At 41.1% G+C, this 63,133-nt stretch overlaps 3 protein-coding genes and 1 pseudogene across 6 annotated transcripts; 2 read left to right on the top strand and 2 right to left on the bottom strand.

The window, feature by feature from the left end:
* Positions 1-2,434: 2,434 nt before the first annotated feature.
* Positions 2,435-24,968, bottom strand: f5 (coagulation factor V). Its single transcript, XM_085249019.1, has 25 exons — positions 24,705-24,968; positions 24,377-24,459; positions 23,590-23,712; positions 21,983-22,195; positions 21,730-21,891; positions 16,130-16,351; positions 15,877-16,042; positions 15,583-15,763; positions 14,964-15,060; positions 14,642-14,847; positions 13,898-14,045; positions 13,590-13,802; positions 10,964-13,016; positions 10,688-10,856; positions 10,187-10,423; positions 9,827-10,043; positions 9,561-9,740; positions 9,299-9,415; positions 9,113-9,184; positions 8,353-8,438; positions 4,046-4,201; positions 3,789-3,933; positions 3,448-3,599; positions 3,094-3,276; positions 2,435-2,990 (listed from the first exon to the last, which is right to left on the bottom strand). Exons 1-25 carry the CDS (start codon positions 24,863-24,865, stop codon positions 2,844-2,846), a joined length of 5,889 nt encoding a protein of 1,962 aa, XP_085105145.1. The 5' UTR covers positions 24,866-24,968; the 3' UTR covers positions 2,435-2,843.
* Positions 24,969-27,247: 2,279 nt separating this feature from the next.
* On the top strand, positions 27,248-36,175 carry slc35a5 (solute carrier family 35 member A5). Of its 4 annotated transcripts, none has more exons than XM_085248435.1 (10): positions 27,248-27,364; positions 29,148-29,307; positions 29,440-29,538; positions 30,862-30,995; positions 31,216-31,283; positions 31,625-31,813; positions 32,512-32,706; positions 32,799-32,926; positions 33,971-34,239; positions 34,841-36,175. In XM_085248435.1, exons 2-10 carry the CDS (start codon positions 29,181-29,183, stop codon positions 34,907-34,909), a joined length of 1,278 nt encoding a protein of 425 aa, XP_085104561.1. In that variant the 5' UTR covers positions 27,248-27,364; positions 29,148-29,180; the 3' UTR covers positions 34,910-36,175. The 4 variants fall into 4 exon arrangements, with proteins under 4 accessions (XP_085104561.1, XP_085104563.1, XP_085104562.1 ...); XM_085248437.1 differs by having other exon boundaries at positions 27,268-27,360; positions 29,151-29,307; XM_085248436.1 differs by having other exon boundaries at positions 27,293-27,360.
* A 633-nt stretch (positions 36,176-36,808) lies between these two features.
* Positions 36,809-55,801, bottom strand: ccdc80 (coiled-coil domain containing 80). Its single transcript, XM_085248434.1, has 10 exons — positions 54,235-55,801; positions 53,921-54,118; positions 52,326-52,795; positions 51,616-51,954; positions 50,167-50,323; positions 46,758-46,894; positions 41,525-41,676; positions 39,976-40,079; positions 37,892-37,975; positions 36,809-37,708 (listed from the first exon to the last, which is right to left on the bottom strand). The coding sequence occupies exons 1-10, from the start codon at positions 54,863-54,865 to the stop codon at positions 37,386-37,388; spliced, it is 2,595 nt and encodes an 864-aa protein (XP_085104560.1). The 5' UTR covers positions 54,866-55,801; the 3' UTR covers positions 36,809-37,385.
* Positions 43,490-46,017, top strand: LOC146556382 (E3 SUMO-protein ligase KIAA1586-like; annotated as a pseudogene).
* Positions 55,802-63,133: the final 7,332 nt, after the last annotated feature.

Below are 63,133 nucleotides of genomic sequence, written 5' to 3'. Positions count from 1 at the left end.
CCCGGTTAAAGTTACGGTCCCCTGACGTCTCCTTCTTAAAAGTATGTTTGTAAACAACTTCTGTGTCACTTGCCAGGCAGAAGTGTAATGCAGGGATATTTATAATCACGAGTCAGGGCTTTTCATATTTTATCACCGGGCAGATCATCACAGTAGGGTGAGTAAGTATACTTACTCACCCTACTGTGATGATCTATAGCCTCATCTTTGATGAATGACCAAGTTTCTATAATCAAACTGCGTTTCCTCTCTTTGCATTTAGAAGAAATGAAATGAGAGTATGATCAGTGTGGGGCATCTTTAGATCAATGATTAACTCGGTACATCTCAGCCTTACTGTGAGTGATTGATTTTCATTCACACAGTGGGAAACTGCGTGTTTGCTGCTAGAGTTATTCACAAAGAGACAAAACACTGACAGATCCCATAAAAAATCAAGTTATTGAATAATTTCTCTAAAAAATGGGAATTTATTCTGGTTTTATAGATAGAACACTATTCAGGTTACATAATCTGCACTGTACTCAGATAGGAGTAGTGATGTATCGGTCGCGAACGAAACAGCTCTTAGAGCCGGCTCTTTGAGTGAACGACGCGAGCCGGCTCCTTATCGCAGGCCATGGTTTTTTTCCCCTTTCTCTCACCCTCTCTCTCGCACTATTTTCCGCTTCACTCCGCATGCGAGCCTTGTGCTTTGCGTTGGGAAGAGGGGGGACTCGCAGTAGCACAGGAACAGAGCTGAGGGAGAGACAGAGAAAGAGCGCCAGGGACAACAACGTCACATTAGAAAGGTATAGTAATCATCCACAACTATTTTCAGTTGCAGATGATAAAGGATTCAGAAAGTTTATTCATGCAGGCCCATATGACAGAGAATATGCATCTTCTTTTTGTTTTTATATTTTAATTTATATTTAATTGTGTTGTGGTTTGCAGTGTTTTGTGTTGTTTCACTTTAAATTTGTTTAAAAGGAAAAAGCTGAAAATTTAAATAGTTAAAAGTTGAAATGTGAATAGTTGGTTTTTGTATTATATGATTTATTCATTACATTTTATGTGGAGTGAATAAATAAAAGTATATTTACAGTGGCCCCTAGAGACAAAGCACATACAAACTTCAAAACACGTACAAACCCTGAAGCACGTAAAAACTCCATAGCACGTACAAAAGACAACAGAAGTGCTCCAGGATGCTACGTGCAGTGTTGAGCTTTTGTTATTTAGTGGCTACACAAGCCAGCAAGTACCAACGACTGGATTTGGTGTGTGGTAGTAACAGGTAAATGAACTTTTTAAAAAAAAAATTATTTGAATATATATGTGTGCTTGTGTTTTTCTGGGCAAAGAGGTCTCTAAAGGCAGCCAACTCTTCCCCTGCTCTTTAGTAAAATTTATCTTTGACATTTTCAAAACTTGTGTCCTTTTGTGCATAATTTTATATTATTGTTAATAATAAATTAATTAAAGCAACAAAACAGCCTGAAGAGCCGGTTCGGAGCCGACTCTTTTTAGTGAGCCGAGCTGAAAGAGCCGGTTCTCTAAAAAGAGACGGAAATCCCATCACTAGATAGGACCTCCATAATCCAACGAGACAGCTCGTTTTGCACTGTATGATCTCCGGGGCTCTTATTTTGTCTAGGTCTGATTTTCAGCCATCGTGAAACTGCAGTGACATCTGGTGGTGGAATCTCACAGTTGCGGCTGATCTTTGCTCAGCAATACAACAGTCCCAAAACAAAATCTCACCTCAGTTGTATTTTGAACTGAAGTGTAATCTACATCAGCAAGTACAATTTAAGGAGGGCGCTCTCAATATATCGCCTTTGCTTTCATTTCCAGAGTACCCAGAGGGAACCCACGCAAAGACGGGGAGAACATACAAACTCCACACAAAAAGACCCCGGCCGGGTGGTGGAATTGAACTCAGGACCTTATTGCTGCATCATCATCATCATCATCATCATCATCATCATCATCATCATCATCATCATCATCATCAGTAGTAGTAGTATTAGTAGGTTCAAGGTTCTTTATTTGTCACATGCATAGTTATACAAGTATAACACACAGTGTAACCTGACACGCTCCTCGACTTGTGCAAAAAGGGGGGGGGGGTTGATTTGTGAGTTGATTTGCCTCCATAGATCAGTAGCAAAGTAATCCAAACATGCTGAGACGTTCACACCTCTGGTGCCCCGTTTAACATGATCAGCAAATGGATAAACATAACGTGTGTGCAGCTGCATGTGTCTGTTGACTCTCGTGCTGCTAACCAAGGCTTGGCCCCAGCAGAGGTGTTAAAAGTGAGACCTTCAGGACATGAGAAGATGTCAGCGTTCCCACACTCATGCTTGGGATACCAAGGCTCTCCATTTGTACAGCGTATTCAGTCATGCAAACCGTCCATCCATCACTGAACATGACACCGAATAAAAACAATGCATATTGTATTTATTAGAAATAAATTACATATTCGTTCTCTGCTTACATATTTACATGAATCAATATTTGTTCCTGATAAAATACTGCATATAAACTTGAAAATACAACTAGTATTTCATAAAACACACAAATCCGACTTACTCATTACATTTTTACTACTTTTTACTACTTTGATTGCAACTTCCAAAAAATAAAAAATCATAGTGACAAGTGACAATTCACTGAGTTACTCAAGCTACAAGACAAATCTGGCAAATAGTCTGAAACAAACATGTGTGAGTTTTTTTCATGTTAGCTGTGATTTGGTATTTCTATGTTATGTTACCTTTTTAGCTTCATGTCCATTTATTTGCATATTCATGAGCATGCTTGAGCTGACCTGTATGATCTATTATCTATTATCACTCAAAGTCACATCCAAGTAGCTCAATTCTCATGGTGATGGAGGTCATCCAGCTTTTGGGGATGACTCGGATAAAGCGGGAGAAAATGGGAGGGTAGATGTAGTTCCTGGCGTGGCCGTTGTTATTTGTATTTCCCACAAAAACCTGGATTTGATGTGAGCAGAGAGACAGGAATTGTTTACAATCACTTCTTTACTTCACTCAGTGAAAACACAAGTTTACTTGCTCAACATGTTGGACGGCTCACCCTGGCAGGCTCATCCTCACTATCCGTGTACTCTTTCCACTCTATCCCATTGTCACTGTACTGCAAAATGTAGGACATGACATACATCTCCTTCCCCAGAGACTTGGCTCCCTGGGTTATGACACCTGTGATCTTTTTAATCTGAGGCAGTTCTACCTGAAGCCACTGGTCCATGTTGTTATACTGAGAAGGAGAAGAAACAAGAGAGGCAATCAGGAAAAATCTGAATGCTAATGAACTGGCAAATTCTCAAGGGTTTTTAAGTGTTGTAGGTGTACTGGTTTTTACGCGATGCTCACATTAAATCTGAATGCACTTCTGTTTTATCTATCACGGCAATATTAGGACATTTACCATAGCCCGCCATGCGTTGACGGCACCTTGTCTGTTGAGGCGTGCGAGTGATGGTTTCCAGGGTCCATTGTACCAGCTAGTGGCTGTAGAGCTGGCTGTGATGTAAATGTCCCCTATAGCTTCACTTTCCATCCCAAGAGGCACTGAGCAGCCTGAGGCAGGAGATCAGAAATGTTCAGGACCTTTCACTTGATCATAACATACACTTTTAAAATTTTCACAGCATCCCTTACAGCCAGTTTAAAGTCTTATGCATTTAGTCTGGGGTTTGAAATGCACAGTGTCCAAACCTTTTTTTAATTTTTTTTTTTACTAAAATCGTTGTTACTGTACCGGCTTACCATCAAGCTCACAGCCAAAGTACTCCATGCGGATTGTTGCCATGTTGTACCATTCAATGGGGTGAAGCCTAATGAATCGTCCAATCACGGGAGGGAAGAAAATATTTGTCTTTGTCCCATAGGCTTCCTGGTTACCAGTGAATACCTGGTAAGAGAGGATAAGACACAAAGTGAGAGAATTAGATAGCTGCTCCCAAGCTTGTCCAGTTTGTAGGTCTCTGCATTAAAGAAAGGAAGTGATCAAACTTCCCCCCCACCTTTCTAAAGCCTTCGCTGTCGCCTTTATAAAAGATCCACTTCCGGCGGTCGTTGCTGTAGGAGATCAAATATTTGACCACATACTGGGAATAGAACATTTGCTTGGCTCCCTGAGTTGCCACCTGGCTGATCACAACTGGCCGCTGGAAGTCTACCTGTGTAGGGGAAAGTAGATATTAAGGCACAGTGTCAAACATAAGGCCCGCTAAAGCCTCCAGTCCGTCCCACTGGATGTCTTCAGAAAAGAAATTTTGCACTTTTAATTGTATTTTCAGAAGTTTCACAGCTTTTCCTGCTGATAAAGATGTCCCCCATGGTCATCCCTACTTAAACAAAGTTATTCAGTTATAGATTTCTGTAATTTTACACATTTACTCTTTAAAATTTAAGACTTGTGATGACAGATTTCTTTCTGTTAAAATAGTTTGTATATGAGATATACAGTGGGGCAAAAAAGTATTTAGTCAGCCACCGATTGTGCAAGTTCCCCCACTTAAAATGATGACAGAGGTCAGTAATTTGCACCAGAGGTACACTTCAACTGTGAGAGACAGAATGTGAAAAAAAAATCCATGAATTCACATGGTAGGATTTGTAAAGAATTTATTCGTAAATTAGGGTGGAAAATAAGTATTTGGTCACCTCAAACAAGGAAAATCTCTGGCTCTCACAGACCTGTAACGTCTTCTGTAAGAAGCTTTTCTGTCCCCCACTCGTTACCTGTATGAATGGCACCTGTTTGAACTCATCATCTGTATAAAAGACACCTGTCCACAGCCTCAAACAGTCAGACTCCAAACTCCGCCATGGCCAAGACCAAAGAGCTTTCGAAGGACACCAGGAAAAGTATTGTAGACCTGCACCAGACTGGGAAGAGTGAATCTACAATAGGCAAGCAGCTTGGTGTGAAAAAATCAACTGTGGGAGCAATCATCAGAAAATGGAAGACATACAAGACCACTGATAATCTCCCTCGATCTGGGGCTCCACGCAAGATCTCATCCCGTGGGGTCAAAATGATCATGAGAACGGTGAGCAAAGATCCCAGAACCACACGGGGGGACCTGGTGAATGACCTGCAGAGAGCTGGGACCAAAGTAACAAAGGTCACCATCAGTAACACACTACAACGGCAGGGAATCAAATCCCGCAGTGCCAGACGTGTTCCGCTGCTGAAGCCAGTGCATGTCCAGGCCCGTCTGAAGTTTGCCAGAGAGCACATGGATGATACAGCAGAGGATTGGGAGAATGTCATGTGGTCAGATGAAACCAAAGTAGAACTTTTTGGTATAAACTCAACTCGTCGTGTTTGGAGGAAGAAGAATACTGAGTTGCATCCCAAGAACACCATACCTACTGTGAAGCATGGGGGTGGAAACATCATGCTATGGGGCTGTTTTTCTGCCAAGGGGACAGGACGACTGATCCGTGTTAAGGACAGAATGAATGGGGCCATGTATCGTGAGAGTTTGAACCAAAACCTCCTTCCATCAGTGAGAACTTTGAAGATGAAACGAGGCTGGGTCTTCCAACATGACAATGATCCAAAACACACCGCCCGGGCAACAAAGGGGTGGCTCCGTAAGAAGCATTTGAAAGTCCTGGAGTGGCCTAGCCAGTCTCCAGACCTCAACCCCATAGAAAATCTGTGGTGGGAGTTGAAAGTCCGTGTTGCTCGGCGACAGCCCCAAAACATCACTGCTCTCGAGAAGATCTGCATGGAGGAATGGGCCAAAATACCAGCTACTGTGTGTGCAAACCTGGTAAAGACCTATAGTAAACGTTTGACCTCTGTTATTGCCAACAAAGGTTATGTTACAAAGTATTGAGTTGTATTTTTGTTATTGACCAAATACTTATTTTCCACCCTGATTTACGAATAAATTCTTTACAAATCCTACCATGTGGATTCATGGATTTTTTTTTTCACATTCTGTCTCTCACAGTTGAAGTGTACCTCTGGTGCAAATTACTGACCTCTGTCATCATTTTAAGTGGGGGAACTTGCACAATCGGTGGCTGACTAAATACTTTTTTGCCCCACTGTATAAGGAATTAAATGTGCAGTTAAACTTCTGTTCAATGGCAGAAAGGGCAGTTTTGCTGGTCTGCCCCACATAAGATCAAAGTGGATCAAAAAGGAGTTTTGATCCACGTATTTGGCCTTTGACACTTCTACACACTGGACAGGTAAAATTTGTGCAAATATTTTGTGCGGTAAAAATATTTTTAAGACCCACATTTTCTTAATGCAGTTGTTCACACCAACTGAGTCATTTCGCCTGATGAAACTTGCAGCATTTATTTTTCAGATAAAGATAGATTTTTAAATTTTTTCCATATGAACAATAAATGTGACAAATCAAACTGCTGCATTTGGTGACAGGTGCGCTCATAGCGCACCGAAATCGAGTATACAGTGATAATAGTTAAATAATAGCAGAGGTGCCAAAAGTACAGACTTTACTTAAGTAGAGGTATGGATAGCTGGGTTAAAAATACTCCAGTAGAAGTACTGAAGCAACTTCTTTACTCAAGTAAAAGTGAAAATATGCACTCAAAGTAAGAAAAACTGTAGGTCTTTGATTCTACTAACCATTTTTGTCCAAAGGTAACTGAGGCTTGTGCTATATTAATATAATAATAAAATAATGTTAGTACATGAGAATTTAATTTTAAATGCTAATTCTAATGAATATACTTAGCTTGAACATGTTATGTAGGACACATGAAGTGAAAGAGAATTAAAAACAAACAAACACACTATTTTCTGTTGCCTACATTGTCGAGGGTGCCTCCACAGATAAACAATAAAATGAGTGCAGTCAAGGGTTACAGTCAGATTCAGTGGGATACATCAAGGAAACTCTAAGATCTGTGCAGAGTCTAAGCGTTGGGAAAAGAATCACAACTTACATTAATTTCTAACGTGAGCTCCAGTAGGTTTTCTTTGTGTACATGCTGTAATCAGCTGACCAGCTGCTCTTTGTGGATTCACACAACTGAACATGATGTAAGCAGTTTCACAAGCTATCTTGGCTGATGTCTATCCCCTACACTGACACTACACTTTTTATACGGTGTTTATAATAGATAGTATAAAGCTGGAATTCAGTTAATTAATATAAGCATCATTGACTTAAATGCAAATTCATCTCTGCTGCACTTGTAACCTAACACTGACCATGAGCAGCACAGCCACTATGCACCAGACGCACACAGTGTTTTAATAAAGAATTCGCCGCAGTACTAAAACTAACCTGTTTACCCAGTATTTTCATGCAACATTTGAAGAACATAAAGTTTGTGTAGGTTTGTTTGTTTTGCAAGACATTTCACAATATGATAATACATAATTTATCAAAACACACCATATACAAATCAAATATGTGATTAGAATTATGACATTGAATACAAGCTTTAAAGTTGCAGTTTATCAAGCGTCACTGAGCAGTCTTTATCTTTAAATCTAACCTCTCTTTTTCTTACCCACTCCTGTTTGTGTTCCTACATCTTTCTCCATCTCTGAGTGAACTCATGTCACACAATTTTCTCTCCCTGTAAAATACAGCAGCTGGACCTTTAGCTAGCAGGAGCACTGTTGTGCCAAGGTAGTTATACTTGGCGTTGGGAGTGCACAACACCATTCCACTTTAACCCCAGATGATAAACGCTACAGATGACACAGCTGAACCTAATGTAACCTATCCCAAACCTAAGCTGTTTTGAAAATGGAAGTACAGCTAGTCATTTAAAGATCTAGGGAGTAAAAGTAAAAAGTTGTCAGAAAAAGAAATTCTCAAGTACAGATACCTGAAAATTGTAGTTAAGTACAGTAACAAAGTATTTGTACTTCATTACTTCCAACCTCTGACTATTTTACCTAAGACATAATTTCTCTGCCTCTTCAGATGTGGTCCCAACTTTGCCAACAAGAGCTCAAACTGCCCCGCTCACATCCTGAAACATGTACAAGCAGTCGTAAAACAGCTTCAATTCCTGGATTTCAAACCATGGAGTTCTCCCTGCTGCTGCCTTCTTGTGAGAAGTGGATGAACCCAGAATCTCTCTGTCTTCCCTTTCTGGTTTAGAAACATCAGGACCAGCTACTTTTTTCAGTCCAGTGTTGGAGGAAAATTATTTTTTGTGAGGAGAAACGCTTTCAGTGTGTATATGTTAAACAACAAGTTTGCATCTGAAAAATGTGGAATTTCGTGTCTTTTTTTTGCATCGCATCTGGTATGTAAACAACTGTATTTGCATGGTAAGCATGGGAGTGTAGGTTATCACATCTACACCACATTACCTGAATAAAGCTGTTGTTCTTGTCTGTGCTCCATGCATTGTATTTACCCTGATTGTTCAATCTGGCAAGATGGGGCTCCCAGTATCCTTAAAAGACAGAAAAAATTACAGACCTTTACCATGCAATAATTTCCCAGGTCCTCTGACAAGATACCGAACTGCCGATTGCCTCCGATGTATCCATCAGAGTGTGATTGGTCAAAGTGCAGAAAATAACGCGGGACAGGGGTGAATGTAGCTTGTGGTATAAGAAGTGCATTGAGTCCACAGTAAAAGTCCTTTTTATGAGAATTAAAGTTGTCGGATATGGTGGTGGATTTGGAGACACAACTGGTGAAAAGAAAGATTTCTGTGATAGTTGGTGCTAGAGCATCTGTTCAAGACTGTTCCACCTGTAAATATAATGTAGAAGTTGGACTTCTAGCTTGGCTTTAGTTTTTATTAATATTTTTAAATGCCCTGGGCTTGTTTTATTGTAAATAAATCATGTTATTTGCTACTCTTGAGTTTTGTACTCCTTGGCTATCACTGCCCTTTTAGTGTTTTAGTTGATCTCCACCCAATGGAAAAGGACCTCCCTCTTCCTTCTCCTTTTCCTGCATTACATAAAGGCAATGACCTTGATTACCCTTCTAGTTTTAGTCCAGGTAACAACAACATCAGTAGATCAGTAGTGATTCGTGATGTACTGTGAGTTAAGTAGTACCGAAGTGTATTTGTTGCTAAAATAAATTATTGCAGACAAGAGGTAGTATAGCTACCTCTAGTTTTGATTGCTGTGATCTCTCCATCCTTCACACTGCCCGATTCTAGACCCAGTGGACGATAGCAGTCTTGGGGACACACGAGAAATATTTCAGTATTAAAATGTAAGACATATAAAACATGTCAAAATGGGTAGAAAATCATGTTGTAAATGCAGCAGAGTGATAGTTTTATATTTGCACCATTATCCAGAACCAAAAAGAGTGTCTGCATGCCCTTCTGTTGGCTAAGGCCAACTTCTGTCTCCAGCTGCCAGAGGCCAGGTTTGGATGGATACATCTCCAGGGTAGCAAAACCCCCTGCGAACACAGTTCATCACACGGACTCACTTGAAACTTTTCTCTCTGCTGCTACAGCTGACAATCCAAATCCTGCAGACTGTGAATTCTAATGTTTAAAATGTGGTGAAGAAGGTGTTACTCTAAGTTTACATATCATTCTCACCAGGCAGCAGTGGGTAGACAGCCTGTCTGTAGCTGGTGCTCTTCTTGTGTATAAATGTCTGCCCATGAAAGTGGACACTATGAAAATCATTGGGAGAACCCAAGTTGATGAGATGCCAGGTCACAAGCTGGTTGGTGTACATCCTCAGGCCCTTCAGGCTGTGTATAATTCCATTGATTGCTAAAAAAACCAAGACATTTTTATATAATTCTGTTTTTGTCTCTAATAGGTGCATGGTATAGAAGGCACTAAAAGTAATGCATTACAATGGAACTTTAGGTTCTCCTTGAACGTGTGATCCATGATTCTCCTTCGCCTTTTTCTTTGCATTATCTCAGAGTTCTTCTCATAGTACCAGCTCCGTGACTCATCAAAAGTCATGAAAAGTAGTGTGAATTCTCTCCTATCTGTTAATTTCGTGTCCAAGGTTCCCTCTCGACACACCAGCAAAGGCCCAATCAAGCCTGAGTGGATATCCCTTTCCTAAGAGAAAGCGCACATGTGAGGTTCAATATTATTTTAAATAAATCATTACTTTGTTTTTGTTTTATTGAAGATATAACTTAAACCACAGAAAATTCTCTGCATCTCTCTTTTTTATAACAAGTATTAATTATTATACTCACAGGATTTACGCCTGAATAGTAGGCCCAGGTTCGGCAGACAGACTCTTCTGGTTTTGGCCCAACTGTATGCCCGACTTGCCACAAATAAGTAAAGGTGCTATTGGGTTTAACCTCATTGTCATATTGGAACCAGTAATGGGATTCATCCTCATAGGAGAGGCCTTCTGTCCGCTTGGTATAGGACACCCCATTGGGGTGTATTGAATATGGACGGTTGGCATTGTTCCTGAACACCACCTACGAGACAGTGACACACATTCTGCATTTTGGAAAGATGGAGTGTTAGGGTTGGGGTAATAAACTTTTTTTGGAAAACGCTCTTTTTGATTATCTTGCTGAGAGTTAGATTAGGAGCTCTGACCTTTAAACCAGGATAAAGGACACATAGTGAGTCTATTAGCTTAGTGAAGGTAATTGGTTAGATGGATCTTGGTTGCTTTAGACAGAATATATAAATATTGAGAAAGTAAAGGCAGCTGGCTTATGTCGGGTTAGTCTTACCATGATGCTTTGTCCAACCTCCGCTTTGATGACTGGCCCCAGGATGCCGAGATGCTCGTCTATCTCCCCACGGATGTCGGGTGTGGTGAAGCTACTATCCAAGTAACCTCGAAAGACTACCTTGGTGAACTTAGTTTCTTGGCTGAGTAGTTCATGCTTTTCTTGCCTCCTGTTTAAATAACAGGATGATGCTTTAGCTGACATGTTCTTGATTTCCTGTAAATCAGCATTCAGGTGTTATATTAGTCTTTTAAATTTTCACAACTCTGAGCTTACCTGTGTCCATACCCTGCATAATCCCATTCGACCTCCTCTGCAGCAATGAAATAAGTCTTGACATTGGGGCCTGACATTTTTAAGTAATATTTTGTGGTCTCGTCAAGGTCAAGGTTCTTGATATCATCAGCGATGCTGTAAGGGTCTTTGTACATCACGTACTCGTATTCATCCTGTTCTTCTAGCGCTAGGTGATCTGGTTCTCCCCCAGGAATATAAAGCTCATAGTCGCTGAAATCAGGCCGAGGCACACCAATAACAACGGGCATGTCAATGACGTGGTCCTCAGTCAAGACGGGCTTTGGTGAGTGAGGCCGTGACCCACGAGGAGTCATTCCTGGATTAAATCCACGAGGAGAAAATGGTAAACCACTCCGGGCCTGAGGCTTGTATTCCTTTCTTTTCCTTGTTTTCATGCCATGTCCCTTCTCTGGTCTCTGTCGACGGTTCACAACCCTGACTTTCTTTTTTGGAGGCAGTGTTGTTTGAGGGGTTTCCTTCTCAAAGTGTTTCTTCAACTGGTCTGGAAGTTCCTCAGGTATCATTTGGTAAGTTCCTTCGTAGGTCCAGTTGTGACCTTGTATTTTGACCAAACTGGTTTTAATAGCCTCTGTATTGTTTTCCTTAAGGAAGATGATCACTTCTTCACTGCTCTCTGAGAAACCTAGCTCTTCAGAACTGAGGGACTGGTTACCTGAAACTGTAGTCTGATTAGAAAGACTTTCCAAAGATGTGTTGGTCAACTTGTCAAAGAGACTTGAGATATTCTCCTCACGCCCCATACTGCTCATCACTGATAGAGCTGATCTGGATGCATCCCCTGTGACATTTTGCTCATTCTCAAGCAAAATCTGGGTTACATTTTTATAGCTGGAATTAGTTGGAGTAGTCACAACTTCAAGGTTAATTTGAAGTCCATACTCTAGCTCTCCTGAGCTCAAAAAAGTGTTATTGTCACTGGTTTTATTTTCTGTCCTTTTAGTCAACTCCAAGATGGTTAAGTTGTTCCTTTTAATGTTGCTGCTGACTTCTTCAGCATCTACCTCTAGAACTGACAATGAATGGTTTGTTCTCTCTGCTGACGTGTTGCCATACTTTACTGCAGTGTTAGTCTCGTCTTCCCGTTTTGTATTTTCCAGCAGAGTGTCAGCTGATAAATTGCTGTTTAGGCTACTGTTGAAATTGTTAATGCTCGGCTTTGACAGAGGCACAGAGTAAGAGAACACATCCCCTCTAGTGTATTTCTCCTCAGAGTCCTGTACAACCTCTTCAATAGAAGTGTGGTTATCAGTGGTCAGTGTTACATTTATTCTTTCCCTTTCTAAACTGTTACTTGAATTTCCTGATAGTACTGCAGTGAGATTGGTCGGCTCTTGCAATGCTACGTTAGGTCTGGTAGTCTCTGATGACAAACTGCCATTTCTAGTTGTACTGGAATCCTTTTGTGACACATTGTGGCTATTCAAACCAGTTAGGTTCTCTGTTTGATACAGAGTGGAACTCTCTAAAACTGACTGTGTCAATGGTGTACTGCTGTTCAGTATATGTGTTGTATTCTCACTTGTGCTTTGTTTCTGCAAATTACCTATTGTAATATTCAGGACTTTCAAAATAAGAAACCACACTTCAGTTAATGCATCTGAGTTTATAGTGGAGGTCTCGGGTTTACTCTTTATCTCTGTGAAATTAAGGGTGCTGTTCATATCTTTTTCAAGGACATCAACAACATCGTAATCCAGGAAAGAGAGGTCCAAGTTCTCCATATCTGAGTCAGCAGACTGGTTCTTGAGAGACCTGAGATTCAATTCTTCTGCAAACATTTGTGTGTAGATATCTGGCTCCAGTGATGGGTTTTTATCTGGATCTACCTTCTCTTTCTCTTCTTTTTCTTTGATTTCCTCCAAGCTAGGGGGCTTCCACACAGTAAACTCACTTTTTGTCAATGAATCTTCGTACTCATACTGGTAGTCACGGAAGCACTCAGCATCCCGAAACTTAACACGCATTCCGTTAGTTGTCTCGTGGGAATTCAGGGAAGCAAGAAGCCAGACACCTGGTTTAAAAGAGACACAAAAAACATCAGTGATAAAACTATGGAGTGTGCATCTGTTTCGGATGGTGGCAGTGACTGGTTAATTACATGGACTATATAGGATGGATATGGGAAATGTTACGTTACACTTATGAAGTTTCGTGAAGTCATGAAACATTTTTGTTCTCACCATCAACCCACCAGCCTGGGGTGCCTCTAAACATGAAACCAAAGGACACTATCTTTGATAAATCGTGAGCATATCCTCACCTTTACAACTTTGTACAAAATGAACTTCTTGTATATTAACTATGATCTGTAATGTAACAATTAGGGCCATAAACTCATCAGAAAAGCATTTATTTAGGGCACAAAAAAGAGCGCTGAGGGTTCTGTTTCCATAGACTTCTGTGCAACTGCACTGGTTTTAATTTTAACACCAGAGCTATTGCATCTATGAATCTACACTTAATATCATGCAGTTCAATAAAGTGTTACTTTCAATGTCTTTCTGAAGGTAAAAAATATCCTGGCAAATAATTATCTGGATGTTAAGAATCTGACATAATATGAGCACTGTCAGTCCTTACTGACCAGTGTTGAGCATGTTCATAGTGATGGTCTCTCCAGTCATGGGGTAGAGGCTTAGGAAGTCCTCTGTTCTTTCATTCAGCTCAAATGTGTGGCCGTAGAAAGTAGCTGTCTGGATGTAGTCCTGTGCGCCAATGCTGGACACGTGCCATGTTGCAACCTCACCACTGCAGAAGCCCAAGGGTGGGTCGTCCTTAAAGATGTAACCGTTGACAGCTGTAAGGTAATTCATGACAGTTAGTTGACTGCAGCCAGGTAAATGCAAGGCCAATATGTTATATGAACCTTAATTAGCTCAAGGAAAAACTCACTGTGCTTGATATTGGACTTATAAAATTCTGGGTCTTCCCTGTTGACTTTAGATTGATTACAATATTGGCGAATGTTATCCTCTAGATACCAACTCTTGTTCTCATCAAAGACCGCAAACATCGCATGCTGCTCTTTGTCTGCTTTCAGCTGTAGACAAAAAGAAAGACATGTACTCCTCTTCACACCATCAGCTTCTATATCAACAGCAAATACATCTCAGTCTTATAGTTTTTGGGCTTGCAGGTATTTTGGTCATCATCAAATTATTCGACAAATTAAAACAACATTCATTAAAATCTTTTTCAATAGTTGTTAACTAAACATAAACTAAAAAATGATAACTAACTGAACAAGATTGTGTGCTCACAAACTAAGTTTAGTTTTACTCTTTGCCTGGTTCTGGCGGAGGTTTCTTCTTCCTCTGCACTGGCGCCAAAGTGCTTGCTCGGAGGACATCTGATTGTTGGGCCTTTCTCTGTAGGTTCTTACCTTACAATATAACTCGCCTTGAGACAACTGTTGTTGTGATTTGGTGCTATATGAATAAAACTGGACTGAATTCAACTTAAATAAGTGAACTTGAAAAACTATATGAAACCAAACTTAATTCAAAATACCACTTAAATATGAAGACTGAGGCCTTTCTGTGTGGAGTCTGGACGCAAACCAAATAACACTGAAAGCAGCATTTATTATTTATTTTTTATTTTTGCTGCCCAGTGTCTAGCAGCTGTTTTTCTTACCTGCACATTCCTGACATTGAGGGACTGACTCTTGCAGATGAGCATTGGTCCAATCAGTCCAGAGGCGATGTCCCGTGGTGTGTTCACCGCACTGTGATAAAGTCGTGTCAGACATCTGGAATCTCCCTCCAAAGGCTCATCCTCTTCGACCACTTTCCACACATAGGTGTGTGTCTCACCTGGCTGGACACCATGAGAATGGTTTCCTGGAAACCATAATACAAAAACTCCATCAAATATATGTCAACTTTTAAAATAAGCAAACTAAAGTGGGCTGTTCAGCCTTAAAACGTTTGCTTTAAATGGGATGAGAAATGAGTACCTCCTTTTGGGTAGTTGACTCCTTCTTGGGACTTCTCTATTGTCAGTCCATGCGGGTAGATACTGTAGGGTCTGGAGGCCATGTTCTTAAAAACAATCTGTAACAGCAGTAAGGGTACATGAGGACAAACAGTCTGTAATCACTGTGAAATAATTACACAATCCCTGCAGTCCACTTTAGTGAGACACACACAAGATACTTGTCTTAGCTCTGTGTTTATTGATTTGAAATACCACTGACTGTCTGGATAAAGTGTTGACTTTCAACTCAAAAGTACATCTATTTCCTGTCTTTGAGAGATAGGTTTTGAATTTTTGAACGTAGTTAAATAATATTCTGTTTTAAATCATTTAGTGAAGACTGTTGATGCCTAAATAATTGTCATTTTATTGCCTGTCAGTGCACGTTGGTGACCCTCCAAACCAGGTTCCCTCAGCCAGAACTAAGAGTGAGACTGCTTTGAAAGTAAAGCATTTGCAGCATGGTACTTTTAAGCTGTTTTTTCCTAAATATGTTTTGAGTTATGTGGCTCGTGTGATCATGTGGAGTGATATGAATAATAATTGAACTCATAATATGCTAAGTGACTATAATTTGGCTTCAATACATGTTCTCTCACCGTGATAATGTCTCTGATTTGCGCTCTGATCACTGGGCCCAAAATACCCAGCTCATTTTTCCTCTGCTTGTTCTCTGATTTTTCAGTGAACGTCTCATCTTTGTACTGAGTGTACACTGCCTTCTTGTACTTCCCACCTATGCGTGTTGGTGACTGACTCAGGTACTGGCGCTTGAAGTCCCTACACAAAAAAAATGAGAAATTTTCTATATCAGTTCATGTCGGCACATTTGCAGTTTTAATCTTTCATAAACAAAAAAATACCTAAAATGTTTTAAAATATAGTCTGCTTACTCATCAATATGGTCTTGCTTGGTAGGCGCATAGTCCCAGAAAATTTCCTCAGCAGCGATGTAGTATTTCCACTCCCTGCTTTGTCGTTGTTCTGCATAGCTCACCCACCGCTGTGGTTTTTCAAATCCTTTACAATTTATCACATCCACAAAAGCGTGCATGCTAGCTGCAATGATAGGAATGAATTTTTACTGTCAGTTTAACTACACAGGTGAATACTTTTCTACTCTGGTTAATGTAGAGAAACACTTACCTTCTATGTGCTTGACGGTGTGTGAGGAGAGCAGCCAGCGTCCTGTGTGGATAGCCACCATTCTGGCAGTGATGGAGGAACCAGTGATGAGCCCGACTGATGACACTTTATGCCCAGCATGTTCCAGTACTTGCCCGTTCATATGCACTGAGAATACCTCTGGCTCTGAGCTCATACCCACCAGATGTACACTCACAGGGGCATAGGTGCACATGCTGACATCTGGAAGGAAAAGAGGAAACTCTGAGTCTCTTTATGGTTTTTACATTGTCAATATTGACAATATTGACATGACAGTCAATATTTTTCCTTTACACCGACATACACACCCTAGCATTTACCACTCAATTCCATCAGCAATGTCACTGTTCCTGAAAATACAGTTGTGGCCAAAAGTTCTGGCAATGGCACAAAGGTCTTTTGGTACACTTTGCAACTTGCAGCTTTTGAATGATTAAATCTTTGTGATTGTTCTTCAGTTTATCATAGAAACCTGTCAATAATAATTTCATTAAAAACAAAAGCAGCATGAAATGAATGAAAAACTTTGTGCCAATGTCAAAACTTTTTGTACAACTCACTGTATAAACCCCAGCTGTCAGAGAAATGGAGTGAACTGTAGCTAAAGATTAATGAATCTCATGGAAATGTGAATCAGAGATGCCAGTGTAAATAATTGTTTAGTATACATCAGAGGAGAACAGAAAAAACAACTGTGAAATTCTGGGCTGCTTCTGGGGTCTGTATTTAACGTAACAATTTAGTCCATAGCTTTTGTTAATACTAATATATATATATATATATATATATAAAAACACCCAGCACGCCCCTGCGGGCGGTTTATCCTTCAAGCTCGGGTCCTCTACCAGAGGCCTGGGAGCTTGAGGGTCCTGCGCAGTATCTTAGCTGTTCCCAGGACTGCGCTCTTCTGGACAGAGATCTCCGATGTTTTTCCCGGGATCTGCTGGAGCCACTCGCCTAGCTTGGGAGTCACCGCACCTAGTGCTCCGATTACCACGGGGACCACCGTTACCTTCACCCTCCACATCCTCTCGAGCTCTTCTCTGAGCCCTTGGTATTTCTCCAGCTTCTCGTGTTCCTTCTTCCTGATATTGCTGTCATTCGGAACCGCTACATCGATCACTACGGCCGTCTTCTTCTGTTTGTCTACCACCACTATGTCCGGTTGGTTAGCCACCACCATTTTGTCCGTCTGTATCTGGAAGTCCCACAGGATCTTAGCTCGGTCATTCTCCACCACCCTTGGGGGCATCTCCCATTTTGACCTCGGGACTTCCAGGTTATACTCGGCACAGATGTTCCTGTACACTATGCCGGCCACTTGGTTATGGCGTTCCATGTATGCCTTGCCTGCTAGCATCTTGCACCCTGCTGTTATGTGCTGGATTGTCTCTGGGGCATCTTTACACAGCCTGCACCTGGGGTCTTGCCTGGTGTGATAGACCCCAGCCTCTATGGATCTTGTGCTCAGAGCTTGTTCTTGTGCTGCCATGATTAGTGCCTCTGTGCTGTCTTTCAGTCCAGCTTTGTCCAGCCACTGGTAGGATTTCTGGATATCAGCCACCTCCTCTATCTGCCGGTGGTACATACCGTGCAGGGGCCTGTCCTTCCATGATGGTTCCTCGTCTCCCTCCTCTTTCTTGGGTTTCTGCTGCCTGAGGTATTCACTGAGCACTCGGTCAGTTGGGGCCATCTTCCCAATGTATTCTTGGATGTTCCTTGTCTCATCCTGGACTGTGGTGCTGACACTCACCAGTCCCCGGCCCCCTTCCTTCCGCTTAGCGTACAGCCTCAGGGTGCTGGACTTGGGGTGAAACCCTCCATGCATGGTAAGGAGCTTTCTTGTCTTTATGTCAGTGGCTTCTATCTCCTCCTTTGGCCAGCCTATTACCCCAGCAGGGTACCTGATCACGGGCAGGGCGTACGTGTTGATGGCCCGGATCTTGTTCTTACCATTCAGCTGACTCCTCAGGACTTGCCTGACCCTCTGCAGGTACTTGGTGGTTGCAGCCTTTCTAGCGGCCTCTTCATGGTTCCCATTCGCCTGCGGGATCCCCAGGTACTTGTAACTGTCCTCTATGTCTGCAATGTTGCCTTCTGGTAGTTCAATCCCCTCAGTTCTGACTACCTTCCCTCTCTTTGTTACCATCCGACTACACTTCTCCAGTCCGAATGACATTCCAATGTCATTGCTGTATAGCCTGGTAGTGTGGATCAGGGAATCGATGTCTCGTTCACTCTTGGCATACAGCTTGATGTCATCCATGTACAGGAGGTGGCTGACAACTGCTCCGTTCCGTAGTCGGTATCCGTAGCCAGTCTTGTCAATTATCTCACTGAGGGGGTTCAGGCCTATGCAGAACAGCAGTGGGGACAGAGCATCTCCTTGGTAGATCCCGCACTTGATGGTGACTTGTGCTATGGGCTTGGAGTTGGCCTCTAGTGTTGTACGCCACATCCCCATTGAGTTCCTGATGAAGGCTCTTAGGGTCCCATTGATCTTGTACAATTCTAAGCATTCCAGTATCCAGCTGTGGGGCATTGAGTCATAGGCCTTCTTGTAATCAATCCAGGCAGTGCACAGGTTGGTCAGCCTGGTCTTGCAGTCTCGGCTGACTGTTCTGTCTACCAGTAGCTGTGGTTTTGCGCCTCTGGTATTCTTGCAGTCAGCTTCTTTAGCCAGTAGGCGTGAACCATGTCGGGCCCTGGTGCTGTCCAACTCTTCATACTGGAGACCCTTTCTTGGATATCTGCCACTGTGATGGTTACTGGACCCTGTTCAGGGAGGTCGCTGTGGTCTGCCCTCTGATCCACTAGCCACTGAGCATTGCCGTTATGGGTTGCGTCCTTCTCCCATATGCTCTTCCAGTATTGCTCCGTCTCCAGCCTTGGTGGTGCTGTTCTTTTATTATTATTATTGTTCCCTTGCCACTGAGAGTACACCTTTGCTGGTTCTGTGGAGAACAGCTGGTTTATTCTCCTGCCTTCTATCTCTCTGGTGTACCTCCTCAAGCGGCTGGCCAAGGCTATGAGTCTTTGCTTGGCAGTTTCCAAGGCCTCAGGTATGGACAGCTTGCTGTATTTCTTATGCACCTTCTTTGTCGCACCTTTCTGCAACTCCGTTAGTTGGCTAACCTCCCTCTGTGCTACTTTGATCTTGCCCTCTAGCCTCCTTCTCCATAGAGGGTACTGCCCCTTGTGGCTGTTCAACTTGTAGCCAAGCATCTCACTGATCACTGCTGCTGTATTGTAGATCAGCTTGTTAGTGTCGGTAATCGTGGTTGTAGATATCGTCCGTAGTGCTGCATTAACATCATCTAGCAGACCTTAACCCGTAGTCGGTTATATATATATATATATAAATATATATATGTATATATATATATATATATACATATATATATGTACCGACCAATAACCTGCCTCAGTACTACATGGAAGCTCCTGTCAGGCATCATATCGGCTAAGACGAACAGGCACATGGGTCAATACATGAGCGGGACACAGAAAGGAATTGGCAAGAATACCAGAGGCGCAAAACAACAGCTACTGGTAGACAGAACAATCAGCCGAGACTGCAAGACCAGACTGACCAACCTGTGCACTGCCTGGATTGATTACAAGAAGGCCTATGACTCAATGCCCCACAGCTGGATACTGGAATGCCTAGAATTGTACAAGATCAATGGGACCCTAAGAGCCTTCATCAGGAACTCAATGGGGATGTGGCGTACAACACTAGAGGCCAACTCCAAGCCCATAGCACAAGTTACCATCAAGTGCGGGATCTACCAAGGAGATGCTCTGTCCCCACTGCTGTTCTGCATAGGCCTGAACCCCCTCAGTGAGATCATTAACAAGACTGGCTACGGATACCGACTACGGAACGGAGCAGTTGTCAGCCACCTCCTGTACATGGATGACATCAAGCTGTATGCCAAGAGTGAACGAGACATCGATTCACTGATCCACACTACCAGGCTATACAGCAATGACATTGGAATGTCGTTCGGACTGGAGAAGTGTAGTCGGATGGTAACAAAGAGAGGGAAGGTAGTCAGAACTGAGGGGATTGAACTACCAGAAGGCAACATTGCAGACATAGAGGACAGTTACAAGTACCTGGGGATCCCGCAGGCAAATGGGAACCATGAAGAGGCCGCTAGAAAGGCTGCAACCACCAAGTACCTGCAGAGGGTCAGGCAAGTCCTGAGGAGTCAGCTGAATGGTAAGAACAAGATCCGGGCCATCAACACGTACGCCCTGCCCGTGATCAGGTACCCTGCTGGGGTAATAAGCTGGCCAAAGGAGGAGATAGAAGCCACTGACATAAAGACAAGAAAGCTCCTTACCATGCATGGAGGGTTTCACCCCAAGTCCAGCACCCTGAGGCTGTACGCTAAGCGGAAGGAAGGGGGCCGGGGACTGGTGAGTGTCAGCACCACAGTCCAGGATGAGACAAGGAACATCCAAGAATACATTGGGAAGATGGCCCCAACTGACCGAGTGCTCAGTGAATACCTCAGGCAGCAGAAACCCAAGAATGAGGAGGGAGACGAGGAACCATCATGGAAGGACAGGCCCCTGCACGGTATGTACCACCGGCAGATAGAGGAGGTGGCTGATATCCAGAAATCCTACCAGTGGCTGGACAAAGCTGGACTGAAAGACAGCACAGAGGCACTAATCATGGCAGCACAAGAACAAGCTCTGAGCACAAGATCCATAGAGGCTGGGGTCTATCACACCAGGCAAGACCCCAGGTGCAGGCTGTGTAAAGATGCCCCAGAGACTATCCAGCACATAACAGCAGGGTGCAAGATGCTAGCAGGCAAGGCATACATGGAACGCCATAACCAAGTGGCCGGCATAGTGTACAGGAACATCTGTGCCGAGTATAACCTAGAAGTCCCGAGGTCAAAATGGGAGATGCCCCCAAGGGTGGTGGAGAATGACCGAGCTAAGATCCTGTGGGACTTCCAGATACAGACGGACAAAATGGTGGTGGCTAACCAACCGGACATAGTGGTGGTAGACAAACAGAAGAAGACGGCCGTAGTGATCGATGTAGCGGTTCCCAATGACAGCAATATCAGGAAGAAGGAACACGAGAAGCTGGAGAAATACCAAGGGCTCAGAGAAGAGCTCGAGAGGATGTGGAGGGTGAAGGTAACGGTGGTCCCCGTGGTAATCGGAGCACTAGGTGCGGTGACTCCCAAGCTAGGCGAGTGGCTCCAGCAGATCCCGGGAACAACATCGGAGATCTCTGTCCAGAAGAGCGCAGTCCTGGGAACAGCTAAGATACTGCGCAGGACCCTCAAGCTCCCAGGCCTCTGGTAGAGGACCCGAGCTTGAAGGATAAACCGCCCGCAGGGGCGTGCTGGGTGTTTTTTTTATATATATATATATATATATATATATATATATATATATATATATATATATATATATATATAGTTTTCATTGTTTTGCTATTGAATACTTCATTATTGTATTGTATTATTGTAGAATCCATATATTAAAAAAGGCTAGCTTTTAGATCCCTTAGTGACAAATAACTGAGTGTTATACAGACTTACCTGGCAGAGATCCGTTTGTATATCCATTGATAGTATATTTCACATGGTTGTCTGAGGTATAGCCGCTAGGCTCGTATTTGCTCCTGCTCTCATCAAAAACCCCGAAAAGAAATACATACTCGTGGTGGATGCCAGCCTGCTGCCCTGATTCATCTAGACTGCCTGCCCAGAGAGAAAGAAAAAAAGAGAGCGTTCAAAATTCTAAAAGCAGTGTAAAAAAACACAAAAAGCACCAACACATTTTCATAGTTACCTTGCTTGCAGATGAGCAAAGTGCCAATGAGGCCAGAGTTGTAGTCTTTGACCACATTTTGATGGGAGATGTAGGTGTAGGTAAGACAGGTGGGGTCATTTTTCTGAGGAGCAACATCTGATGTCACCTCCCAGTAGTAAACGTGCTCACTGTTTGGAAGTACTTTGTCGTCCTCTTTCTCTTTTTGTGACGTGTTGTCAAAGTAGTAGGCTCCTGTGAAGAAAGGAGATAACTACTCCGAATTACAGATAAATAATATCATGATGGCAAAATTAACAAAATGCCACTGGTGTGCAGCAACTACAACTAAAAAATAAACTAAAACTAGATGTGAAAAAAACAACAACATTTTAGTTAACTAAAATAAAATAAAAACCAGCCTTTTGAAAAAGAAATTCAAAATAATTTAAATGATCTTGTAAACTTGGAAAACTAACTAAAATGAAATTAAAATATATAGAGAAAATCTCCTTAGTTGCACTGATGTCATGTTCACAAGACTTTCAAAAGTTTCTGTTTTGTTACTGTCATGGTCCTGGGTCAGTGAACCGGTGTTTTATATTTTGTGTTATCATGATTTACTACAGTTAGCGTTTTGGTTTCTGTTTTGTATTTCTAGCTCCTTAAGTTTTCTAGTAGTTCTTGGGTTTTGTTCCTGTGCCCCTCACGTTTAGTGTGGATTTTGTTCTGTCTTCATGTTTATTTTCTTGTTCCCCAGTCAGTCGTGTCTCATGTCGCTCCTGTCCCGGTGCTCCGTGTTCCCTCTGTTCAGTATCAAATCCATGCCTCTGTGCATCTCGTGTGTTTCCTGTTTTATTTTGATAGTCCCTGTCTTGTGTTCAGTGTTTTGAGTTTTTACATCTGATGAGTTCCAGCTGTGTTTCCACCTTTTCCCCCATCCTCTCGTTTCCTACGTGTGTATTTTAGTTCTCAGTCTTCCCCTGCTTGTTATTGCGTTGTACTCTCACAATACTGTGTTTTCCTCCGTGTTCCTAGCCGTTCCCGAGTTCCTGGTTCGTTTTCTTGTGTTCTAGTTGAAGTTTGTAGTTTCCAGTTTCTAGTTTAGTTTTGTGTTTAATGTTAGTTTTTACACCCTAAATAAAACTGCCTCCTTTAGTTCGCTCTTTCGTTGTCTGCAGTATGTGGAAGTCTGAGAAGATTTAGAGCTTTTTTTATAACCAGCTTTAAACAGTTTACAAAGATAATAGAGACTCTCCTGCATGGTTTTCTTACATTTTTGTGTTTCCTGTGTACTCTGACTTTTGTATTAAGAGCAAATTAAGGAACACTTTGCCTCAATTTCCTAAGTTCACTTTAATTCCCGTAAGTCTCAGAGAGTGATTTCCTAAGGCTTAGCAGTTCTTCCTGTTGGACTTCAGAACTGTCTGCTTTGATAATCTGCCTGCCTGGTTAATATTTTAGAAGAAGTCAAACAGATTTGTTTGTTGTATTGGCTAATGTTGTGTAATTATTACAATAAGGGACATCACAAGCACTCACAGTGACATTATGAGGCAGACTATGTTATGAAGTAGTGGTACTGTTGTTTTAAGGATAGCAGCATCTTTTGCATTCATCTGTTAGCAGCTGGGTTAATACGCACTCACCCTCAGACTGTTTCCCATAAGCCACACCGTGTGGGCTGATGCTATACGGGCTGGTGGCCATGTTTCTGAAAGTTACAACAATCGTCTCCCCTTCTTCTGCCCTCAGCGTGGGACCAAGGAGACCTGCAGAGAAGTTTATTTATGTGGAATCATGTCGTTTCAAAGGCTTTAGTTCATCACAGGGACACACTCGGATAAACACAGACTGACTCATCACTCTTTCTCTTTAACTGTTGACTTGCACAGCAACTTGACCGTAAACATTTGCAATAAAATGAAAGTAACCTTCTTCTTTGTAAATACAGCTTTATATTTTTTTCTTGCTTTCTGGGAAAGGAATTATTCTGTGACTGTTATTTCACTATCCTGCAAATGAATATATGCTTTGGCACCACATAAGAGGTGGAAGGGAGAAAGTCCAACCTTTTAATTCAGTTCCTTCAGAGAAAAATTAGCAAAAGTGGTAGCTGCTTATCCATTAATATGCACTCGGAGTGATACATTAAATGAATAATAATAACCTAATGTGTCCTAAAGTAAAAAGAGTGCATTTGATAGCGACTGTCTGTGTTTTTTTCCCACTGCGTGACACCAGGGCACCTTAAAAGCTCCTCAACACTGGTTCATTAAGTCTCTAATATACATGCATGTACATGGTAACTGCTTTCTGGGACCGTTATTGGTAAATACACCCCTCTATCTCACAGGTTAGTTAATGTGCAGACAGCGCAAGTGTTACTTAAAAATTTAAACCAGACATACGGTGTAAACCGCATGAAGCATTTACCTAACCACGATGGATGAGTCTTAGCCTGTCTGAAGCCTTTCTCATATTCCCGAAAGACCACTTTCTTATAGGTGGGTCCAGACCTAAGGAAGGGTGGAAAAACACAAAACATTACTCATTGTGCACACATAAGAAAATCCCCACAATACTTACACAATGGTGCATAGAGTCTAAGATGTGAAATTTACTGATTTAACATGGTGTGACTACTGATTTCATAATAAAACGGATTTTTAAAAATACAATAATAAAGTTACCAGATGCAAAAAAACAAAAGACAAAAAAGCATTCCAGTTACTCTTTATCAAAGTTTGAAGTGCTGTCCTACCCGTCTGTGTCGTTGCCAGAGTATTTCCAATCTATCTCCACAGCAGCAACGTAGTAATGTCTCTCCTTAGGCTGAGGCTGGTTTGCTTTGACCTGGTGGGCAGTCAGAAGAACCAGGACAGGTAGGAGCCAGCGAGCTCCAGTCCGGACACGGAGCCTCATACTTATGATCAGAGAGTGTGCTCTCTTCTACAACTCAAGAACGTGGGAGCTGACAGACAGTCTGCTGTGTCCTTTATCTGCCACTGACACACGTACACATACCCACACTTGCTAGTTCAAACATTATGTCCCAGGGCAATGAACTGCGCCTCTGCATATTTTTCTTCCTTTTTGCAACCGGAAACATATGTGCGTTGCTGTGAGTCATGCCCGAAGGGTGTTGATGGTGGGAATGAGTGTTGAAATTCTGATCATAAATTTCTCTGGCCTAAGAATGTTCCAGAAAACCACTCTTAAAAACATGCCATAATTTCAGGGAAGCATTACTGTAAGTGTAATAGGTGTGGCCACACGTCATTCTGGTTTACCCCAATTTCACGCAGTTGAAATACTATTAAATGTAGCCTAAACTCATATCTGGACATTCACTTAGTGTTTACCAGTTTATTATTATTTTTAAGTAAGATGTGACTTAAAGTATCACATTTACATAAAACAAAGACAAAAAAAATCTATTGAGGCTACGTCCACACGTACACGGGTATTTTTGAAAACGGAGATTTTCCGTTTTCGTTTTAAAAAATAATCCCGTCCACACCTAAACGCAGAAATGAAGGAAAACGCTGCTATGAACATGCCAAAGCAACAGGTGGCGATATATTCCTAACCGTGCAGAAATGTTGGCCAATCAGAAGTCTAGAAGCCTCGGTGGGAAAAAGTAAACAAAGCTGGGGCATTGAAGCAGAACTGAGTCGTATGTGTGGAGGGACAGTAACTGTGTGTGTATATGTAAGCATTCAAACACTGCAGAGAGTAAAATTAACAGTAACAGTATTGTAGAAATTCATTTCACCGAAACAATAACGTGGCGCACAGTGTGACGTCAAAAAATGCGCACACCTTTGACGCTGGATTTTCTCAGTTTTTCTCATCCATGTGTAAATGCAAAAACGGAGTTTTCGAAAATATCCACCCTGGCAGGCGTTTTTAAAAATCTCGAAAATGCCGTTTGCGTGTGGATGAAAGGTGCAAACGCATAGAAAAATCTGCGTTTTCAAAAATACCTGGGTACGTGGACGTAGCCTCATACTCACGCTTTTATTCGTGTATCGTTTTTCTCTTGTCTCTTATTTCCCCTTGTCTCGATTGTACTTTATTTTCTTGTCCCGTGAACATACTTTTCTATGCTGTGGTGTGCTGGGGGAGCAGCACAGCAAAGAAGGACTCATCCAGGCTGGAGAAACTGATCAGGAGGGCTAGCTCTGTGGTCGGCATGAAGCTGGACACTCTGGTGACAGTGGCAGAGAAAAGGACATTAAAGAAACTGATGGACATTATGGACAATGCTAGGCATCCTCTGCACACGGCCATTAACAACCAGAAGAGTCTGTTCAGTGACAGGTTGCTTCTCCCAAAGACAAGAACTAACAGACTTAAAAACTCCTTTGTCCCACACGCCATCAGACTGTTTAACTCCTCTCTGGAGGGGAGAGGGAGGGGAAACAGGAGGACAAAGGAGGGGGGAACAACTAAGCTGTAGTGCCTCTTCACCTCACTGTGCAATACCTTTTGTGCAATACTTTTGTAAATAGTCAACAGTGCAATAGACTCAATACTTGAAATGTGCAATTCACTTGTATTTTTATTTTTTATTCCTATTTATTCTATTTATCCCCTTCGTATATTTTATTTATATTGTCTCTGTATTTATATATATGTGTGTGTGTGTGTGTGTGTATATATATATATATATATAATATTCTGTAACTCTGTAACTTCTGTCGGTGCTGTGCTTTTCTGGAAATCGAATTTCCCAGAGGAACCCACCCGAGGGATTAATAAAGTTCTATCTAATCTAATCTAATAGAGTTTCCGCTCCACTGCCTTATTTCATACGGGTCCACATTACCGATGCACACTATTTTTTCCAAGTACGGCCGGTCTTGGCGTCTGGGCGCAATCGGTCGCGATACAGCCCTTTGTCTTTTGCGCTGATTTTAATTTCTCTTTGATATTTGGGCATATTGGGGCCCGATGAATGTAAAAACAAAGAATTACCAGATTTTTTTTAACTTACTTTTGTTTTTAAGAAAAACGAGAGCCACAAATGAGGATATTCATTTAAGATTATGATAGAACGGTAGCAGTATATAATGTTCTCGTAAGTGGATATCAGGCCCATGTAGAGCAAAATTGAGTATTTTTGTCTAAATAACCCAAATGTGATGTCCACATATGTGGACGGCAGGTCCTAGGAGGTTAAGCATGGTTCTGATAGTCCTGCTTCCAACACAGTAGTGTGTTTGTTTTGATTTGTGGCCTTCTGTCATGGCGCCGCGATCCCACAATGCAATGCGGCGTGACGTCAACTCCAAAGCCCAAAACGGGATGACGTCGTAACCTGTGTTTTAACGCATGCGCAGATCAACCAGGAAGCGGTAGTGTTGGCGAAATGCAATCCCTCGGTTATGTTTTGTACTAAAGAAGACTAACAGGCAGGTATTTATAACACTGCCCTGTTTTCTCATGTTATGGACAGTAGCCTCAAAAAATAATTTCCGAATATTTAAAAGAACAAGCGTGTTTTATCGGCGTTTATTGGCACAAAGGTGACGATTTAAAGGCTAGTGATGCAAGGCCACCTCTGTGCTAATAGAGCTGTGTGTTGAATTTTGTGTGTTTGAACAGTCTAACTTACCGTCCTGCCAATTTTCGGGTGATTTTTATAAGTTTTATGAGTATTATTGGACATGGCAATGGAGTTTAAATTATCTCAAAAGCTGGAAGTTGATTTAAAAACTGTCGACTAATTTGCCGTAAGTTTGTTTTGTTAGTTCTTAAGTCACTAAGTCTTTGTAAAAGTGAAATATAACTACGTATTTTAGCAAAGTGTCGGTGTTTAAATTCTGTGTATTTAGGTCTGTGTAGGTTCTCAGACGCCAAGATCATGGTAATGTAAGTCGCGTTTTTCCCCAAACGCCTTAGATTGCAAGAGTACAAAACACGTATTTTCTCTTGTGAGTAGGTAAAGGAGAGGAAGCACTGTATCAAATAAGCTTAAATTAAAGCAAGAGTACTTTTAAAACATCATTCAGTAGTTATTATAGCTATCTAGTGTAATCATTATTATTATTTTTTGTTAAATTAGTGAACAGAAACCCCCCCAGCACCAATACTTGTTGTTAAGCAGGGAGTGTTTTTTTGTCTTGGTGAAATTGTGGATATACAGTACTGTGCTAAAATATTGAAGCTAGCCTCATTTGTGGCTATTGGCGGCTTTTTTTTTTTTTTTTTTTTTTTTTAAAAAAGAAAAACAAATTTTCAGTCCAGTCATTGTACCTGATTATTTTCAGAGGAACTTTTATTTATTTATTTTTGTTTGTTTGATAAGCCACTTAACACTGACCTGTGAATTATTCAAGAATAGGAGAGCCCAACTCAGTGTTGTGTCTGCACATAACAAACAACTGAGCAAAGAGCCAATTTTAAAATATATTTCTAGCCACTTTATTACTTGCTGCCTCTCACAAAAACACAGAATTTGTGCCCATTTACTTATTTGAATATACAACAAATGCCCAGGATAATGCTGTTTGACAGGGACACAATTGTATTTTTTGCACCAAAGAAGTGTTAGCTGAAAACTTGGCATATGGTGGTGCCATATGCCACCACGCTGCACACCACATCAGCGTGGTGTGCAGCATGTCTTTAAAAGCAAAAGGAAGGTAGACAAGTGGAGGACAAAAGAAGAAGTGGCAGGCTTAAAAACCTGCCCACAGCTGATTAACAGTATCTCAAAGTCACGTTCTTTAGAATAAGGGGGGGAAAAAATGCAGCAAAGACCTGACACAGGACCTGAGAGATGCATCTGGGCTTGCAGTTGATCCATATACTGCTTACTGAAGCCGCATCAGAAATGGTGTCAGTGTGAGGGTGGCTGTCAAAAAATTACTCTTAAGGAAGGGAAATTGGAAGAAAATGTTATGGTATGACAAATGACACAATAACCAGACTGAAAATCCCTGTGAGCCCTGTTGCAACAGTGCTTATTGAGTCATAGTTTGACAGAGAATAAACAAAAACAGCCAACATCCACATAAATCTCTTGGATTACTTAAAGAATTGACCTGAAAGCTTGCCTGATACATAGATTTCTTGGAATATAAAGGTCATCTTACTGAATATTGAAGTTTTAAAAAATTCTTTGGCAGTATAATAATCATAATGTAAAGGGGAAGTCTGATAAACATGTGTGCGTGCATCGTTGTATGTATTCCAGCAGGTTTGGCTGGATCCATTTCCAGTCGCAGCCATGGCATGCTGCCCCTTGTGCCCCAGGCTGTGCTCCCGCTCATCAGCCTACACTCTTGCTCTCGGGCTAGGCTTTGTAACACTGGGGACCAGCCGCATCCTACTTCTGAAAATGTCTGCCAATGCCGGTGATTACCTGACAGTAAACACATGCACACAACTTTTTTTTTTCCACAGCTGGATAAAAATATTTAAAAAAACAGTGTTAATGTGTTGGCAGCTTGCTCAGCACGTGTCTTCACATTTTGTTCTTTTTGCAGAAAACAAGTATGACTTCCTCCCAGCATCTGTAAATCTGCTTGCCGAGGCTCTTAAACTGCTCTTCTGTCTGGTCATGTCAGTCAGGGTCATAGTCCGAGGTAAACTTTGATGCCTGCGTGTGTGTCCTAGTTGGGATCAGCTTATGTTCTGGTTTCATATCACATCTCAAAGTGTTTTCTCACCTGCGGTGTTTTGTCTGTTTAAATCAAACTCTAGTTCGTTTTCCCTCCTTGGTGTAGTTCGTTCGTGCAGGTGTGACTGCACTCAGGAGCGGATGAAAAGAACAGCACCGAGACCCTTTGGAGGAAGTGGTCTCAGTACAGTTCCAAATTGACTCCAGAGCGGTTCGTTTATGGTGTGAAGGTGTAGTTTGAGCTATAAAAAACCCCCCATCCCATAGCAATGTATGCTTTGTAATCTCAGCATCGAAAGGTACTATAGATGTGCAAAGGTCTGTACGAGCTAGCAGCTAACCATGAAATAAATGTAAATTCTCTGTGTTCAGCACCTTCTTCCTGCGTTTACTTTTGTTGCTCCCAGCCCGACAAATCTGGCTGCTGAGCAAACTGAACATTGTCACATTGTTTGTAGTGACGCAGTTTGGTTTGTGTGGAGTTCACTTGATTTCTTCTCTGTGTGGAAACAAACCCAATCACAGCGAAAAGCTAAAAGTTTACAAACTCATCAAGTGGCTAGGACCAGAGTAAATGAACTATAGATGTGAAAACACCCTCAGTTTCAGATATCTGGGCAAACTGCTTGAATGTGGAAGAAGTTAAAAAGAAACTAAGATAATGTTGGAAGTGTGATTACAAGTTTGCCTATGAAAATAAAGAAAACATAGCAGTTAAATATGACTGATCTGTTTTTAAGGTTAAAAGCCCCATTTTTGTGGTTTCATTTGTGTAAATTTTCATCTCAAACTTACAAAGAGAGAATCTTTCTGTCAGACTGGCCCAATTTCCTGTAGAGGACCATTATTAATGAATTATTAATTATGTGTTATTTATTATAAAGTCCTGTGTCTCCAGAATTTTGGGATTGTACCTATTAGTTTATCATACATAGGTGTGACTGCCTGTTGAAATTATTTTTAGATTTCAATACATCTGCTAGCTTGGATCGTAGAAGGCACTAAAAATCTAAACTAATGAAGTCTATAGGAGACAGGTTAGTGAATGATGGCCAGTCAAAATAAGGTCAACCCTCCAATTAAAGGTCAGTGGCAACAGGAATGTTGAATTAACCATTACAAAATAGAAGGGATCAATAATCTGGGTATTGGTATTTATCATGTCTCGAATATGACAAAAACCACGACAAGTCTTACAACTAATATTTGTGTTCATAAGTTCATCTGACCTCATTCTGTGTTCCATGAGTGAAGGATGTTCGTTGACTCTTTCTTTCTGTTACTACAGAGGGCCGATCATGCAGAGATTTGGGTTGTGCCTCCAGCTCTTCCTTCCTCAGCTCCCTGAAGTGGGCCGTCCCTGCTTTCCTTTACTTTCTTGACAACCTCATCATCTTCTATGTTATGAGCTACCTGCAGCCCGTCAGTACAGATAAGATATTTAAGATGTTTGCTAAATGATAGCTGCTAGAGGGAAATGTGGTTGCCTGGACTGCAAATTTTTTTAACCCTTTGTTAACATCCAAATCTCATTTTCCAGTTTGTAGATTTGAGCTTTTCATATCAGACTGGCATTAACAAAATGTCCTGCACATTTGATGCTTTAAATGTGCTGAGCTGCTGCTGTTCTTTTTGTTCCCAGGCTATGGCAGTGTTGTTCTCCAACTTTGTCATCCTGACCACAGCTGTGCTCTTTAGAATAGTTTTGAAGTAAGTTTCACTTTTAACTCAACTGTTCTTCAGAAACATGTTGTGTGTGTTTGATTGTGGAATGAGAGGTGATATTTTAAGATTTTATTTGGTTGGTCTCTTGAGGAAAAAAGACATTTTTTTCATGTTTTCCAATTGTAAGCGGACCAAAGTGTGCATGTGAGTGAGAATGGTCTCCTATACCATGGAACACTGTTACTGAATATGTTTTGCTTGTCCCAGTGCACTAAAGCACTCACAGGTAATTTGATCTTCAGGCTGTTATTTTTATTACTGTATATCATAAGCTAATAGATTAAGCGTCATTTGTTTTTTGTTTTTTACTTGGCCTTTTCCTACAGGAGGCGCCTGTCTTGGGTTCAGTGGGCAGCGTTGGTTATTCTCTTCCTGTCCATCGTTTCCTTGACAACAGGATCAGGAGGCAAGCAAAACTCAATAGCTGTTCCCAGTCTTCACTCAAACCCACTTTCTAGCCCCTCCAACTCTTGCCTACTCTACACCCAGCTTCTGGAGGAGATGAAGAACAGCAGGTAAAAGTGAAGCATGCAGGATTATTTAACCTTTACTTAACTAGGAAGTAGATCTTCGGAGCTTTAAAATATTTTTGCAGCAGAACAATTTTCCAGAACAAGATGAGCAGCAGCACAAAATAGAACAATACACACCCAGTGAGCATATTTATACACATGAGATAAAGAATAAAGTGTAGAAACTTAAGTAAAACATTTCAAAACTATGAAAACATCATGGCAGGTCAAATGTAGTGAGGCTGCAAAACATTTATCACTGTATTCAAATAATTTCTAATCACCTTGAATTCATTTAGTGAGATCAGTCCCCTCAAATGTAGTTGATTTTGCAGCTCATGCTGGGAAGCTGAATATTAAACTGCCCACAGCTGTAGGGAGAGATGGAAAGATTATATGTATCAGTTCCAACTATTTTAGCAGGTCTTTTATGCAAAGGGAGAAGAAAAGGTTTGGTAATCTAATAAATGACACATATCTGTCATATTTGTAATATTAGATTTAAATGATGGTGTTTTTGACTGCTGCATCGAGAAAGTATTCTGTAAGTAAAATGGCGCAGAGAGCTTTGGGAAATTCTGAGCACTTCTTTTGCAACTTGATAACATTTTTGTATTATTTATTAATCTACAGTGAAATACTGTAATGTACACGTTACATTAAATACGCTTTTTCACATCTTTGTTCCTTTACACTGCCAGTATATCATGGGCATCAACCCTGCCCGGCCAGGCCTGGAGGGACAAAGTAGTATCGAAGCTTCAATCTCTGGGTGTGGGTCACATCCTGCTCATCCTCCAGTGCTTCATCTCTGCCATGGCCAACATATACAATGAGAAGATTCTCAAAGAAGGAGAGCAGCTCACTGAAAGCATCTTCATACAGAACAGTAAACTGTGAGAAGCTGCTTGTGAAGAAAATGGGAAAGCAGAGGACACGTGGATGACTTTGGTGCTAACATCAGTCGTTTTTACTGCGTGTTTTTTAGGTATGCCTTTGGTGTGGTGTTTAATGGTCTGACTCTTGGGCTCAACAGCGAGGCACGAGGTCTCACCATGCACTGTGGCCTCCTACATGGACATAACATTTATTCCCTGGGCTTGGTGCTGGTCACTGGTGAGTAATGGTGGATTAATGACTCGCACTGTCATCACAAATTTGTATTTTTTCTTTCCCCATTAGTCAGATTTGTCAGTTTCTTCCAAAATGTCAGTGTTAAACAAAAGTGGACCAAAACAGCTTCAATATTTATTCTACTTTTGGACATCATGCAGTCATTGGGACCACAAAATTACATTTAACATTTTTAACTTTTGGTGTTTCTGCCTATCACAAGATTGATAACTTCAGTCAGCACTGTAGTGCATCATTCTCACATCAGAGGGACATTTGAATACTGTTTTATACAGCATATGACTGGAAGATGAATATCAAGCAGGCATAAGTGTGATGTTTATTGAACTGAGATCTCCTACTGTCATTTCTGTTGCTGGAGATGTCCACTCTAATTTAATTTAATTAGTTTGCTGCTTTGAATTATATGCAAACATGTCCATGTGGATTATAGAAGTTGCTTGAGGAAGAGAAAATATGTTCATCAAAAGAAGACAGTTGAGGTACTCGGGGCATCTAACCAGGATTCCTCCTGGACTCCTAGGTAGGTGAGGTGTTTTTGGCCATGTCCTACTGGGAGGAGGTCTCAGCGGGCTTGGGGAATACTGTGTCCTCCAGGATGAGCTGGAAGGGATGGCTGGGTTGAAGGAAGTCTGTCAAATTGATAAGCAGAGGAAGTGGTGCAGCACCTGGTTCTGTTTGTAGAAGCTCAGATGTAGGGGCAGCCAATCAGATGAAAGCTGGCGTAAATAGAGGAGGGGTCGGAGTGGGAGCTCCAAAAGACTGTAGCATGCAAAACCACTACTTTGTACAATTTCTGTCGTCTACAGACAAAATCATCTTAACTTGTGATCTTGTAAGCTGCTGGTACTTGAGTTGTTTTATGCCTCTGAACAGAACCTGGTGGGTATTTGGTCCTGCTTCTGGCATCAGTGCTAAGCTACACTAATCCAGCTGCTGGATGTAATTTGTTATTAACTGGACTAGTTCATTTATCTATCTCTAGTATGCATTTGAAGAACTCATAATCTTCTGTGTTCTCCCTAGCTGCCCTGGGCTTATCCGTGGCCTTCATCTTAAAATTCAGAGACAACATGTTCCATGTGCTGACTGGCCAGATCACTACTGTTCTGGTCACAGGCCTCTCCCTCTTCCTCTTTGACTTCCACCCTTCGCTGGACTTCTTCTTCCAGGCACCCACTGTCCTGCTGGCCATCTTTATCTACAATGCCAGCTGGCACAAGGACCTGGAATATAGCCTGCAGCGAGAGAAACTACGGGTCATCAACGGGGAGGTGTTTGAGAGGTCAAGAGGGGTAGGAGACAAACCACATATCCTCAGTAGTCACGCACACAAGCCCACACACTCCTTTTCCTCACACAACTTCGCTCACCTAACCCCGATGTATATCCACTTCCTCTACTCCCGCCCACATACCAAGTGCTCTGCAGGAAACTTGGCTCTTGTTTCTCTGTAATGTCATTTCTTGAGTGCAGGAGGAAACCTGATTCCCAGCTATGAAAATAGCATTCAGGCTCATGCTGGAGCCTTGCTTCATATAATTCCTTTAGTAGTCAAGTGTTTTTTGATGGAAGAAGCTATTTAACAATACAGTAGTCTGTGGGGATACTATCCTGGAATTCTTTTCATCCCCAGCGTCCCCAGGAAGAAACCCTGTAATTCATGTGAAATGCCAGGTTTCAGGTGTTTGTTTCTTTGCTAGAGCACTAACAAAAATACCCTCTCCATTAAAATGCACGGTACTTCCCTGGTGTTTTTCGGGGAGCAAATACTGCCCTCCACTTTCTGAAGACAGAAAAAAGATGTGCACAGTGCCTCATTGTCTGCAGATTTGTCCACTGGATTTGACCACTTGTGCATTCATTCTGATGCCTTGTCTCTTTTTTGTGTTGCAGGACGGTGAGGAGCTCGAGCTCCTGACAAAGGCAAATGCAGACAGTGAATCTGATGAAGAGTCCTTGTAGTAATGATAGCGCTAGTAGTATCCAGAGGATACTCTGCATCTTTCCTGCTGCTGGTGTCGAACTGCACATTTGACTGGATGGAACATGGTCACAGATTGTCTGTGAAAGCATTTATTTGAACAGTGATAAGCAGGTAAACGGTGAAAGATACTGTTGCTAGATTATATGATAGACTCCTAGAATTAAAAACAAACAAGGTGTTTAATAACAGAATTAGCTAAATCTGTATATTTTGGAAACGTGCCTGTCTGTGGATGACTGCTGTCATTCATATGGGGGAAAGTACCAGCAACGCTGTTTGTTGGAAAATAAGTGATAAGTGATACTTTTGGATTCATTATGGATTTCTTTTATGGACAGTGTATTTCTTTACATGATTCCTGTTGTACATGCTGCTATCTGACTGCTTGCTGGTGCTGGACGTCTAAGGACCAGAAACTGCAGTTTCAAGATTGTTTTGATAATAGATGTCCAAGGCAAACACCCCCCCCCCCCCCCCCCCCCCCAAATCTCAGCCTTCATGAAACTCCACTCTTGTCCATCAGCCTTGTTTCCACTCCGTTCTGCAGTCATGAATGGATGTAGGAGCTCCTTTAACTGTCTGGACATTTGCAGCTCAAATAATTTCACATGGTGATGAATAGAACCACAGAGAAGACGCAGAGTTTTCATCAAGGTGGATAAAAGAAATTGTCTTTTATTTGGTGATCTCAATTCTGGAATCACAAAAGAAGAAACTCAACCAAAAGGAAAAAAGGAACAGAGGCAACTATTAAGTCCAAAGTAAAAGGGGAAAGAAAGAAAATACCACTCACATTACTACGAGAGGCAAAAAAAAGTTGTTTTTCATTGTTGAAAAAAGGAAAGCAGAGCTGCAGCTTTTTATAGGACCTCAAATTTCCCCCAAAACAATAGGAGGCTTGCTAAAATTTAGTACACCCGACATTAGGTGGAAACAAAAAATATAAATGAATGTTTTATACATCTGGCACCTGGACTATTATTTTCATTGGACTATTGGTGTTTATTTTCTGAGCCAGAATAAGTGGTATTGATATAATTGCCACTAATGCCTGACTTTCTGTCAGCACCACAAACTCCCTGCTTCTCTTACTTGGGGCTTGAATATTTTCTTGTTAAACTGTAAAATAACATTGTCTAAAGATTGTTGTTTGTGCCATTAAAATCCTCACGTGTGAATGCATTTTCTTGTAAAATAAATGGCAAGTTGTTTTACTTCTGTGCAAGTAATGCAATTTAATACAATCGCTGATGTCTTGTCATAAATTTATGTGCATTTATTTAAATACTGAGGTTTTCTTGAGGAAGACCTAAAGGGTACTAGCTGCTCTAACTCCATGTTTTTATTCTATTACTTTGCACATACTTGATAGCTGTTTTAGCTCAATATCAGTTCCTCTTAGATATTTTACCCACCTGCTGAATAACAGTGTTCCACACCCACTAACATTATACAGATCCAAGAGAAAAGAGACTGTAACGCAGTCTGATGTCTAAGCTTTAAATGAACAAGACTTACTTGTACATACACTTTGGCCATGTTTAATACAAACTCTGTCTCTTGCTCTATGGCAGCTGAGAGATGCTCCAGCCTCCCCATGCCTTTAATTGGATAAGTGGAAGAAAATGGGTAGGTGGATTCCAGCCCTTCTTACTCACAAAGTGTGTTTGCAAATGTGATTGCATTGAGGGGACAGTAAGTTGAGAAGGTCTGAAACTACTGTAGATATTTCAAGTACGGCAGGTTGTTTCAGTCATTACATGACCACTAAAATATACTTGGAAATATCTTTCCAGTTTTGCCACTAGGGGGAGGTGTTGCTCAAAAGATTATTGCAGTGCATTGGCACTGAAAGTGAGACAAATAATTTAAAGGACCTGGTAGTAAACAAAAGTTTATTTTCATATAGCCATATAGAAACAGAGTATAAATAGAAACAATGTATAGCAACAGAAACTTTACAAAAGAGAAATAATGTGATGCTTTTAATAATATTATTGGTAACTGCACTTCAAATGCAACAGATGTCCAATAAATATGTTCTATTATCCACAAAATCAACGTGTGTGCTGAAACTATGTAAGTCTGACCTAAAAAAGCCAGCTAGAGATGACAGACGATGCAATAATGTTTTAAGTTGAAAGAAACAAAAAAACCCCGGCAAAAACTAAAGTACGCAATCCATCTTTGAACCTTCAGGTTCATCCATAAATTTACTGACTAACCAGATCTGACGCTGCTAAGTATAAAGCAGCGTACTATGCTATATAGGGAATGTTAAAGAACTGGATATGTGAAAGCATTTTTCTTCCCTTCACTAAGTGCTACAAAATACTCGTCTGTGCCAACTGCCCGGTGGGAGATGGGAAAGACACAAAAAGGTTTTGGGCCAAAGGAAGGTAGCACCAAGGACCAGCTGCAGGCCAGTGTGCATCATTGGAAAGCACACACCTGTTAGTAACCATACCCCTGGTGATAGCCATCCTGATAACTGTGTTCGTATCCATGTTGATGGTAACCATAGCCACCATATTCATCTTCAGGGCAGCGCATGCCAAGTGACTGCTGGATGGCCATCTCCTGTCTGCGGAGCTGCATAGAGTCTACCAGGTCATAGATAATGGCCATGGACCACATGGGTGAGGGGTACCAGGACTTGACATTGCCATCCTTCCCCACCAGCAGCATGGAGAAGTATTCTGGGCTGATTTGGAAGTAGTTTCTCATGTCCTTCACGAGGGTAGCTGAGAGCCCTTCACGCTCCACGGTAGCACTCCCTGGATGGACCAGAGGATCAGGTTAGGAACAACGTATTAAAGAGTGAATTTCACAATAGATGTAGCACATCGACATTTTCCTCTTCCTCTAAACTTATCACACAGAACTCAGATACCAAAAAAGTAGAGACCTTAGCTTTCAGAAAATATATCTGTTCACTATTTTGTATTAAATATTCTTACCATTGATAGGATAGAGCTCCAAGACTCCGCCCATATCTGGCGACTCTGTGCCAACCAGCTTCAGAATGGCGATGTGCCTCAGGCCTGTGTAACCATGGCAACCATTTTTTGAAAAGACATCAGAATGAGGCAAACAATTTTTAGACAACAGCATGACTTCAAATGAGAACAGCAGTATGCTGACCAACTGTTCCTTATCAGTCTGCTTATTTAGGCTGATTGTTACTTATTTGTTATTGGAACTGTCCTAAGCACTGGTCTCTAGGTAAAGGGAGGAGAATGTGATGGTGGTCCAGAAAGCCCTGCCAAAAAAGCTGTTTCCTCTGAAGCGAGAAAGCCCACATTAAACACAGGAGAACGCTGGCTTCACTTGGTGAGTGCCAAGTGCTGAATACCAGGATCAAACCTCTCAGGCCTTCAGCCCAGTCAGCAGGACAGGCCTTTGTGTGGGATGAGGGAGCGAGGGGGCAGCCCTGGGTGCTAAACCAGCCAAGAGCAACACACGAAGGGAAAAAAGTCCCAGTAGAACCTAAACTGGATCTAGTGATAAAGCAAGAAAAGCTGATTTTTTCAATCATCTGACTTGACTTAAATAAAAACAGTGTACACTCAAACAGATAAATGGTAGCACTTTCTAGGAAGTTATATTTCATGAGAGCTTTATAAGCTAGGACAAATGATAAATAATCTGTTAATGCTTCACAGATCAACAGTAAGCTAAAAATATTTTTTATCATTGCAAGGTTGTAAAAATTTGCTTTGGCTTAAATATAAACCCCTATTTAATGCCCCTGTGTACACACAGTGTATGTGTGTTTGAAGGTGAAACAGGCATGAAACATTCAAAAAGAGAGGGCAGTGAAAGATTACTTGTCATCTTGTTCACTAGCCCTTAAGGTCAGAAACTGATATAATGTAATTGTAGATTTAATGGCTGATTGTTACAAATAAAACATCTGACTCAAGGTCAAGCTCATACACGTGAAAGACCATTTAGTGTTTTTTACAGCCTATGTTAACCTGTATGAATATGCAGAAGCAACAAAAGTCTGAAGGGAGCCAGGAAGAAATGTCCAAAATCTTCAGCTTGTGCAAACAAAACAAGAGCGTGAGGTTCATCTTGGGCAGAAAGTCCTGCTGACAGCAGTTATTTGGTTTCACAGAGAAGGAAAGTTCACCGTGGGCTATTTAAAGTTTACACGTGTCTTCCACAAACCTGTCAAACGTATCAGGTTGTTGAGATTTGCAAAGTTGAGACAAATGCCTCTTTTTGAGATGTGCCGTAATAACTTTCAAGTTGCTGTGGAAAAATTGACTAACCGGCCGGCTGAAAAGTCTCCTGCCAGGGGAGGAAAAGAAAAACAGTTCAGTTTTTTGCCAGTTCCGTCATCTGGGATCCTTCTCCACATCCACTGGTGAACATGCATTAACACACACATAGTGCTCATGTGCATAAACACAGGCTGATAACGTCTGGAAAGTTGCAGTAAACAAAAAAACATAACTTGTTCATTTGATTTCATTGCTTCTTCATTTGATTAACATATTCATGAATATTCTGACTAACATTTTGGCAAGCAGGGACATGACACAGGCCCGTGTGAAGAGAAGGTCACCTTGGAATAAACATGTCATCAGAGGGAAGTTTCATAAAGAGTTCTGCTCTTTTAGGTATTTCTTCCCAGGAAATGAATCTTTGTACTTTCGGACTTGCAGGAACAGAAGATTGTTATGGGCGGCTGTGCATCTTCCACTAATAGGAAGGTCAGTTGTTCAATCTCTTACAACATTTCTTATAGGGTACAGAGTACAGTGAACAGGCACATCGTGACCGTTTACGATGAATTAGACTAAGGAGTGTTAATCACACTAACAATTGGTTCATTGAGCCTGCAACTGTGTTTCTTATAGATTTGTTTTTTGGTTGCAGCAGGCAGCAGATTTTGGAGAAAAAAACCTACACCACCTAAACAGCACCAAGCAGCAGAGAGACTCAATTAGAGCTTGGGTGGCGAGCATATTTGAGCTTTTAGCAACTGAAGTGACCTCTGAAAAGTTAAACTGGTTGACTTCTGGTGACTCACCCAGATTGCAGGCTTGGCTGTTGAGGGCGTAGAGCTGCTGCTGATAGGCCCACTCCTCGTCGTTGGGAGCGGAGATAATGAACAGGCGACGTCTCCATCGGAACCTGCAATCACAGAAAATTTGAGTCCGGATTTAAGTGGCACTTTGGTCCCGCAGTGAGAGCTCTGTACCAAGACAAGGAGTTTGTGCTTGTGTGCTACATATTCCCCTTATTACTGCCAGAGGGTGACAACCCGGAATTATGGTCAAAAACCTGCCAGATCTCTACACTGTGTTCGGGGGGGATTCAGGTCTCTATGGCAACAAAAGACAGCCTGTCTTTAGAAATCTCCAGGAGAAAATGTGACTGAAATGATTTAGCCTTGAGGAATGGCAGGGTTTTTGTTACTTTTGATTTTCATGGAACACACACACATGCATGCTGCTGCAGTCTGCCAAGTGCTGCTCAGAATTATTTAATTGTGGTCCAGCTGACTGCAACAGATATTTGACTGATGTGGACACACCATGATGGGACCACCCAGTAATTCCAACTACACAGACTATATTGATCCTTGGGGGAACAACCTATATATGGCATCAATCTCAATAAAATGTTGTAATAGAAACTGTACTGAATACCTCAATTTGTCATGGAAATCTTGCACCCATGGAATGGTTTGTGCATGTTATTTTTAAGCTACAAGTTAATGCTACATCAGCATGGGTGCTCTTATCCAGTGTTATTTTCACTGACCAATTATTTTTGTCATAATTTTTGTCAGTTACCTTTGTTTTCATGATGAAAGGGAGACAATAACTAACTAAAAACTAGTGCACGAGACAAAAAAGTGCGATGGAATATATTGATACTTTGGTCTACAAAAAATAAAAAATGTGAGATCCAATCAGAAATATTTAAGCTGTGTACAAAGGCGGGACGAGTTTGGAAGTGACCCAATCAGAGGTAATTGCCCTGTGCATAAAATGTGACCAAATATCGAAACCTGGGAGGAAGAGGAGAGTGAGCATATGCACACATTTCACATTTGATATCAAGGAAAATAAGATGGAAACAAACCTTTACACTTTCAATGATATTTAACAGACTAAAAATAGAAATAGACTGAAACTACAATATTTCAGATGCCTAAATTATGACTAAAACTAAATATTCAAAAGACTATGACTAAAATAATCAAAATTAAAAATGTAAAACAATCACAGCAGTATTCCTGTACACAAATCCATTCTTGTGTGATCCCCGAACAGTTTATGATTGCAGCTTATTAACCAAGCTTGCTAGTGTTAGCTAATAACTTTCTCAACCTCAACCTGAATTGTGTCTCCAAAAACACCACACCATAATGCTAAAATGTAAGGTTTTCAAAGCAAGTGGATCAGTGAATCAGTGGGTCTACAGGCTTTATTTACTGATCTCACTCATGGGCGAATATCAGCAAATCCCTGCTGATAGTTCTTATGATGTTTTTGTCAGAAAAAAAGGTTTTAATGTTTGTACATCCACAGTGTTTTGGTCATGCCCTATATTTCCATAGAAATCCTCACCTGGAGAGAAAGTTTTCCAAAGATCTGGGCTTGTCTTCCTTCTTACAGACCACTCCATCTCTCTTCTGCTGCTCCATCTCTCGCATTCGGGAGGAGAAGGTGTCGATGTAGTTAAATACAGCCTTCATGGCAATGGGAACCTCAAAGGATTGCTGACAAACAAGATTGACAAGAACCAGTCATACTCTCCCAAAGGTCGAGTCCGAGGTGAAACCACAGAATAAATAAATCAAAATCCCTGTCGACAAAAAATAAAACAATAAGTAGCACTACAGTACAGCGGGCATTAAAATAGAAATCCACTGCATGAAAATGGTGAAACTCCTTCCAGTAATGTGATTATATGAAGTTATGCATGTTAGTAAATGTGGTGTGGGCTTTATCACATCCCAGCAAATCTTTGTAACAACTTCTGGGAAGCAGCAAAACCAAGTATCTCATTTCATCCTAACTGGTCATAACACGAACATCTGAAACGCGCACAAAAATGTAACACACTTGCACATCTTCCTCAGGACATGCTGAAGTTGCCATTCTGATTCTTTCACACCTTTCCTTGCACTGCGCTCTCTGTCCTTTTTCTGTCTAATACACACACCCACATCCGTGTACATTCACAGACTCCTCTGTCTCTGCTGCTGACAGCAGAGGATGTGAACACTGGCCTCTTTGATGAATCTGTCCGAAAAACAGGCTGGTGATTTATCCTGGCACATGCACACACACTCTTATACACAGATGTTGAGCAAATGTCATGTTGTGTAAATTTAAACAGTGTTTTAGTAAAAGCACCATGTTGGCAGTATTAGGGCAGAGAAAAAGAGAAAGATTTAATGGAAGTGTAAGCAGATAAGTTGTGAATCAGTGAACACTGGAAGAGGACCAACTGACCAACAGCAGTGCTGTTAATCAAGGCTGTTTAAAAGTATTAGTCAAGACTATGTGAAAGGGCAAGTAAAAAAGTACGATTAAAATCCTCCCTGCTAAAATATCATAGTATATTTAGAGGTCTTTCACAATTCAGTGACTGAATCCCTTAAGGCTATGTTCCAGGAAGGCAGGACTTTTGACACAGCTGATCATGCAGTCTTGGTGAATATGCTACATGGCAACAGTCTTGTCCAATAACACTGTAACTTAGTTTTGAAATAACCATGACGTGTCTGCTTTCCTGGGTCTTCTTCTGTGTTTTTTCCTGTTTCCAAAGAAATGCCTTTGGATGTGTGTGTGCATCCAAAGGCACTTTGCATTGGTTACATTGTTGCTCTGCTTGGTTCCTTCTTATTTTTTGTATGTACATGTGTAACAGCCATACCCAGCACTGCCTTCACTTTCACAATATTTTACAAATATTTGTTTCCCAGAGTCAGAACAGACATTAAAAAGAAGCATTTACCGATGCTGGCTATGTTACGTGGCCTAATCTACAGGGGGATATCTTTTATGAGTGTTTTCCATTTCCCTGCATTGCTTCTCTTCTCTTCGTGTCATGTCAGCTATTTACAGTGCAGCTGACTGAGAAGAGCTTACACTGCAAATGCTTGTTAAAGGCTCTTTGAGACTGATGGTGGCCTAAAGGTTAGTGTGAGCCTGCTATTATAGTTACTCACAATGGCAACACATCACTATCATGCTAACCGTCTTGTTAGCATGTACTAATTAGTCCTAAACATAACATGGAGCTGAGGCTGTTTGGAATGTCACAGGGTTTTGACATCATATGTTTAGACTGTTTAGCTTACACGTATGTACCTCACTGCATGTTTATTGGGCACCGATGCATTACAAATATATATTTACTCATTTATTTTTTTTAACACCTTGTTTTGTGTTTTCTTAACACTTTACTAAAACAAGACCATTTAATTTTGGTATCTCACCATAGCACTTGCAACAGTTAAAACAAAGTTAATTTGGAGTAGAAACCAAGTGTAGACATATCAAGTGAACACTAGATATATCTGTATGCCCATCCACATTATCTTTGCCTATATTGACAGCTGTTTATCTCTCTGCTTCAAGCTTTACAGGTACATTAATGACAGTTCTCATATTTAGGCTAAAGATTATTCTCTCTCATTATTATTTCCTCTAGATTAGGGTTGTAGTGGAGATATCAAGGATAGGCACGGTTGTGGCACTGATTCAGTCTTTGAGCACTACTGTCACCCCGGTGTGTCAGCCAGAACACAACTTAAGGGCAAATTGTCGCAGAGTAGGGAAGAAGGAGCTTGAGGTTCGGTCTGAGGCACTTTATTGTCACGACTCAATTTCTGGGGCTGTAAAACCGTTGCATGTGTATGTGTGTGGTTTTACATAACATCCTGCAGGAATCAGTGCACCCCACCGGACCAACACTGCTCATCGGACCTTAAACTGCCCACCTTACTAACCGGATGATGTCACCATACGGTGGGCTGGCCCAAACTGACAGAAGATTGAATATTAAATGAACAGTAGATAAACTTATATAAACTTATGAACACCAATAGAATTATCCTATGAACTTTGGGGCCTTTTATACAAGGGTCAGTCAACTCCAGGCCTCAGGGGCTGGTGTCCTGCAGGTTTTTGATCTCACCCTGGGTCAGCACACCTGAATCAAACGATTGGTTCATTACCAGGCCTCTGGAGAACTTCAAGACATGACACCGTCACATTCAGTGAGTATATGTTTATAACGCTCTTCTTTTCAAAACAAAAAATGTGAGTGTGTGTGAATCTCCAATCATCTCCTGGATGATTGAGAATGCATCAAGACGTGAGTGTGTGTGGTTCATTTAGGGGACATCTTTATATTTTAGAGTGAAAAAACTGCTTGACTTACATGCAGTGCTTTAAGTGGGCCGGTACGCGCCGGTACTCAGTACCGCCAATTCTAAATATAGCTCTTGAGAGTACCGCCACCTCTCCATGCGCCCAGAACGTGCTTTTAGCGTACCGGTACTCTCATTTGCACATCTGTTATAATCGTTTGGCTGCGCTGCCGCTTTTCAGAGCGCCCTTCACAAGCACGCTTCCTAATTCGTCCCACCGAGAGCAGAGACTACATTACCCATACACCAATGTGTTTTACAAGTGAAAAGCGCATGCGTCGCTTTTGCCGTTGTCATGTCAACTCAACGTGGTCCGGAGAGGGTGTGTAAAACGCGCAAACAGCTGCTCGGTTAAAATACAAAAACAATGAACACTTAATATGCTCTCCTGGCTTCAGACTCTGAGTAGTAAAAGAACAAGGTCAGAATCAGAGGACTCGCTGGCTGACACCCCACCAAGCCAGAATGATATCGCTGCAGGTCAGACGCAAGCTAATGAAAGCTGCACTAGTGCCGCAGCCGCGGACGACGGCACTTTTGGCGAGGACGAGAATGACACCATTTCTACCGATGACAACAGCCGTGTTAGCGAGCATGAGTGGCCAGAATGTTGGTCCCAAGCACAAGTCCGGTATTTCTCCACAAATTACAAGTGGCTGATCAGCAGAAATCAAAAGTTGGGTCGTAGTGTGTGTAGTCAAGTTTGTGCTCGCGTGGACATGCAGCAAGGGCAGAGAGTGTCGCAGGAGTGGAGTGGGTGCTTAATCTCGTCTTTTGGAAGGGACAAGGCTGCACAACAAAACTCACTACGAAAGAAAATAAAAGAGCACAGAGACTCAATTTATCACAAGAAAGCAGTTGAAATAAAAGAGAAGGCAACACAAAATACAATGCAAAAACACAATGAAGATATGAGAAAGGCTGACTACGCTTCAACTTCAATGTGTTTAGAACAGCTTATAAGATTGGCAAGCATGGGTGTCCCTTTACAGACATGCCAATAGATGTCCAGTTGCAAGTCTTAAATGGTGTCAAGATGGGCAGAGTTTTGCACTCTAATAACTCATGTGCAAATATACTGGATCACATTGCAGCTGAAATGGAAAAAGAAGGTAGTCAATGACATAGTGATGAATGAAAGAAAATTGTGTGTGCTCATTGATGAATCCACTACAATAAGTGGAAAGTCTGTGCTTGTCGTGTGCCTGCGGTCAGCTATTTCCAGTGAAAATCCAGACACAATATTTTTTGAACTGATTGAGCTGCAGGGGACCACAGCAAAGGACATCACTGAAGCACTGTTAGGATGTCTTCATAATAATGGCTTTGACCCTCACTACCTACAGGAACATTTGTTGGCATTTGCTTGTGATGGAGCCTCAGTGATGCTTGGGAGGAAAGCAGGAGTTGCTGCGCAGCTTTGTTCCAAATTCCCTTACCTGTTTGTCTGGCATTGTTCCAATCACAGACTGGAACTGGCAGTTTGTGATGTTTTGAAGGAGGTAGGAGGAATCAACCACTTTAAAATATTCTTAGATCAGCTTTACTCCCTCTGCCATGCATCACCAAAAAACCAAAGGGAGTTAACCGAGAGTGCTCACAATGTTGGACAACGTCTCCTTGTGATAGGCCGTGTTTTATCAGTGCATTGGGTTGCTTCAAGTGAGAGAACAGTGAAAGCAGTATGGGAGAACTACCAAGCTCTGCAGGTACACTTTACAAGTGCTGCTGCTGATACCAGCAGTGACTCAAGAGAGAGAGCAAAATACAAATTATTTTATAATTTATTTTATATACATTTTGTTAAAAATAAATTTCAATACCTTTTTGCACATTTTATTTATGTTCAGTAGCTCTTTCTAGCTCAAGCAAATCCGCAAACTAATAAAATGATTTATTATTTTGTATAAGGTTGTCTGTTGACTGTTGTATATAAAACCCATTCAATAGTTGTTGTTACCTCAGGGGAGGCGGAAAAAAAAATAGAGTACCGGCACCTCTTTTGGGCCACTTAAAGCACTGCTTACATGCTTTCCAAATTCACACTGCATTAATTTAAGTATTCAACAAGCTAATTGATCTACACAGCACGGCCATTCTGTTATGGGGCTGCCCATCGCATTCTAGCCCCTTTATTATCAATATAACATGCCTTGATGAGACTGTGGTCTGGCACTATTTACCTAAATCTGAATTAAATTATTCACAAGTCACTACAAAAGGTATACTTGTGTTTAATTTGGCGTATTTGATGCTCTTCCCAACACAGCTGTCAAGGGATTTTTTTTTTTTTTTTTCCTCCTCCTGGTACTTAAATAGGGATCTTTCACTGTTAGGCAAATGTGCAAACCACTACACTATAGAGCCACAGCCTTCACATAATCATCCTATACTGCTTAGAAAGAGTAAGTCTCTACCTTGACTCTCATGTCAGTGTCTGTGAGGACCATGTAGAACTCCTCGTAGGTCATGCCAAACTCTTTCCTCAGCTCTGTGATCAGATCCTGGTTCACCAGGTCTTCCTGACGAAGGCCCTTCATAGGCTTGTCATTCTCTGGAGAAATAAAGGCACATTAGACAGATTCAACATCTACTTTCCTACTTTAAAGAGGGTACTAATTTCCCCTTTAAAGAAAATCAATTAACTGTTAAAATCAAAGGAACATAACATTTATTATATTTGGAATCTTAGTGAAATGGTCCAAAAGTCAAATGTAAATCTAATATATTGCCTGGAATATCAGATTGGAAAAATTGGGGAAAGAAGGAAAACTGCACACTATTGGTTAATCTGTCTTCTGTCATGTCTCCCTCCCCTCACTGCCAGTCGGTTGCAGCAGATGGCTGCCTCTCACTGAACCTGAGGTTTCTTCCTGTTCAAAAGGAGTTTTTTTTTTTTTTTTTTTTTTTTTTTTTTTTTTTTCCTTCTTCTCACTGTCACCAAGTGATAGCTCATCTTCATCTTCTGAATGTTGGTTTTTTTTTTCCCCCTGACAATTATTCAAATGGTTATGGCTTCAAAAGGCTAGAAAAGTACAGGGAAGATACAAAAACAGTTTAAGACATGTTACAGTCGTATTTCTTAACGTAAAATGAAGAGCAATTGTTTCCCAGTTAACATGCTTACTCCTCTTGTAGTTTAGTCATCTATGCTGATTTCAAAAAAACTGCTCCTTTAACAAATTTGTCTGAGAAGTTTAAGAATTAGACTCTTGAGTGAAGAGCAGAACTGAAGCATGCAGAATGAATCGGGGACAAACTGGACAAACAGCAGCTGAGATCTAAAAGGGTTGGATGTCTCAGAAGTCTAATGGAGCTGGTGTTTATGCAGACCAAAGCCTTTAATCATAGCTCCTTCCGTGTGTGTGTATGACATACAGACCACGGAACAGTGTGTTCTTGGTGGCTGGTTTGCCCACTCTCTGCTGTGTAATGTGTATGAGCAATCACGTCAGGAAACCCCCAGTACATGTAGGTGGCAGAGGACAGACTGTACACACAGATATGTACAGCAAACACTCTTTAATATGGTCTATATGCAAAACATACACATGGCCAACCAGGCTACAACCCAAAGATGAAGTCACTGTAAGCAGAGGAGGGGCAATGCTGAAAGGACCAGCTGTTTGTCTGTGCACTGTGATCACACACAGTGAGTTTCTCTCACTTCCAAGGACTCTTATGTTGACTTCCATTTACTTTCTTGAGATTCATTTACATACTGTTGCTTAGCTTAACCTAAACTTAAATCAAGCCTTCATAATTAAAATGAATGAAGACTTACCAACAGAGGTGGGCCACAACAATGTGACTACATAAAAACATGTCTGGATAAAACCTCATCTGCACATTGAGTGACACACTTAAAAAGCTTAACAAAGAGCAGTTAACACACATCAACCGCAGCCTCTGGTTTGAGACGGCTATAAAATGTCTCAAAATAGAAGCCAAGCACAAATGACGCAGTGCGTCTCACAAAAACAGCAGCAGTTTTGTTGCATTTGAACAAGTAGGTTTTCAAGCACTGTTATAACTGCTCTCTGTGTGCATGTGGGTGTGATGAATTAAATGTCTCCAGCTTACACATCAACTCCACAGGAGATGATGCACAGGAAAGGTATGCACTCTGGTTTGCTCTCCCGGTACATGTTATACAGACTTCTGTACTTCATAGCTGCTGAACTCATCACATTTTGGATTGGAAGCTGAAGGCATTCCTACCTCTAGCTACAGATAAAGTGTAATTACTAAAATAAGCAACGGTATTATGGTAAATGAGCCGAATCTAACATCACTGAATTCAGAGGTCAACACTGTTTAGTATCACCTGCACAGAGAAGCACAAAACACTGTGGCTTTGGCAGAGTCGGTGCACATTCTGGATGTCACTGTGGGAGCAGAGATCTCTGCTGAACACATTTAGTTTGACATAATGTGAGGAAGGTAAAACAAGGACAGGACAGCAGATGTGGCAGGAGACACTTTTCCTTGCCACAGTCTCAGTATGGACAGCACTCACACAACATTTCCCTGAAAAATGGTATTTTAAGGCAAATCACATCTACTGTATTCCTAAAAACATGCAAACTTACTTACATTTATGACAGAATGCCCGAGTCTGTTTATTTCAGTGCTAAGTAGAGAGAAAATGCTTTCCTTTTTGGTGATAACCACAATTGTTATCAACAACCCTCCGGTGTAAGAGAAAGAGTTTCACTGTGAAGGAGATTAGTGGTGAGGTCAGTGAGAACATGTGGCTGGAACTTCATCTAAGATGACATTACCTTTGCCTCTCAAAGCCTTCTACTGATCTGAAATACAGGACTAGAAAGACAGATCCTATTTCTTACATTCTTTCATATTGCTTCCAGTCAGGCTAGATCGGGAAACCCTGAATCATCCCTCAGTCATGCTGCTGTGGGCTCAGGCTGATGGGGGACTTTGCAAAACACTCTGAGCATCGCACTGAACAACTCTCTGAGCTTCTCTGCTCACTTATTTGTCTTCTCTTTCCAGCAGGTTGCGCCTTGTTCTCCTCTCTTTCTCCTCACTTGCCCAACTGTCTCACCCTGAAGTGGTTCTGTCAGAAATCTCTTCTTGTTAAAAAGTTCTTCCTCCCCACTTTCACCAAATGTTTACTTGCAGTTTACTTGGTATCTGATCATTGGGGTTCTCTCTTGTATTGTAGGATCTTTAGTATATAAAACAACTTGGGATGGCTGTTGTTGTAGATCGGGGCAATAAAAATAAACCTGGACTAACTGCTTTGTTGTTCTGTGTTTCTAGTTAACATGTTTGTTTGTTTGTTTTTGTGTGGTGCACAGAAGTTCCCACTGTTGTGTTACTGGTTTAATATTGTTTTCCTCATACTACACGTGAGTATTCTGTGTCTTCGCAAAGTAGAACAGAAAAGCGGCAGCTCTTAAAATGACAGGAAAAGCATTTAGCTGGATCTATGATGACTCTGTCATCCTAAGGAAGATTTACTGACAGCGGAAACATGACTTTGATTTAGATTTACAGCCTTCTGCTGGTTAACTGCAGTGTTTTGCTGCATGGAAGGGCTGTTTGGGAAATCCATCTTCAGTGCTGGAAACTTCAAAAATGTTTCATTGTTTCAAAATGTTGCAGTTGAGAAATGCTGCACGTCCGAAAAACATCTGCTCCAAATTGAGAGCCACATGAGCTATTCAAAAAAGGTGCCTGGCTGAGCAACTGAAAGACTTGCTACAGTTAATAGCGATTGTGGCATATACCATGTCAAAACAAGGAGCAAAAAAACAAAAACGTATTGAACCCTCTCATACTGCATATGGAACTACTTACCTATCTGATAGTGGTCGATTTTCATGGTGGAGTTGGTCAAAGAGCCAAAAATAGTTATGATAGAAACTTTCCTGATGGCCATCTCACACACAGACTCCAGGTACTCATCCCTCTGCTGAACATACATACTGAGCTCCTCACTGGGGGATGTAATCAGCTGGAGGAAGGGAGGGAGTGGAAACAGGGAGGTTAGAGTATCCTGTGTATGCTGTGACACGCGCGCGTGCAAATACAGTGTGCTGCAGAGGTGATGTTTACATTAACCTGTAGGCGGACGATGGGGCATATTTTCCCAGCCTGTTCACAGCACCACTGTGATAAGAATCTATACTGGCTGCAAAACAGAGCCGCACAGTCTGTTAGCTCACAGCTGTGCAGTCTTTCAAATACCTGGATGATGGTTGTGCGACCTACCCTACCACTTCACTATACAGAAGTGACACTGTACAATAAATGGTACAGAGGTGCTTACCTGTTTGTTGACTAGTGAAAAATTAATCAACAATAAATGATTTGTCCTGATGTGAGTCTTTAGAACATTTCAGTACTCTGTCTTGGAAAACAAAGTCTTTCCTTATTGGAGCCGCACCAACTGTAGGTCACTTCCTTCTGCTCCACACTGCCAGCTGCTCAGTGACTCAGAATGGTGTAATGCTCAACTTCCCAACTCAAAACCTATCAAGCCGATCAAAATTTGAAGTCCAGAATAAAAGCACTAATTTCATGTTTGACTAATGAGTTTGGCTGATGGCTGTGTCTTTTAATTTCTCTTATAGCTGCATTCATTACTGTAGTGCTGATGTGTTTCTTTAAAGAAACTGTTTGAGATTTTAGGGAATTTTGCTTATTTGCTTCCTTGCTGCAAGTTGGATGAAGAGATTGATCCCACTCTCGAGGTTGTTTGGGATATATATATATATATATATATATATATATATATATATATATATATATATATATATATATATATATATATATATATATATATATATATATATATATATATATATATATATATATATATTATAGTTATTGGCCAGTTAGCTTAGCATAAAGCTGGCTGATAGTTGTATTTGACAGAAAACTCAGTTAATTACTGAGGAGATATTTAGATTATTACAGAAAGGAGGCAACATCAATTAATTACTGAGGTAATGCTAAATCAGAAATTAAATCACATATCATGCTTCATCTGTTGGAGCCATTTTTGGCTGGGTGCAGAGAAGTCCATGCTATCTGCTTATCAGATGCCCATGGTCTGATATTTGTATTCATCTGTATTTTGGCAAGAAATCAAATAAGCACTTTGGCCAAAATGTTAAACCTGTCCTCACACTTAGCGATGGTGCTCTGAGTACTGACATTTCCCTCTGGCCAAAGCTCGAAACCTGGAGTTTTGCCAGGTGAAAGAGCCTCTTGTGAACTGTCAGTATTATGTCATGCTCTCACCAGCAGCCGCCTCCTGTTTTCAAAGTAATCCAGAAAGGAGGCAAGGGCACTCTTTGGTGGTGGCGTTGGCTTTTTAGTGGGCTTTGGATAGTCCACTTTCTCCGGGTACTTTGACGCCTTCTTTCCATTTTTCTTTCCCCCGATCTTTCCCTCCTTCCCTGGCTTTCCTCTTCTGTCGGCTTTCTTGGCACCCTTGTCATTCTTTTTCTTCTTCTTGTCATGCTTATCGTGCTTTCCCTTCCTGGTAGGAGTGATAACAGTGATGACTTCTGGCTCCTCTGGATTGCTTGCTGTTGGCTTGCTAGGCTCATACTTGTCTTCATACTCGTTAGTCAACACCTGCGCACAAAAGCAGATATTATTTTTCATTTTGTTCACTGATTCAAACACTGTGAGAATGATTTGGTCTTGAGCTGGTGTCGTGGTAAACTTTTCTTTGTACACACAAAAAATGATGGTGAAATGAGTTATGTTGGCTGCTAAACAGCTATTTCATTTGAAAAGCTCCAATGAAAAGCAATTAAAGTAATCAGCAAGAAGTGTGCTGCATATGTACTCATGGATATTATTTATAAATTTATGTAATGTATGGTTTTAGCACTAATATATACCCAGGTGTTTTGTATTCTATAAATAGCATGAATCTGAAACCCATTAAAATACAAAGTCAATCTATTAAATCTATCTTTAAAATGAATGTTACAGATTACCTTGTCTCCACCGTTCTTCTTCTTGGTGGGTTTGGTCTTTGGGAGTCTATGTGTGATGGGTAGCTTGCGGCTGTGTGGATCTCTGTTGAGTTTGTCAGTGCGGTTATCTCCAGCTGGGGTGGTTTTCGGTGGGTACCGTTCCCTTTCTCTGCGGTTGTAGTAGTATGGATCAGCGGTAGTTCTTGGCAGTGGGAGCCACAGGGCTGTGGTAGGAGCTCTGGTCGTTTTCTGAGTGGTGGTAGTAGTGGGCCTTTTTGTGGTGGTTGGTTTTCTGGTTGTTGTTGTAGTTGTTGTTGCTCTGGTTGTTGTAGTAGTCGTAGTGGTGGTCGTGGGCTGGGTTGTTGTTGTTGTTGTTGTTGTTGTAGTGGTAGTAGTTGTGGTTGGTTGTGTAGTTGTTGTTCTGGTGGTGGTTGTAGTAGGTCGAGTTGTTTTGCTATTTGAGTTTAGTTTTATTGTAGGTGTGTCAGGAACTGGCAAGATGGAGACAGAGATCACAGGTAAACATTTCATTTTGCATACACTCAAAAAAAAAGATTATTCACCCTAATAAACATGAAGCAACAATTTTGAATAAAACACAACTGAAATAAATACAATTTAAGATTAACTTAAATTCAAACTTTTAATTGAAATAGTAAATTCCTAAGGAAAATGTGCTTTGTATAAACTGAATGTATACTATTTAAGCAAATTTAATTTGAGCAGATTCCATTAAATGTAACATTACATTGTACTTATGTAACAATTTAATGTTATACGTCATCAGTGTATACTGTTAAAAAAAAAACCTTTGTAAAACTACAGGAATTTTAGTACAGTAATATACTGTACTCAATTTTGTTTCTGAGTACAGCTGCACACTGTAAACGATATTATAAAAAATATGAACAGCAAGATACAACATAATTTTACAAAGAGGAATTTTTTTTTCTTTTTTGGTTTAAATCCTGGATTTAACAGTGTTGTGAGAGTTTTTCAGTTATTTGGTGTTTAGAATTTGTTTGTTTCTGTATGAGGTGTTTTTAAGAGACTGCATGACTAAGAGTAGGGTTAAGGTTCAGCTGGCAATGCATTATAATGGCACAGAATCTTTTAGGCAGTAATCTGAGATAGTAATAAACTATAATGAACTACTGACAGTGTTGCTTAGTAAAAGCTATATTCTACATTACCAGTACCATAAAGGTTTTTACAGTGAGGAAGTTGTTGTAGTTTATAGGAGGGCACTGAACACTGTAACAGCTGACAAATCTAGCTGCCAGCCCCCTGAAAACCCTGAGTGCCATTATTCACATTATTCAAACTGGTCTAGAACCTGAGGAAAGGTTGAGTGCCAACTTGATCTCATGGCTGCCCTTCCTGGTGTAACCATCCAGTTTATCCAGGCTGCAGACTGACACTAAGATCGTACAAGTCTGTTTGCAGCTCTCAAACCAAAGATCTTTTGTTTATAGGGCACATGTGGTAATCACTGCACCATGGATATATTCTAGAAAGGTTCAATGTTAATTAAGAAGTTTTAAAACTAAAAAGTGTGGATTTCCCTGCTGTGAAAACAAACATGTTGAAAAAATGTTTATCATGGTCATTCTCACCTGCAAGTGTGCCTTCTTCCACTTGTCCCTCCACACCTGCTCCTTTACACTTCTGGATGAAGCCTTTCTGGCGGAGCTTCTCGAGCTTCCTCATGGGTGACTGGTCAATGACCTCATACATGGCCTCCAGCCTCACAGGGTAGGGATATCTCTCTTCCACCTGCAGGGTTTTCTTCAGAAGCACCATTCCAAACTTGCCTGCAGTTCAACACATTAATAGATTAAGGATATGATATGGTTAATATCAGCACCTGCAATGACGTTTTGACCCATGCACAAGTTGAGACAGAGGCTTATGCTGTCTACCTTCTTACCTTTCTCTAGTTTTAGGAAGTTCATTAGTCTGGGGATGAGTGCAGTATCTAGTGGCTCCTCCATCACTTTCCCCTCTGTTGTGATTCTCCGGACCTTGCCTCCCATCTCTCCTTCTTGGTGAAACATGACTATCTGGTTGACGTGTCTTTCTGCCAGCTCGCAGTAGACATCTGGCTTCAGTAGTGACATCATCAGTCGGTAGTAGCCGTCTGAGTCATGGGGCGCCGAGATAACGAGGACTCGGTTTTTTCCTGCAAAGCTGGCCAGCAGATTTGGTGACCCGGCGCTGCTGGGCATGCGGGTAACTCTGGCTCTGGCTCCTGGAGTACCTTCATCTGTCAGTTGACGGGACAAGCCAATCTGTCCATTCGTCCCTATCCTTCGCAACCGGCCTCCTGCTTTCTTGACTCCCTCCAGGTTCCCCGACCTGGCGGTAAGCGGAATCGCCTCGTCTGCCTGCACATTTTGTGCGTTCTTGTTGCTGTGCACCGAGATTGCCGAAGCATATCCAGGGCGCAAACGTCCCTGAAAGCGTCGGCGCAGTTGCACCCGCTTGAGGTGAGTCTGTTTGTCGGCTTGGGTCCAGGTAAGCAGATATATCAAAGCTAAACTGAGAACAAAACCCCTCATTGTTGTGTGAAATTAAAGTAGGCTAAACACTCACTGCCGTAAATGCAAAGATCCAGTGGTGGATCCTTGAACCTGTGCGTCTTTAGCGCATCTGAGGGTGACAATCAATTAATTCCAGATGAAGAGTGCAGCGCGCGCGGGATCGGCACATAATCTGCCAATGACCACTTTCAGAGCATGACTTCTACTGAGGAAATCCACGTTGCTGTCTGCCTTTAATCTGGCAAACAATACGAACACGAGAAGAGCTCAGAGCACAGATCTACAACTTCATCTCAGCAGCACTTTCGTTTCCAACTCACAGAACAGAAGATCAGAAGCGTCGATCATTGCAGTTATAATCTGCAAACATCCTCAAGTGGCTCAGAAAAAAAAAACTATCACCGCGGGATACACTCAATAAAATCCTAGAGTCCTAGAGTGAAAAGTTAAGGACCACGTCACATCTCCAAAATGCAAAATTTGTTTACGCCCTAATTACGTCTCAACTAGTCAAAGTTCTTTTGGGCTCTGTTTATTTCCCACAACAATAAGTCTTCTGGCTGCAGAAATAGTGAAGATCCCTCAAAATGCAAGACAGTTAGTCTGAGCTGGAAACCTGCGCTTAGACTGTGCAGAGGAAAAGCGAATCTGCCTCTTCTCAGGTCTCCCCTTTGGCAAATCGGAGCTCTAGAGGTTTTCCCAGAAACGTCCACACTAACCTCAGCCTCCGGACTCTTGGCGACGCAATGTCAGGACCTGCCCCGGGACATTCGGTTGCCAGTTCACTCTGCAACACTCCTTTCACTGGAAGGTTCTTTATGGGAAACTGGTCAGAATGAGGTGGGTTGCACTCAAAAACACATTAAGTAGCTGAGGAAGATTTAAGAAAGAAAAAAGTAAAGGAAAAAGTTTACTCCCCTGCTGGCCAGATCTCCGGGAAGAGAAATCCCCATAATCTTACACAGTGTCAAGTTCCCCCTTTTAAGGCGAAAGAGGAACGCCCCCAAATTCGATTTCTTTCTACCAGCATATTCCACCTCCTCATTTTCATTCGATTTAAATTCACAGCATGACCGCCTCTTTCATCTTATTCTAAATGTCACTGCGAAAAAAGGAGAAGAAAACGCCAAAAGATTAATATTTCCAAAATAACGCAACTGCAATGATCGCCCTTGCTCTTTTATGATGTTTCTTGAACCCAAATCAGTGTTTCTCAATTTCCTCTATGAAAGTTTCCTAGGTTGGCTTGTAATTAAGGCCTAAGTAAAGAAAAGAAAGCCACCAAGTCTAAACCACATCCACTCTCACCCCAAAGACAAAATACTACCTCAGCATAAACAAAAAGGAATAGCTGCCACATTTCTATACACACAGAAAATATATCATGCCATGCAACAACCATCTTCATCTTTCTTCGAGTGATGTTAGTGTTTAGATGCAGCTTTAGATTAGATTTCACTTTTGGTCCTTTCCGTCCACAATTACAGCAACGTGGCATTATTGATGTTTCGTAGATGACATTGCCACTTGTAATGACACTTTTCTTGATCCTGCAAATGCTGAAAATCTGATTACAAATACACACAATCAAATCAGCAAAAGACTTTGTGAGCTTATTCCACTTTACTATTCCTCTCACACGTATAAAAATTGAAACAACTTGTGAAGGGAAAGAAATGCAAGCTTTCTGCAGCTTACTGCAAGTAAACTCTAAAACAACAGTTGTTATTAACACTGTATGGCATTTCATAACTTGCAAAAACTCTCTTTATGATCTTTATACAATTCTGTGTGTGTGCCACTGCGAATGTATTGGATTGGTGTTATTTTTATTAAAGGGTTCCTTGGGCAATTTTAGGATGTTTAGTGAGTTAGGTTGGTAGAATAATGTTTTTAGGGAATTATATCTTATATACCTGTTATTTGGCCCCCTACCCATAAACCTTATGAATAAAGATACATTCTAAGCACAGCACAACTGAAAAGATCATCATAACACTGGTAGTTTCAGGATTTGTGGTTCAGTATGGATGTATCCTATGAGTATTTGTGCTTACCATTACAGAAGTCTTATGTCTTATAAACAAGTAAAAACATTATGTAGGGACATTGTTTGCATTCACAGTGGACAGAATCAAACAGAGCACTGATTACTGCATTCAGTGCACAAACTCCACAGACTTCTCCACGATTTGCTCTGTAATTACACTCAGTATCCGAAATCACCAACGTCCTCTGGCCGCTCCTCTCTGAGTGAGCCGAGGTGAAACTCATTCCCAGGACTGCCGGCCTCAAACCATGTATTTTGCTTCCATCCAGATGGTTCTGTGCAACAGATCTTTAATACATTCAGAGAACCAGAATAGGCAGCAGTGGATGGCCGTATGGAAGGATGCCAACATTGAGGAGGGATTCAGATGCATAAGTCACAGTGGAGGAATCACATTTGGACCTGATACTGAACCAAACATTTATCATCCAGACTATCTGATAAATTATCTGATATTTACAACATGGTTTAGTTAACAAGTCAGAGGGCATGTTGATTGTTGTACACCAGAGCTGTGTTTCTTATACCAGACACCCTTTTTAAAAGTTCTTTAATGCTGCAACAAAGAAAAATATCCAAAATTGTTGGTGTTTGGCTTAACAGAAACTGAAAATATAACATTTCATTTTATGGAAAAGATATGGAGAAAGCCCGTTCTTGGTGACAGCTTGATGTCATTTTTTTGTTTTTGTTTCAATGGTGTGTGCACCAGTGTCCTTTCCTCAATTTTGAACTGTTTAAAATATTGTAATTGTGATTGTAATTATATGGCAGTGCTTTAATAAAAGGCATTCTCCATTATTGCAATTGATTAAACCACAAAGGTCAATTCATTTCAGGGTTATGAAGAGACATTCTGATGTTGTGATATGTTGAGAAACAAATTGTACATCCTTGATGAAATACTGCCTTCTATTGTATCTTTTCAAATTTGTTAAATAAATAAAATAAATCTGGACAAGGACACTGCTGAGAGTTACGTAGAAACAGGAAATATCCTGTTTCTACGTAACTCTTGTGCTGCCCATTTAAAAATAAAAGATGTCCAAAATGTAATGTTGCGTTTTCCATTTCTTCCAATTCTGAATGTTTGGTTTCATGAAAGAGTGGAATGTTTTACAGCTGGAAACCAGGCTGGTTATAGCTCTGAACTGACTGAGCTCATGCAAACATAGTATCCTGCCTACCCAGTCAAAAGATAAGAAAAATGATTTTGGATTTTGTTTAGCTAGTAGAAAGAGCAGCACAGAAAACACAAATGCCAGGTCTGATTTCTGATTAAGTGAATAGCCGAGAGTAGACCTCCAAAGCCTTCCACTGGCAAATAATCTTGACATAATCAGAGTTTTGATTCAATTCAATTTATATACTGCTAATTCAAATATTGTATGGTAAAGACCCCAACAGGCAGACAACCCCTATAAGCAAGCACTTGGCGACAGCAGGAAGGAAAAAAAATCCCTTTTAACAGGAAGGAAGACAGGAAGGAATGACAAGGGAGGGCAGCCATCTGCCATGACTGGTTGGTGGTGAGGGCAAAGAGAAACACCAAGGTCAGAAGAAGCACACCACTGCCATCTCTCTGAGCTCTGAATATTCTTGATTAGTTTGTTAATTGATTAGCAATTAGTTTAGTAGTTTATTGTTGTTGTTTTTTTTAGAGATCATCTGCAGAGTCATTTCAGATATGCCAGCAGCTGAACAGTGATTCAATAAATCGTAGGTTATTAGCAGTTTTTTTTCTTTTTTCTTTTTTTCATCCAAATTACCCACATCTCATTTTCAACTGCCCACACATAAGAGGCTAGATCTGGCCCTGGCTGAAAAAGAAATTACAATTATAATAAGTGTGGGAGACAGGATCAAAAAGAGCAACAAAATAGTAAGTCCACAGAGAGGTACTTCATGTTCCATGTTTATACAGTATAGTATTGAATTTTCTAAGGAAGTATCTATTTGAATGACAATCAAACAATCAGGAAACTGTGTTTAAGAAAGAACATTTTGGCTCCCCTGCACCGCCTTCTGCTAAAATTAACCTCTTCCCACAGTCTGCCATTCCACCCAAAGATTACAGCCATCTGTGTCTCACATGTTCTGTTCAAAGGCTTGCTTGAGGAGTATAACATGTCTGAAACGTCACGGGCATCCTTAGCTCTTCCTGAGATTTAGCTTTAAGGGGTCCTGATAGTTCTCACGTGTCCTATAAAGCGGCCTGTGGTGCGCGGGTGAACGGTGGCCTGCTGCATCTGTAATTTTAAGATGTTCGGGGAAAGGTGGATTTGGTCACTTCATGGTGTTCAGTTCCTCTCTATTCTAAACAGGGGAGGCGGAAACAATTAGACAGACATATTTTAAAATAGGAACAAGATGCCAGCCATCTGTTTACCAGAAACCTGCACATATCTTGAACATCATCTCTGCAGACCAAGCATGGAAATAAACAGTACTGTTTATTTCATCCAGCTGAGCTACACCCATAAACAATAATGACCTTTGACCTTGCTCACTGGCATTTGGTATACTTTTCTTTTTTTGACCTTGCTGGTGGGTTAGTGAGAAGGAAACCTGTTGCACACATCTATATGACACATGATTGGAGACAGAAAAATCAAGCAGCATCTTCACAGGAGGAATTATTTATTGAAGCAAAGTAAAAACAGAAAAAAGTTAAGAAAATAAAATGTTTTTTATTTTCTCTCCCAGCATGCTTTAGAGGCAAATCCTTGACCGACTCCACCCACAAAGTTTCCAGCTCAGGGGAAGAGAGGAACTGTAAAAGAAATGAGAAGCTAGTGTTTACATGTGACTAAAATAACCTAATGTTTCTCATATATTATCATTTAGTGAAGCAGAGCACAAGGGAAGGAAAAACTATGTGAAATAGGACAGTGAATGTAAGAGTGAATGGTTCCTTATCTCATTGTGTTAGCCCTGTGACAGTCACGTGGCTTGTCCAAAGTGTACCCTGCTTCTCACCTGAAGGCAGCTGGGATAGGCTTCCCCTGTGACCCAGATAAGGATAAATGGATAGATGGATGTAGCTGATGCTGATTATCTGACCTGTAGTCCAGTGCACAAAGTTAAAATTGGGACAAAAAGAAGACTTCAACTATTTTATTATATTATATATTAGAGTGATCCTTAAATCCATCTCAGACTCTGCATCACAGCACAGGCATCCTCACCATTCTGAAAAGCCCTTATATTACCACATATCCACTGACTCATGTGAATAGATTCTTCTATCAAGTTTGCTCAGCTACACTGCTTCTAAGTGTTTTAACCTTCTAAGGCACATGGGTGTATTTCTAAATATACATATGGATGGTTATGTTCAAAAAGCAAGCTCGGGCTGATGACCTCCTGGCCATGACTCAGTTTCCCTCAGTGCCCCAGTATGAGGCTAAGACCATTCATCATGTCAATAGGGAGCCTTTCATAGGGGTGAAAAATCAGAGGCCCTGCGGTGGAGGAGGACAGACTATGAGTCAATTCCCGCTTGGTGCTGCCCAGGCCAGGGCTTTCCAGGTAATGACCCTAACATGTGGGCTTTTCAAAACAAACTTGTTTTAAGTTCTCTTTACGGCATAGCAGACATATTGTAAAATTTTATTTAAAGCTAAATCTGAGACTTAAATGTCAGTGGGGGTGGGGTGGGGGGTGGGGATTTATCTTCATGGATAAGAGCTGTAAACTTGAAACCCAGTTAAGATACAAAAATAAGGACTTGAGACAAGAAAGAAATAAACCTTGAAATGTCAGATTTTGATTTCCACAGAGCCACAGATTTTGAATATTTTGTTGATTTTTGCTTCTTTTCTTGGATGAGTGGACAGATGCACACCAGGACTTAATGCTATAACGGTGTGGTTACTAACAAGTGTCAGTATACATATAAAATAAACCCAAAGGGGCTTCACAAATAATGAAAACTACACTGGAACTTGAGGCATTGAGTTGCTGTTGCTGTATTTTATTGTTGTTCTATTAAAAATTCTTTAGATTGTACAGTCTGAGAAACATCATGGAGAAACATCACCAAAAGAAATACAAATCATAAATTGAAATAAACAAATGCACTCATAATCAGGGGCTCTGGCTCAGGAGATGGAGCAGGTCATCTGCCCTGTTGTCTTCACTGCAGTGTAGCTGTTGGAGAAAAATATTTATTTATCATATTTGGCAATAAATGCTGTTAAATTGCAAGCAGCAGGAAACTGGCGCTGATGCCGCTTGCAATGCAGATAAATTAAAGAGCCAGTTGCAATGAGCCCCAAACCCAAACTCAGCGGGTCAAAGCACATTCCTGCACCGCATTCGTTTTATATGAAGACGAGGGAAAGAATGTTGCCTGACTCATCCTGGGTGCGGGACCAATACGCTGAGACCACACTGTATCCCAAATTATTTCCATGTGAAGTTTCTGTTATTGCTATGCTAATGGCTTCAGCGCAGTGATACACTGGGAATGTGTGAAGAGAGCTTGGGCTCACTGACAAGGGGATCCCAGAAGAAAGAGGAAGGCATTTGCATCATATTCAGTTGCTTTTGTTCGATCTGCCATTTGTGTTACAAACTGAAATTTCCCTTTGTCATTCACTGCTGAAGTAGTTTTTTATTCCCATGTTGAAATATGTTGGAATTTTAAGCATTTCTGTGTGGAAATTAAATCATCGTGGCCGTGGATAGAACCAGGAAGGAGCAAAGAAAGAAGAATATAAACATGGAACAAACAAACAAAAAATAGAGGTTCATTTACACAAAACAAGCTAAACTGCATCTGTAGGTGATGATGATATTAACTATACTATTGTACTGTATGAATATGTGGAAATGAGCTATATGAGTTATATCTGCACTCAGGAGTCTTGTTAGTTATATTGCCACACAAACTGGATAATGACTTACAGACCTCACTCTTGGAGGAGTAATGGGGCTGCTAACCTTGAATACAAGCCACTAAGCCATACACATGCATACACACAACATGTCTAAATCCAAACACATATCAAAATAGATGTCCCATGCCTTGTGGAAGGAAATAGCAGCTATAATAGACCACAGATGAGGTTGATTATGAAAATCTGTCTATGTTGCACAGTAAAGCGATCCAGGCTGGACACCGGATGTTTTTCTTGGATTGTAAGGTCAATCACGGTTTATAGGCATCTTTAATAAGACTGCAAATGTGTTAAGCCTCAAAGATTGTTCAGACTTGGATCATTCTTACTCAGGAGGAAATGTCTTTCTCCCCAAGTTTCATCTAATAATTCCACATTGTTTGGATAAATTACAGTATGAGCCTCTTTATTTATTTATTTATTTATTTTGCCTGTCCCGTTTGGCTCTTTTGCCATCAGAATTATTGTCTAAAGGCAAAGAAAGATGCCCAACGGATTTACTTTACCAAATTGACCATCCCAGCCTTGCCGTAATGGTCCATTTGATTCACCTTTTATTGTTTATTTTATTTTCACTTACTGAATACGGGACAGACTTGACTGGGGGAAAGAAGGGGAGAAAGAAAGAGGAAAAGAGAAACAGCTGAGAAGAGGGACGGGGGCTTTGAGGTAGGAGCCAAAAAGGGTGTAGTTTGTGGGTGTGATCACCCGTGTGTACACCTGTGAGCATGGACGCGCTTGTTTTTTTTAAAAGGTTCCTTCATGTAATGATCTGGTAGAGGGTGTGGGGGGGGGCCACAGCCCCGTCCTCCAGGGCATGAAGCAGGTATGGAGGAGATCAAGACTTCAGACATCCAGAGGCCCCCAGAACACAAGAGACCAAGGAAGACCAACAGAGGGGCAGCCGCGCCACTGTCCCAGTTAGAGCTGAGGAGAGTCCCAGTATGAGCCTCTTTAAAACATAAAGAACTTTTTATTGGTTTCCTCATTTAATTGTGTTTACTTTATTCAGTATGGCCAACAATTTTCATTTTCAACATCACTCTTTGTTCCCACTAACTAATATCAGTAAAGGTAACCTGGAATCAGTCACGTGCCTGACTTGTGAGTGCAGAGATTATCATGTTGCTATTTCAAGGTCTAGAAAACGTACGTTAAAACTGTAAGCATTTAAATCTTTACATTTAAATTTTTATTGTTCCATAACTGTCACGGTCCTGGGTCTCCTGACCCAGCGTTTTTAGTTCTTTGTGATTTTTGTATTATTGTACTTGTGTGTGATTTATTCTATGGCTTCTAGTTTTGATCCCTTGCCCTTCATGTCTCTCTGTG

This window comes from Mchenga conophoros, linkage group LG16, assembly GCF_057382185.1.
Source record: "Mchenga conophoros isolate Kocher_MC1m ecotype Shallow Benthic linkage group LG16, M_conophoros_male_GT1.1, whole genome shotgun sequence".
NCBI classification, from domain to species: Eukaryota; Metazoa; Chordata; class Actinopteri; order Cichliformes; family Cichlidae; genus Mchenga; species Mchenga conophoros.
The sequence above is the reverse complement of the archived record's forward strand: the minus strand, read 5'-3'. Positions and strand labels throughout refer to the sequence as shown.

Coding starts and splice junctions, on each gene's coding strand:
- f5 (XM_085249019.1), bottom strand. CDS start 24,865: ATGAGGCTCCGTGTCCGGACTGGAGCTCGCTGGCTCCTACCTGTCCTG. Junction 22,196..23,589: donor TTATGGGAAACAGTCTGAGG/GTGAGTGCGTAT, acceptor CTTTCTTCACAG/GAGCCTACTACTTTGACAAC. Junction 4,202..8,352: donor AGAACAACAGCTTTATTCAG/GTAATGTGGTGT, acceptor TCCCCTACACAG/GTAGACTTCCAGCGGCCAGT.
- slc35a5 (XM_085248435.1), top strand. CDS start 29,181: ATGGCATGCTGCCCCTTGTGCCCCAGGCTGTGCTCCCGCTCATCAGCC. Junction 29,539..30,861: donor AGTCAGGGTCATAGTCCGAG/GTAAACTTTGAT, acceptor CTGTTACTACAG/AGGGCCGATCATGCAGAGAT. Junction 32,707..32,798: donor TTCATACAGAACAGTAAACT/GTGAGAAGCTGC, acceptor CGTGTTTTTTAG/GTATGCCTTTGGTGTGGTGT.
- ccdc80 (XM_085248434.1), bottom strand. CDS start 54,865: ATGAGGGGTTTTGTTCTCAGTTTAGCTTTGATATATCTGCTTACCTGG. Junction 46,895..50,166: donor AATCGACCACTATCAGATAG/GTAAGTAGTTCC, acceptor TTATTTCTCCAG/AGAATGACAAGCCTATGAAG. Junction 41,677..46,757: donor ACACTGACATGAGAGTCAAG/GTAGAGACTTAC, acceptor CTTGTTTGTCAG/CAATCCTTTGAGGTTCCCAT.